This window comes from Natator depressus, chromosome 2 (assembly GCF_965152275.1).
Source record: "Natator depressus isolate rNatDep1 chromosome 2, rNatDep2.hap1, whole genome shotgun sequence".
Taxonomy (NCBI): Eukaryota; Metazoa; Chordata; order Testudines; family Cheloniidae; genus Natator; species Natator depressus.
Genome location: NC_134235.1, coordinates 238,703,525 through 238,775,613, shown reverse-complemented (window position 1 = coordinate 238,775,613; position 72,089 = coordinate 238,703,525).

Below are 72,089 nucleotides of genomic sequence, written 5' to 3'. Positions count from 1 at the left end.
TGTTTCCAAAGTCAGCTAGGTCATTACAAGAATCCCCCTGGTGTTACTAACTTCATTATGATGACAGAACCAGAACAATGAATAACAAAAGCCTTTTAAGGTATGTCGACACTCATGGTGATGGGTGGAGTACAGACACGGCATGCCCAGCTGACATGGGTATAAATAGAAGTACATGGTGAGGCACTGCTTAGGCAAATAGAGACATGCCAGAACTCTAGAGTATATACCCAGCACGGCTCTCCACGTGCCCAAGCAGGGCCTCCCACTTCTACAATGCTATTTTTAGCAGTGTAGTGTCCCGCTGCCTCCCTGCTCCTGGAGTCTTTCCCTGCCATTGTGAAACACTCCAGCAGTGGGGTAGGACTCTGGAATAAGGGAGCAACAGCGAAAGGCTCCAGCAGTACCACAGTGAACACACACAGCCTGCTTTTCACTGCGGCATGTATCGACACATGCCCTGCAGGTCACTGCCAGCGTTCGGTTTAGCTCCCAGTACAAAGAGCTTCAGTAAGTTAAACAGATCACCTAAAAGGTCAACCCAAAATTTTCCACACTTGCATGCCTATAGTTGGACAACTAAAGCCCTCTTTAGGCCCCTAAATAAACGTGGTCTAATGTGCCGCTATAACTGAAGTCAAAGGGAAGTTGTACATACGCGGTGACTAAAAATCAGGCGGTTTCTATTTAGGGGTCTAAATAGGAATTAAGGGTTGAGATCTCAAAGCCATCAACAGGTTTGGGACATATATTCCATTAACAGAGCTGGGTGAAAAATAGAGAATGTTTTGATGAAAATTTTTCAAAATTTGTCTCGAAAAGTTTGGGTCAAAAATTCCAAAAAATTCAACCATCAATATCAATTCAATAGCTATTCAGTTAAATGGAAGATAGTTGGGTAAAGATTTCAAAAGCGCCTAAGAGACTTAGGAGCCTACATCCCATGGACATTTTCATGAGACTCTGGCTGCGCTACACCGAAAACTTTTGCTGGCTTAGCCATGTCAGTCAGGAGTGTGATTTGGTAATGAAATAGCTGTGCTAGCAAAAAGCCCCTTGTGTAAATACAGTTATTCTTGCAAAACTGCACATTTGATGTTATAGCTTGATTTAAATGTGGGGAAGGAAGGGCGGGGTAGAGGCTAGAATACACCATGCCAGTAAAAGTACAGTTTTGCTGAAATTTGCTACCTCCACACTAGGAATGCTTTGCTGGAATAGTATAGCGCAGGGATCGGCAACCTTTGGCACGCGGCCCATCAGGGAAATCCACTGGTGGGCTGGGATGGTTTGTTTAGCTGCAGTTTGCTGTTCCAGGCCAATGGGGGCTGTGGGAAGCAGCGGCCAGCACATCCCTTGGCCCACGCTGCTTCCTGCAGCCCCCATTGGCCTGGAACGGTGAACCGTGGCCAGTGGGAGCTGAGATTGGCCGAACTCATGGATGCTGAAAGTAAACAAACCGTCCCGTCCTGCCAGCGGATTTCCCTGATGGGCTGCATGCCAAAGGTTGCAGATCCCTGGAATAGCAGCATAGTTGTATCAGCAAAGTACACCAGGCATAGGCCTGAACTTAGGCTGCTAGGAAGAACTAAGCAAATAATTGATTTTTCTGTTTGGTGGCTGAACTGAAAAAAAGTGTCATTGTGTTGACCTGAAAGGAACATTTTTATTTTTTCCCCTCACTGAAACAAAAAAACAAAAAAAAAAAAACACCATTTTGGGGACAAGCAAAACATTTTGGTTTGAACTAAAACAAATTTTGCTTTATCCTCACATTTTGGTATTTAGGCTTTTTTTTGTTTGTGCTTGTTTATTGAATTAAATCTCATTGAATTTCTTAACAAAAACGTCTTCTCAAAACAAAAGATCAAAACATTCATTTAAAAACTGTCAAAACAAAATGATTTGTCTTTTTTTAAAAAAGGCTTTTTTTTTTTTAAATCCAAAACTACTTGCCAAATTCAATGTGAATTTGCAAATCATTTTGGTCAACCAGACACAGCATTTTTTGGCTAATAAATCATAGAAATGTAGATCTGGAAGGGACCTTGAGAAGTCATCAAGTCCAGCCCCCTGAGCTGAATAAACCTAGAGCATCCTTGACAGGTGCTTGTCTAACTTGTTCTTAAAAACTTCCAGTGATGAGGATTCCAGAACCTTCCTTAGAAGCTTATTCTCGTGCTTGACTACCCCTATGGTTAGAATTTTTTTCCTAATATTTAATCCAAATCTCCCTTGCTGCAGATTAAACCCATGAATTCTTGTCCTATCTGAACAATTGATCAGCATCCTCTTTGTACCAGCCCTTAACATATTTGAAGCCTGCTATCAGGTCCCCCACTCAGTCTTTTTTCCTCAAGACTAAACATGCCCTGTTTTTTTAACTGTTCACCATAGGTCAGGTTTTTAAAATATTGTATCATTTTTGTTGCTTTCCTCTGGACTCTCTCCGATTTGCCCACATCTTTCCTAAAGTGTGGACACAGTTCTCCAGCTGAGGTCTCACCAGAGCTGAGTAGAGCGGGGCAATTATTTCCCATATCTTTCATACAATACTTGTGTTAATATACCCCAGCATGCTATTAGCCTTTATTGCAACTGCATTATTGACTGATATTCAATTTGTGATCCACTATAAACCCCAGATCCCTACCCTGTGATCCATTATAAACCCCCAAATACTACCACCTTCCCTGTTATTCCCCATTTTGTAGTTGGGCATTTGATTTTTCCTTCCTAACTGAAGTACCTTGGACTTATCTTTACTGAATTTCATCTTGCTGAATTCAGACCAATTCTCTAATTTCTCAAGATTGTTTTGAATTCTAATCCTGTCCTCCAAAATGTTTGAAACCCCTCCCAGTTTGGTGTCATCTGTAAATTTTAGAGGACTATTTCCCACTATCCAAGTCATTGAATAGCAGTAGACTTTGGACTGACCTGTGTGGGACCCCACTAGATACACCCTCCATTTGACAGCAACCAGTTGATAATTACTCACTGAATACAGTGTTTCAACCAGTATGCACCCACCTTATAGTAAATTCATCTAGACCACATTTCCCTTGTTCACTCATGAGAATGTCAAATGGAAGTGTACCAAAAGCCTTACTAAAAATAAAGATATATCACATCTACTGCTTCTTTCCTATCCCATGGGCCAGTAACTCTGTTAAAGAAGAAAAATAGGTTGATTTGGCATGATTTGTTCTTGACAAATCCATGCTGGACATTCCTTATAATCCTATTATCCCCTAGATGTTTACAAATTGATAGTTTAATAATTTGTTCCAGTATCTTTCTAGGTATTGAAATTAGGTTGATTGGCCTATAATTCCCAGTCTCCTCTTTGTCCCCCCTTTTTAAGAAAGGTACTATGTTTGCCCTTCTCCAGTCCTCTGGGACCAAACCTGTCTTCTGTGAATTCTTGAAGATAATTGCTAATGGTTCCGAGATTCCTTCAGCTAGTTCCTCATCAGGCCCTGCCCACTTGAATAAATTTAAATTATCTAAATATTCTTTAACCTGTTCTTTCCCTATTTTGGCTTGTGTTCCTTCCTCCTTGTTGTTAATATTATTTGTATCGAGAATCTTTAACTCATTAACTTTTTTAGTGAAGACTGAAGCAAAATAGACATTAAGCACCCCAGCCTTCTAGATGTCATTCGTTATTAGCTCGCCTTCTCTGTTAGAGCACCTGTGTAAAACTAAACTAGTCATCTGAAAAATGTTGTCCAGCTCCTAAGTTCCTAAATAAGATTTAGGCTCCTAAGTCAGGTAGGCACTTTGAGAATTCTGACCATGTTTCTAACCTCCCTAGACAACACTGAACATCTCAGCTGAAGTGCACCCATGTTTGAAAATTTTGGCCTTTACATGCACAGATTAATTTGCACATTGACAGGGTGAAAAATACAAGAAGTCTGTCCCTAGCTAAGAAAACTTCCTATTGAGGCAGTCAGAAAAGTTGTTTCTCTATGCTCCTTAGTGAGTAGCCAATATGCTTATTGAAAGTGAGAAGAGTGATAAAAGTGTTAAGTTAAAAATGGAAAACAAAAAAGAAAAAAGGAAGAGTTATACTGAGCTAGATTGTCCCTGTTTGTATGGGGCTCAAAGAACCTACAGCCCCATACCAGTTTATGTCACAGGAAACTCCAATGAAGTAGGTGCACTTACACCAGTGTAAAAGCAGTAAAAGTGAGAAGACAGAAGCACATTTACATATAGATCAGAGTAGCTCCTTTAAGAAATTATGTAATCAGGTTGTTTTAATGCAGGCACCAGGTACCCCAAGAAAATAAGTGGCTCATTTAGAGCCATCAGTTCTATTGGGTAATTACTTTAATTAGGTAGTTTTTGAAAATTGCACATTAGATACATGATGGATCAGAATTGTTGTGGTCTGTTGAGTAATTATTTAATTAGGCCATGTTTTAAAAACTGTTTATCACTCATATAATGGGCTGGAACTGGCTCCTTCTGGTTTATTGCATAGTTTTTTAATGAGGCCAAATGCACTATATGTTGCAAAAATCCTTCTGAAATGTAGTGAAAGAAATTGACTGTGTATAGACAAAGGGTGCCTTTTGTGGCTAATTGTCACTGTGCCTCAATGGGTCACAGCTGAGAATGCCAGATTTAGGACAAACGGATGAAAATAGGGCAGACTCACCCAGCACTGGTGATTTTTTAATCTTTATATTATACCAAGCCAGTAAAAAAAGTAAACTTCTGTCTCACCACACTGGTTAACAAAAAGGCAAAATTGCAGTCTCCTTAGACATTCCAGCCCCTATTTCACAACCCAGACACTAGAATCTATGATGAGTGGTTATTGAAAACCAATTTAATCAAACAAACGGTTCTTCTGATCTCAAGAGATCAGCCACATAGCCAGGTCAATAATATAACTCAGATCTTACCCCAATCATCATGTTGCTGCCAAGCCTTTAGTAACTAAAATCTAAAGGTTTATTAATACAGAAAAGAAGGAGAGTTAAAATGGTGACTAGATTATACATACAATAGTGGCAATGTTCTTATATCACGTTTATAGCAGTAATGTTATCAGACTGCTGGCTTGTAAAGTTGCTGGTAACTTCCAAAGATTGGAAGGTCATCAGTTCATAGTTCAAATATGCTCCTTTTAGTTGTAAGTCCAGAGAATTAGAGCAGGAAAGAGGCAAAATGGAGTTATTCCAGGGGTCTTTTATACCCTTTGCCATGTGCCTAGAAATGTACTGGTTCAAAAAAAAAAAAAAAAACCAGCTCACAGACTGTGGTGGAAAGTTACTGGCGGAAGATGGAGTCCAGGGTCACATGAGGATATCATATATCCTTACATGGCTTGATGAGTCACAGGGGATAGCCATTGTCCCATTGGTGGCTGAAGCGTCTGCAGGAAGAGATATCTGGGTGGAATGACAGGTTTCAAAGTAGCAGCCGTGTTAGTCTGTATTCGCAAAAAGAAAAAAGGAGTACTAGTGGCACCTTAGAGACTAACCAATTTATTTGAGCATAAGCTTTCGTGAGCTACAGCTCAGTTCATCAATGCATCCGATGAAGTGAGCTGTAGCTCACGAAAGCTTATGTTCAAATAAATTGGTTAGTCTCTAAGGTGCCACTAGTACTCCTTTTCTTTTTGGGTGGAATGAGTTTTTTCTATGGCCCACTGTGAGAGATAAGTGTCTTTGATGGGCCATCAACTGGAATAGTTCATTCACAATGTGCTGGCTAGACTGGATGTAAAGTACATTGTGGGCGTTACCCCAGGAAAAAACACAATGGTGTTACAGGTATCTGACCAACATTCATAACTTCAGATACATGCATATAAACAGGATAATCATACTTAGCAAATCATAATTTCTCCATTGACACGCTTTGTACAAGATCTGTTGCAATTGTCTAACAGTAGCGATGTCATAATGATATCATTGATATAAATGGTCATATTTCAATCAGAGCATCACCATAATGCACACATTTTTGGATTACCAAGAGTTCTATAAGCTGGACATAAGAGCTGTAGTCATCTTAGTCAAGTACTGAAGATAAAGACTGAAAAATGCAAAACAAATGTATAGCTGCTCCCTTTTGTTGGAGCATCTACGTAAAGCTAAAAATGTCAAGCAGCCAAGAATGGTCTTTTCTTCATTAGGCTGTGGGGAAGTGGAGCCGGGATACATGATATTCCAACATGGGAATGATCATTCAGACTTCATGATTAAACAGAGATAAAATGATCAAAGCAGAAAGCTGTACTAATGAAACCTAGGGACAGGTTTGGATTGGAATTTCTCTATAAAAGTTCTATCCGGATTAGAGTGGAACAGAGATATAAAGTTCCAAGCTCATCATAAGAGCAAAAGAGAATTTAGTTCTACCACTGCAAGCTAGACCTGATCCTGCCACCACTGAAGTCAGTGACCTAACTCCCATTGACTTCAGTGGGAACAGGATTGGCCCAATATATGCAATTTTCAGAATTAAGGGGAAATATCGACTGGAGTCTCCTGTGGTGGGAAAATGGGGCCTCTGGAGCTTGGCATTTCCAGGAGTCTTTAAAAAAAGAAGTATGTGCAGGAAAGAAGCAGGAAAGTGTTCTGCAAATGGCAAACACTGATGTCCAATAGAACAAAATGTTTGTTTGCTGGAGAGATTTCATGGATGAAATATACATTTAATTAAAAAAGATGAGTTGGCTAATGAATGTTGGAATAGATGCAGAATTTGAAAAGTCATGGGCACAAGAGGCAGCCTCTGACATAGGTTTCCACCAGCCAGCTGCAGCTAAATAAAAACTTTTGAACAATTTACAGCTGTGAGATTTTAGGAAAAAAATTTTAAATCATGGAAACAAAGGAGCAAAAGAGTGAGATGGTGGAAGAGATCTAAGGATCACTCAGGCCTGTCTACTGCAACTGACTATGTGGAATTATATTCTCCAGAACCAAATGGGTGATCTCTGATCAATGCTTCAGAAGATGATGAAATAAATCTAAGGTGTTTTAATATGTAAAATGGATAAAATGACCATTGCATGTCAAATTCAAAGCCTAGACTAATTCCTGAAACTGCATGAGAATAGCTACTGCAGATTAGTGCTTTACAGATTTTGTAGACATTAAGTCCAAAACTGATAACTGAATCATGTAGTCTGACCTCCTGTCATAGATTTTCCTCCAGTTCCTCCTGTAATGATCCCAATAACTTGTGTTTGACTAAAGCATATATCCCAGTGAGGCATCCAGACTTGATCTGAAGACTTCAAGAGATGGAGAATCCACCGCTTTGCTTGGTAGTTTTTTTTTTTTTCTTCTAGTGGGCAATCCTTCAGATATATAATGCTTTGTACAGGAATCTGAACACAAAATAAAAATTGTTCAGTCAATAGTGTACGCAACCCCACCAGTCACTGAGAAAGTTTTCAACTAGACCCAACTTCAGTATATGTTATTATTAATTTGAACCCATATAATGTGAAAAAAAGTTTAAACCACCTGGCACCCAAGAGTTGAACTCAAAGGGATCCAGCTTCACAGCTTTGAAAACTCTCAAAAAATGGACTCAACATGAATCCAGCAGAAATTGCCCTTCCAGCTTAATAGAGATTCATCTCTGTTTCATACTTTCCTTCTGTCCTAGCCTCATTCTCAGTTTCTGATAGATATTGCATTTTGCCAGAATCCACAGTTTTAAAGGAAAGTGTGACACAAATATCACACTGACGAAGAAGGAATTAATAAGAGCCTATGGTGGGCTCAGTCAGCCACACCCTGCTATGCCTGATGTAGATGTCAGGCCTAGAATGTGGCAAACCCAGTTCAGTGGGTGGCTGACTGGGAATTGGAGCATATCTCCAGCTCTTACTTGGTGAGACAAGCCTAGCTCGAACAGGAATAAGGACTGTTGCTAGTTGAGGCCTCCCTTAGAGAACATAAGCTTGAAGCAGGACCATTGGTTGAGTTCATTTCCAGTGCCTTGCCTGTTGGTGCTGAGATAGATGGCAGGCTGTCAGAGCCTCCCTGATGTAAGATAGGTCTGAAGTAGGGAGCGCAGTTGAGGGTTACTAGAAAATACAGACTGAGTCCAGCCATGGACCGGGATGGAAGACCCTCCTTTTGAGTTCATTATATTTGTTTTGGAACTTGGATACTCTTGGAATGGAACTTTCATGTGATTTAGCTGGAGGGCTAAGTCACTGGACCATGTTGGAAGCAAATGCCGATCCCCAAAGATCTGAACAGAAACTGAGGCAGCATGAGTAGTGCCATGGTAGGCCATAGACTATTAGGCCTGGTCTACACTGGGAGGAGGGGGGAGGGAGGGGAAATCGATCTAAGATACGCAACTTCAGCTACGAGAATAGAGTAGCTGAAGTCGACATATCTTAGATAGACTTAGAATCACTTACTTCGCGTCCTCGTGGCGTGGGATCGACAGCTGCTGCTCCCCCGTCGGCTCCGCTTCCACCTCTTGCCGTGGTGGAATCATAGAATCATAGAATATCAGGGTTGGAAGGGACCCCAGAAGGTCATCTAGTCCAACCCCCTGCTCGAAGCAGGACCAATTCCCAGTTAAATCATCCCAGCCAGGGCTTTGTCAAGCCTGACCTTAAAAACCTCTAAGGAAGGAGATTCTACCACCTCCCTAGGTAACGCATTCCAGTGTTTCACCACCCTCTTAGTGAAAAAGTTTTTCCTAATATCCAATCTAAACCTCCCCCATTGCAACTTGAGACCATTACTCCTCGTTCTGTCATCTGCTACCATTGAGAACAGTCTAGAGCCATCCTCTTTGGAACCCCCTTTCAGGTAGTTGAAAGCAGCTATCAAATCCCCCCTCATTCTTCTCTTCTGCAGACTAAACAATCCCAGCTCCCTCAGCTCCCAGCTCCCTGGAGTTCTGGAGTCGACGGCAGAGTGATCAGGAATCGATTTATCGTGTCTACACTAGATGCGATAAATCAATCCCCGAAAGATCGATCACTACCCGCCGATCCGGTGGGTAGTGTAGATGTACCCTTAGGGTTGGAAGAGACCTCAGGGAGTCATCTAGTCTAATCCCCTTCTCAGAGCAGGACCAACACCCACTAAATCATCCCAGCCAGGGCTTTGTCAAGCCAGGCCTTAAAAACCTCTAAGGATGGAGATTCCACCACCTCCCTAGGTAACCCATTCAGTGCTTCACCACCCTCCTACTGAAATAGTGTTTCCTGATATCCAACCTAGACAACCTCCCCCCCTCCCCCCCCCCCGCAACTTGAGACCATTGCTTCTTGTTCTGTCATCTGCCACCACTGAGAACAGCCGAGCTCCATCCTCTTTGGAACGCCCCTTCAGGTAGTTGAAGGCTGCTATCAAATCTCCAGTCACTCTTCTCTTCTGTAGACTAAATAACCTCAGTTCCCTCAGCTTCTCCTCATAAGTCATGTGCCCCTGCCCCCTAATCATTTTCATTGCCCTTCGCTGGACTCTCCAATTTGTCCACATCCCTTCTGTAGTGGGGGGACCAAAACTGGACGCTATACTCCAGGTATGGCCTCACCAGTGCCGAATAGAGGGGAATAATCACTTCCCTCGATCTGCTGGCAATGCTCCTACTAATACAGCCCAATATGCTGTTGTCCTTCTTGGCAACAAGGACACACTGCTGAATCAGATCCAGCTTTTTGTCCACTGTAATCCCCAGGTCCTTTTCTGCAGAACTGCTGCTTAGCCACTCGGTCCCCAGCCTGTAGCGGTGCATGGGATTCTTCCTTCCTAAGTGCAGGACTCTGCACTTGTCCTTCTTGAACCTCAGATTTCTTTTGGCCCAATCCTCCAATTTGCCATGAAGGAGTACTGCTAAGGTCACCTCTGCTACAGAAAACAAGTCTAGTCCACTGCTTTATTTGGCTTTTTTTACCTTTTTCCTCTTACAGGGATCTGAATATGGGGACAGATTGCTCCTTCTATGGAAAAATCTGTGTAAGTGACCGGGGAAGAGCAATTCAGGGAGATTTCCCTTATATCACTAGAGTTGTGTGTTTGGGGTTAAAAGGGAAAGTGGCTTTCAACTGCATTTGCACATCCTGAGGCTCTCTGAGATCTGCTGGGGGCCAAGTCATCTGCTCTGAAGCTCTGTGCCTCCTCAATGATTCTGGGACCAGTTGGTTCCCTGGCAACATGGCCTCATTAGCATCTTGGGCATGTGCTATTACTGGTGCTAAGAAGATGGAAAATCTTCCCTTTTGCATGGGCGGATGGAGAGTTGCACATGGATCTAGGTGACAGAATCTGGCTTTGACTGCCTGAGGCAACACCTTGCATATGTATATACAGTCTAGATCTTTTTGTGCTTGCCTATGGCCTAAAAGACAAGAGTTCTGATCTATCCCTCTGTTATGATCATGGCATACAAACAGAGGAGTTAAATAAAAACATACCGTACTCTTGTTGGAAGGTTGCAACATATGACTACTTTATTTCTTAGATTCCAATATTTTAAGATACAACTAGAAAGAGAGAAAGCAGGCTGCTTCCTATGGCAGAGAAGCACAACTCACCCCACCTTTGATCTAGGCTGGCTTTTTGGTTGCACGCTTCCCTACACAACTCCCCTAGACTGCAAGCAGGACCACTTAGTAAAGTGACAGCCTACAGTTCTGATACACTTTTTGATATACCATGCCCTCCTTACTTGAAGCCAATGACCTTTGTTCTCTTTTTGGCTGACTTATGCTCAGCACAGAAGTGAGTGGGGGTAAAGGGGAAAGTGGCTTTCAGTCATATTTGCACTACCCCTGTGCTCAGGCCAGCTGGGGCCTGTCTAGTCTGCACCATAAGTTGGACTAGCCTCAGGGCCATTCTTCCTTGCTCTCAGCTACCTCTGGTCTCACAGGAATACCTACAGTTTAGCAGTACCCTGGCTATTTGCCCCACACATCTACTGTAAGTGGGAGTGGCATAGAACCATTCCACTGGGGGAAAATCTTGTAATAGCCACTTCTGTAGGCTATTACACTCCTTTGGCATATATAGTCCATAAAAAGGCTCCCTGAGATTTTTTACCTTGTCAAGGGAAGGTGTGTGTGTATATATATATATATATATATATATATATATATTTAGCTAGTCCACTAAAAGGCATCAAAGTAAACTCTGTGGTGTTTTGTTTGGCTCTATCCCATTTTAGAGTTACACAAGTGCAAAAATCTGTTTGAAAATATTACGAGTTGTCTTCTTGTACACATAAGTGACTCAAATTACTCCATTTATTTGTCTTTCAAATTTAGGGAGAGGAAAAGATGTGTCTGGGCAGTGCTCTTGCCAATCCTTCATATGCCAAGTGATTTTTACATCCATGTTGCAAACTTTTGGTATATATTATTTATAATGAAAATGCTAACATAACCTGAATGACAGCAATGCAAAGGTTCTATAATGAACTCTGTTATGATAAAAGACCACCTGAATGGATATGTGTCTGGATTTAACGAGACCCTGTCATATTCTGGAAAATGTTCCATAAATTATACTTATAAAAAATCCTAGCAAGTGCTCATACAATTTTTCTGTATATTTGCTCCAACATTGCTGATTGCTCCAGCTCATTGTTCCATTATCTCTGCCTGATTTATATAGTGATGGTCAATTAGCAATGAGAGAATCTCAAAAGGGTCTATGGTTTATTTTGTTTCAGGGAGGATTCCAAGAACTTGGTGTAAGCATGGAGGTGGAAATATGATGAGAACAGGCTCTCATGACATTCTTTCCCCCAGTACGTCCTAAGACAAAACCTGGCTGACATTATATCCTGGCTTGTGGTCAAGACTGACAGTGGTTTCTCAGATGTGCTGGGTCTGTCACTGCCTAATGGGGGATTTTCCTTAGCTCATAAGGAAATTTTGAGTCTATGACAGCTTGTTTCAAGTGTATTTTAAGTATTATTGTTTCCTAGGAAGTGGGAAGTATTTTTATACTAGATAGAAGCAGGAGGAAGGGATGCCACATGCAGAGTGCTCTAATTCTTCATCAGCCTCCTTTTTGTCTGTGAAATACAGTGCTTCTTGGAAGGGACTGAGCAATAAGAGGGCAATAGAGTTGAGGGTGCTGATCACCTCATGGAATTGGCCCTGTGACAGGGGCTCTACTCACCAGTGGTCCGTGATGCCTCCTGGCAGTGATGGGGATTAGCTCTGCCAGGTCAATGCCCCTTCTGGTAGTCACATGCTGTCTCTTCCTTTCTCTGCAACCCTCCATTGTTCCAGGAACTGCAACTGCCTCTTCATGACTTGGCCCTCCAGCCAGGTCACTACATATTTTCCCCTTCTAGGGAAAGTCCTTCCACACAAACAGTCTCAGGCAGTCTTCTCCATCACAGACCTGATGGTGCCACTTCTCCTGGGGCTGGTAGGGCAACCCACTACTTCGGGTTCCAGTCCAGGGACCCTGTACCTGGAAACTGTGATCTGCTTTTCTTCCCCAGGCTCCTTCCTACAGCTTCTGGTCCCCTCATCAGATATACCAGCTCAAACTCCCTCTTCCCAGGAAGTATCTTCAGATGACCAAATCCTGTAGCCTCAAACACACCTCCCTATTCCCAGGAAGCAACTGCACCCTACTTCCCTGCAGCCCATGTCTGCTGCCAACTTCCTGTCTTTATAAATCCAGCCTCACTCCTCTCCCAGCTGCACTTCATCAGCAAATTAGGCTTTAGCACTCCCTGGCTTTCCTCCAGGTGTGGCCTATAGGTTAATTGGCCTGATTTACCACTGTAGGGCTTATGTGGGGTGGACTTCCCATCAAAGACCCCTTAGAATTTAGCGAGGGCGCCAGGGATGGGCTCAGAGTGGTAATGAAGCAGAAACTGACATGGTATTTTACAACTGGCAAATGCTGGTATTGTGAAAGCCAAGGACTCACGATTCTGAAGACAGACTATTCATGATGTCTGAGTCTCCTCCCACTTGCCCTGATGTAAATCAGGTATAATTATCAACGTCAGTGGAGTCACACTGATATAAACCTGATCTAAGTGAAAAGAAAATCAGGCCTGTGAAATGTAATTGCACACAAGACCTGCCCTTTTTGCATTTGTAACCCTCCTACATATGTGCACTCTGGCACCATTGCTAAATAATTTTATATGTTCCCTGGGCCAGTGCCACTCATTGTTTTGGCTTGTGCTGGCTTCTTGTGCCTCAGTAGAAAGGTGGCTGCAGGTGTTTCTCTCATGCAAGTTCCACGGGCAATCACAGTCCCTCTATACATCCCCAGAGATGCACTTTCCATCATCAGGGATCCAATGCTGCTGGTGCAAAGCAATTTAGGTGCATATACTGGAGACTGGAATCCCATCTCCATAGCCCAGCTCCAGTACAGTCAGCAATGGTGCAAGACATGTCTTAACATTGGGTTTTTTAATGAACAGAAGACTAGGTATATTGGTGTGCTCCTTCTGGTATATTGGTGGGGGGAGGGATCGCTCAGTGGTTTGAGCATTGGCCTGCTAAACCCTGGGTTGCAAGTTCAATCCTTGAGAGGGCCATTTAGGGATCTGGAGCAAAAATTGGGGATTGGTCCTGCTTTGAGCAGGAGGTTGGACTAGATGACCTCCAGAGGTCCCTTCCAACCCTGATATTCTGTCTTTAGCTGCTTAGCTATGAATGTCAATGAGCGTGCCGGTTAGCTGTACTATTTTTTCTAGGTTGCTAATAGGTTTTTATTTTTGTAGGCCAAATTTGGTCTAGTAACCAGAGCTGAAAGTTTCTAAATCCATTTTTTGATTAATTTATGTACCATCTAGTCCAGTGGTTCTCAACCAGGAGTTCATGTACCCCTTGGGGTACATAGAGATCTTCTAGGGGGTACATCAGCTCATCTAGATATTTGCCTCGTTTTACAACAGGCTACATAAAAAGCACTAGTGAAGTCAGTACAAATTAAAATTTCATACAGAAAAAATGAGAAAGTAAGCAATTTTTCAGTAACAGTGTGCTGTGACACTTCTAGTTTTATGTCTGATTTTGTAAGCAAGTAGTTTTTAAGTGAGGTGAAACTTGGGGTACAAATCAAACTCCTGAAAGGGTATAGTAGTCTGGAAAGGTTGAAAACCACTGATCTAGTCTACGTCCCTAGGGGGTTATTTGCTAGAGCAAATTAAGAACTTACTTGAATTGTTACATGTATACACTGTTTGTGCTCTAATCTATCCCATTACTAATGTAATAGTTGGGCTTTCTTTTCTTACCAATTCTGATAAAATTATCTAATTTCTTCCCCTCTTGCTATCCCTGCTCAGTTTGTATTCCATTCTCTGCCCATGAAGAAGACATGCAGGATCAAGCAAATTAATAACTGTATGTGGGCAAGATCATTCATAAGTTTAAAAGATGCTAGAAGGGTTCTTTTTTTGGGGCGGGGGTTGTTTTTAAGTGAGGTTTCCTACAGATAACTCACAGACTGTTCAAAAGAGTAATAAAAGCAGTTATTGTCAACCCACAAGATTAAGCCTGTGTAAAAACAGCTGTGCAAAACAAGAATAATTCCATTCAAAACAATGAGGGTAAACTAGTAAAAATCTAGAGCAAGCGAAATCAGAATGCTTGCATTCATTAGTGGTAATATAAAATCCACAAGAAACTTGAAATCAAGATCAGGGAAAAATATTCTTTCATCACCTCCAGAATTTAAATATCTTGGCATTAATTCCGCATATCATTTGAATATACCCACAGGCCTGTTTTTATTGCTCGGGCAACTCAGGGTATGTACAATATGCATTTTGTAAATATATTTGTAATATTTGAATGCAATCCAACAGAATCGTCTTCCTCATTCCCACAAGGTTTGCATAAGCGAGTGTAACATGTAGGCCCAGTGCATTTTACAGGGACAAGAGATTTGACTGAGAACCAGATGAAGGAGTATAAGAAAAAAGATGATTTAAGGAGAGAGTGTATTTTGCACTTCACACAGGCTTTTTTATGGTTAGCAATTCAGAGCAGGGATGAGGAGGTAATTTGAATACAATATACAGGACTATATATCAAAACTCAAGAGAGGGGGAAAAAGTTGATCTAGGACTCCATGTTGATGTAACAGGGTTCTTTTAGAGTTGATCCTGATTGGTTATGATGTGTCACCACTTGCTTCCTGCTGCAGGGGGTGCAGCATAGCTCTGTGACCACAGATCTATTGAAAGAAATTATATCCTTGGGGGATTCAGTAAATAAATATTTATTAACAAGTCAAATAGTAATTATGCCACTTTCTAATGCTCTACATTCATGTGCCATCTTTGCCTCTTATCTGCATGGGGATCTTCTGCATGTTTTTTTTTTGTTGAAAGGATAAAATGAATGGCTAAAATATATAAAAATATAAACAGAATGGGGCAAAAAGATCAAAGAAAAATTGTCTAAATTGTTGAAAGGATCCAGGGATATGCAATAGAATCTAATGATTTTAGGGCCTGATTCTGTACTCACTTCTGGCTTTACATCAGTGCAGCTTCACCATTGATATTAGTGGGATTACTCTCGATTACACCATTATAAAGAGAGAGAAGAATCTGGCCCTCAGTCTCAATCAGAATATCAAGAATATCAAGATTTCTTCTTGGTAAAAGGTGTTGTCCTACTCATAGCCTACATCAGTCCAAAACAGTTTGTAAATGTTAAAAACAATGGGCCAAATTCTCCATTGACAGGCATCATGTGCAACTTCATGGCAAGTAATGAATTGCATGGGATGTAAGTCAGTTCAGCATATTGTCCAATAACTGTAACAATTCCAACATTCTAAAGATCCTAGTTAGTGCTAGCAGCTGGAATGGCTATCATGTCAATTATCATTCAACATGATACTAATCTCATCTCAGAAATCCTCTCTAATATAAACCTGCCTTCCATGTACCACATTTTTTATGGTACAGATTATAATCTTTCATTTTTTTTACTACATCATGAGACCAGAGCACTCCATTGCATACCTACCTTTTGTTTAATATTTGCATTTTCAATTTTGCTTGCTGTACAGCCTCCTGTAGTTGTACAAGGCAGAGCCTTTAAAAAGATAAATTCCAGTCCTGACCTGTAGCAGACTTCAATTTGATTTTTCTTTTGATATTTGTCTCTATAATTCTACTTATTTATGGATTCTGAATCAACATCCTGCCAGGCCAATGTCTTCTCCTCCCTGCTTTGTTTTCCCAAGGATGAAGAGGTGGGAGTTCTACACAGCTTGCTTTAATCCACTAAATTCTCCATTCTGTGTTTTAGAAAACTGCACTGTAATCTCTTGTCAAGTGATGTTTCTATATCATGGTTTGTAGGTGTGCATGGGTGTGTGTGTTATTTTCTCATGCATGGATTAACCCTGAACATTTTGCTGCATGTGTTTGATACTGGATATTTAAAGTATGCTCTGTGGTTCTTAGCTGTGATTGGTCACAAGTGACATAGTTCCATCTCTGCTCCCTGAATGGATGAGCATATTTCTAAATCAGAGAAAGGTCTGAGGAAAGCACTGGATTTTGTCTGTCTCAGGGAGACATAGTGGATAAGTAAGCTGAGGAACTTTTATACAAAAATTAAATCTTTTCCTTTCTGGGCCACACAGGCTTAGCCCAGGGCTTCATTCCTCAACCAATTAGGCTTCTGTGAGATGTATTGGCTGGGTGCAGAGTTTACATTTAGTCTTCTTTCATCACACTCTCAAAAAGTAATTGCACTGCCCTGGTTTACAAGGAAAAAGTCAAATGCTTGTGGAGCTTGTTTAACTGCCTCTGAGCTTGGGCTCTGAGGTCCCCATATTACATCAAACCATGTCCTATCCCATATGAAATACAGCACTTCTGGTGCAAATACTCCATCCTGACACCTTAAATCTTGTTTTCTGTGAACATTCATGTGAGAAAACTCAGTCAGTCCCATATTTGCAGGAAGTGATATAACAGAGGTGCAAGCAAAGTTAAAGCAAATTAATTCTTAAATTTGAGTGAGTGCTTGCAGGAACATTGTTGTGGCATTCATCCCAAACATATACATGTTCTTTCATCTGTATACAGCATTACAACAATTTTCACCGGCCGCCACCAATGTGTTTGGAGGAAGCATGCCTGCAGCCAGTAAGCTAAAATTTCATATCGTTGGCCTCTATTCTAAACTGAGCCTGCTCTTGAATATTTCTCCTTTAAGAAACTTGTTTGTGGCCTAAATGGAATAAATTCAATTTACTGTAAAGTATTTTATATGACAATCTCCCTCTAAGTACAAACCTTTTATTCCAACCATAACACTACCACTAATCTATTCCCTATACAATCACTGATAGTACAGACAATGTCCTCTTTAAAAAATTATCCCCTACCAATAAACTGCACTTCTAACAGACTAGCCATCTTGTGATGAAGCTAGGGTAAAGAATGCTCCTTTCTTTTCTGTCCCTATCTGATGCACTACATGACAGTATAGAGTCTCCCTTATCAATATAAACACTCAACCTTCCACAAAATAAACCTGCCCCAAATTTGCCACAGGGGTGGATCTCTTGGACTGGGAGAGGCAAAAGTGAGGTTAATACAATATACAGTCATCAAGGGAGAGTTTTTATGAAATCTGTTTGGGTGGTTCTGAATAGGGCTGGATTTATTTAACCACACTTACTCATTAAAAGATATCTTTAAAACAGTGTGTAATTAATGGTATAACAGAGGAAGAGCCTTCTAGCACATAGGACAATTTATGCTTTTTGCCATAAAATAGCTTGTGAAATGCTCCTAAATGTTTGTATTTAGGTTGCCAAGACACTATTGATAGTTGACTTGGTGTCCGTTCTTTCTAATATGAATGAAAAAAAAAAAAGAAAGAGATAAGCCGTTCTGCTTCTTTATCTGGGACACGGTATCTCAAAGCCAGGACTGATATTACAGTGCCAGTCCTAAAGATAATCTGATGCTGGCATGATTGTATCAATTTCTTTTGTGTGTCTTGCTCTTGTTCATCTGCTTTTTCCCCCCAAGTAGCTTTCAAGCAATTATTGCAGCACAAGGTATTTTAAATCCTAGATTATTTAAGGTGTCATCTGAAACCATCATGGAAATTTCAGCCCTAGCTTGGTATGTTGTTATTGGGTTTACTCTTTTCTCTTTTTACACCTGGAAAGAGCACCCTGCTTTTTGCTATATGAAGGAAAATTGTTTTATTTTCAAATGCTGCCTGTAGCATTTTGATTTGCCCTCTTAACATTTATTAGAGTAATTTAAAATCACAAAGAATGATGTTGTCTGCTACAAACACTGACTGAAGTTCAGCCAAACATAACTTAGCAGTGTTGAAGTTTCTGATATTTGCTGAAGGGAGAGACGACATGTGTGCATATTTGCTTGCAACTCCCTTGTTGCTGTGTATTGCAGAGAAGTTCTTGAGGCTTACTTCTCTACTGAGATGCTGACCTTGTGTCAAAGCAACCCTGTGCATGGATTCATTTGTCACTGACATGATTCAATTGTTAGGGACCTGCTACATATCATGGTGGGACTTCACTCACGCCAGACCCTGCACGTATGAAATGGAGGCCATCTGGAACTCTGGACAATGTTTCATTGTAGAGTTGAAATTCTGAGTGCATCCTGTATGTGCTGTGAAGAATTTAGAGATGTTGCTTTGCTAAGCTAAACTTATTTCCTTAAAAATCAAATACCTGAGGCTATTGAGAGAGTGAAGCAAATAACGTCAGAAAATGAAGAGCATGAGCCCCTTTTATGCAACCCCTGCTATTTGGCCTTTGTTAGCATGGAAGTTGTTTTATTATTTAACACACAATATTTGATATTTACCATTTAAATTGATCTCTTGTTTTTTTCCTGGCTGTGGTTTCTCCTCATGTTTGAGTTCCCTCTATATATTTATTTTCAAGTTACTTCATAGTTTACCCAAGCTATCAGAAACAGCCTTCTGCCAGATTTCTACTTCATCCAACTGCTGCAGGAGGCTTCTCTTCTTTACTTCAAAGTTTGTTAACTAAAGGGCAAATCGACTGTAGAGGGGAATCTTGAGGGAGGATCATTATGTTTCTGTGGCATGAAAGGAGGAAGATTTGGGGTGGGTGTGCATTCTGGGAGTCCTGAGCAGCCCAGTTTTGTTGAGGCTCTCTGTGCAGTGTTGCATGAGGAGTGGAACTGGAGACAGAGGGTCAGTTTTCAGGAGGGACTTTGATGGGATGCTAGGGGCTATGGAGTGCAGGTAGCTCCTGGATGAAAACAGGCCGCTCAGCATGTAACACTGGCCTTTATGCATTCTGAACACAACTGCTGCATCAATCATTGCTCATGAAAAAGGCAGGAATGGAGAATTTGCCACTGCACAGATGCTCCAGGGCTTGCTCCTTCAAAGGTCATGCTGCAGTCATCGAGCACAACTTCAGCCAACAGGCTGCAGTGGCCACTGTGGAGTGGCACCACAGTTGTTCCAGAAGCTGAGTGAGAGAAGTTCTCTCCCTTTGTCCCCATGTGCTCAGCCCATTGACTCAGGCTGGGTGCTGGGATGAGTGTTTGGCCCTATATGTATTGCAGGGCACAGTTTTGATTATTAATGGACAATCATGGGCTTCTCACTATGCAGCCTACTTTAACTACTTTCTCTTGTGGGTGTGGGGTCATGAAGGAGCAAGAGCCAAATTCCTCCTTAACTGACCAGCACAAGTCTGGAGGGGGCTTTAAATGCCCTTGTACCTCCTCAGTCCTGGAGAACCCCCTTGGTCCATGATGCAAATTAAAACAGCCTTGAGGATGCTTTATTCTTGTACTGATTACCACATACCCCATGGGTTCAGCCAGACACAAGGGAACCACAGTCATGCTGCCTCTTCCCCAGTTGCATCCTGTATCCTGGGAGTAGAGAGACATCAGACATAAGCACCACCCCCTTTAGTAGAGGACTAGTGAATGACCCCTACCCAGAAGTCCCTCACATAACACTCTGGTCCTCTCTAGGTACTGGAGAACCAAGAACTCTATGATTTTGACTTAAGTTTACACCTGGGGACCAAGAAGGGGAATTGTGTAGTATCTGTTATGGTTTTTCTATGCCACTTGAGGATCTTCCCATGCAAAGGGAATGCTCCAGCAGCATTATATACTAGGCTTAAATCTGCTATACACCATTCCCTTAGTGTAAAGAAGACTTAGTTCCCCAGCACACTGGGCCCTTAACTGCTTTGCTAAAGTGGAACCTTTTAAATTTATACAGCCAGATCAGAAGGTGCTATAAATTGGCATAGCTCCATTGACTTCAGTGGAGCGACACTGATTTACACCAGCTGAGGATCTGTACTTCAGAGTTTTATAAACATCTTTGTGAATCATATTATGGTTTCAGTTCTAGGAAGCATATGCTAGCCTGTGGCAAATCAGTCTGCTGAAATAGTTCTGTCTTGTTATTTCAGTAGAAATGTGGCATCAGCACTAGCATTGATTCAGCAGTGCATCAGAGAGAGTGGAACTAGGGTGATCCGCTCTCAGGGACTGTCTCATTGAGGTGCTGTAGTGTAAATGGCTATGCTAACATTTTGTTCTGGACAAAATCTTGATAAATGGCTAAAATGAATGTTAAAGAGAAGGACCGATGCTTAAAATAATCCAGGAAGAGCTCTGATCTAAAAGCACAAAGCAGATAAGGTAATAGATGTTCAAACCAAACCAGAATGAGAATGTATATAAGCTGTATGTATATAAGCTCCCATTATATGGCTTATATGGCTACCATTACTGTAGCATCCAAGCACCTCACAATCCTTTGTGTATTTGTCCTCACACAGCGCCGGCATGTGTTATTAGCCCTGTTTTTCAGCTTGGGGATCGAAGTTCAGAAGGCTAAGTAACTTGCCTGCTGTCATACAGACATGCTGTAGCACAGCCGGAAAGTAAACCCATATCTCGAAAGTCCTAGGCTAGTGCTCTAACCACTGGGCCATCCTTCCTCACTAAGTGCTGGTTGTATTAGCAGGTGAAAATGGGTGCCCCAGGGAGGGGATAAAATTTCTAACAAAAAGCTAGTGCAAGTTCTCTGATGCCGGCAGACACACAACAGAATACAGACACTGGAGCATGTGGACTGCTGCTTGTTTCCAGCAGCACAGGAACAGAGCAGTTAGAAACAGGAAAAGCACTTTTTAAAAAAAATAGGTTAAAGATATTTGCTTAAAAATCAAAATTATCTGCTTATGAATAAATTTCAATATTATCGGCTGCAACTGGGGAAAAATAGGCTTCATGAGGAGTAGCAGACCCTTAGGAGGCATCGGGATTGAATCTGGAAGGGTCCTAGGAGCATTGCAACCCCTTCATTTCATCTCAGTTTAACTTGTGCAAATATATGAAGAGCAACGATTCAATCCCATGCATTAAGAAATAAAGATCTGATGCGCACCATGGAACAAATCTAGGTATTTACAGTTTGTTATTGCATATCAGTCCAAGTATGAGATAATAAGATTAACCACTAGCCAGATAACTTAAAACCATTTCAGGCATCTTCACCAGGTATATACCACTGAATCCTTATCTCTGGGAACCCGGGGACTAGCCAGGAACCTCACTCCAAGAGCTATCTTCTCTCCTCTATTTAGGATGATTCGAAGATAAAGGTAACTCTTCTTCAGTTACAGACTTGCCATGAGGCATCACAGTTAAAGATTAGCAAGACTGGCTGGATGAGATTGGGTTGGATTTATGTAATCTCATATGAATAATCTTATGCTACCCAGGTAGTACCCTGAGAGTCCTTTCCAGCCTAACAGACAACAGCCACGCCAAGTCTTCTTAACCACCATCCTTTATTCACAATCAGTAGCCACCTTGCCCTCTTGTTTCTGGGAAGAGTGGTAATGCAGCAGCTAGTCCCCTCTACTTCTGCCCTCTTTTAGGCTCCTGACTTCCCCTCTTACATTTCCTTCCTGAATGCTTATGTAGGCTTAGTTGCTGGGGGCTACGTCCACACAATTAGCCCCTCCGCTGTATCTCCACTCAGTTAATTGGTCTCTGCCAACTGCTTGTCTTTCAATCAGAACTCAAGGAGTGTAAACTGGTGGGAATTTGAGTGACAGGGTGCTGAGTTAGCGCCTGACTCATCACACCCTGTTACACACCCTAAGATGAATCCTGGTCACGTGCCACTTGAGGCACATTGTGCATATGCTAAGAAGAAGAAGAGCTAATGTAGTATATGTTACTTTGAGGGCCCATGGGATTACCTCTAGGTTTAACCATCTGATTTTGCCAGGTTGTTGAAAACAGCTCAGTCAGTCACCGGACAGGGTGATATACAGTAATGATTTCACTTGGTTTCTGCACGCAGTATGTTGGTTCTAGTTGAGCATTGCTGGCAGGCACCCTGGCTGGCATTCTTGATACTGTGTATTTTTAGATAACTTGCTGAGGCACAAACATGGTTTATGGATTCCTGGAATAATTTCAGCAAGTGTTTTAATTTTCCCATCTGTAACAGGTACTTGAAAATGCTACATCCATAGCTCCTGCTGTATACAACTTCACTGGATCTAGGCAAGTGAATGACTGATTTTTAAGCTTTGACAGGCTGTTAGCCTACTGATCCTTCAATTGCTAGGTTACCCACAGATAAGAAACTAGTTAGTGTAAATCAAGGTAGGTCCACTGAAGCCACTGGAGCTATTCTGATTGACACCAGCTGAGGTCCTGTCGCTTTGTCTTCACGCCTGCATCTCTTTCCCGTGAATGTAGCTTCCAGTGGACCATCATGACATACTTTCAGGTGATCTTATTGTAACACTAGTCCTTCTTCCCCTCTCTCTCATAATGTGTTACTCCACTTGCTGAATTGCATCTAATGTTCGATTATAAGCTCCTTGGGGCAAGGCCTTTCCCTTTCTGTTTGTCATGTAAAGTGCCCAGCCCTCTTTTGGGAGCTGTAAAAATAAATAATAACCTTTCAGAGCATCTCTTCGAGACATGTGACCCAGCAGACCCTGTGCCTGCCTATTATGGATGGAACTTTTCTGACCTTATTTGCTGAGCAGACAAGAGAGCATTTGAAATGCATAACATAAAGAAAACATTTGCTTATTCCAAGGGAAGCTGGAAAGATTGTGCTGCTGATGGCCATCCTTTGGCTGGCCCTCAGGCTGCATCATACAAATGAGCACATATCATATAGACAGTAACGAGGCTTCTCCTGGCAGACACATCTATGATATTTACATATTATGTTAGTCAGTCAGGAGGCTTTGAGCATAAGGTGCTTTGTAAATAAATATTTATGAATTAGGTCTAGCACTGCTATTTGACACATGCAGGTGACGCCATCTTATTATTACAAAAGAACTAGTGTGATTAAAATGTCTACTTCAGTTCATCTCAGATCTTCTAGAAGTGGAAGCAATCTGTCAGTGAAGAATTATTCCTTGCTGCGGTGAGATTTGTCAGTCATTCTTATACAGTAAATAAATACATAAATGAGAAGACTAGGGCTAAATATTCATCATTCCTATGGCTTTTGAGTTTCAGATATTGTACCCAAGGGCCACACTTTCCTCAGCAGATTTTCTGTGCAAACACAGGATAACAGGTGTGTTTTTAAGTAGTCTCGCTGATAAACACATACAAGACACTGTAACTAGTCAGATAAGTCTGTCTGTCTGTGCATTATATTCAACATCATGATATCAGAACAAATTGAAACAGGTTGATACTGTTTCCAAGGCATCTTAATTTACAGACGAGGTGTAATTACTGTGTTGAACAGGAAAACCAGGGAGAGGAATACCATAAATTACAGTATCTGTAATAAAAAGCCACATCACACAAGGTTTATCAGTTGTAGAACTAGAGGATAATCGTATCTCAGATAAAGCTATTAAGCTTCTTCATCAGACTCCTGTATAGGAGAAATCTTTATGAGTTAATATTTGTACTGCATGTTGGAAATGTTTAAATAAATAAATAAATAGAAAAGCACACCAAGCTCTGTAAGTATTAAGTGTTTTTAATATTAACATTAACACTGTATTGACCTGAGCTAAATGGGAAAGCAATGCAGAGTGTAGTAACAGTACACACTTTGCATGTGGGGAGCTGTCTAGTATGCCATAAAACTATTTGTTGTAACCTACTGTAGTCCATATAACTGTACATAACATGCTATATAGCTGGCCCAATAATTAATATTCCATTTGCACCTATTTAAATCTGGGGTTAAAGTGAGGTCAACCTCAAGCAAAAGGAACAGCACTGTCATGCATAGCAAATTCAGCCAAGCAGTCTGAGGAGTTTCCTTAAATTGGTGGGGGCTAAGGATCAGAGGCCCTTATCAGACCCAGGGTGAATAATGTCACCTGGCAGCTTATTTATACACTTGTATGAAATACAGTGGTTTTGTTCACGGGGTGAATCTTTCCTCTGGTTTCATTTCTTCTGGGTTTACTGCCAGTAAGTTATGGGTTTGAAGAAACTTGGAAAAATTAAAGGGAAAACTGAGGGAACCATCAAGTTTCCCTTGGAGTCCTGTCAAAAATGGAGCTGGATGAACTATTCACAGGAAAATAACGTATTCAGGAAACATCGCTCCCTTTTCTCTTTGTGAATCATATGCAAATAGACTTTCTCCTCCCCCCATATGTTTATTATTTGATATTATTTGACAGATAGTTCATGTGTTCAGGTTTCAGTCTATGGATTGAATGTGAACTGCTCACAATATGGGTATGTCTACACAGCAGCTGGAAGCATGCTTCCTAGTGCAGGTAGACAGACGTGCTAGCTCTGCTCAAGCCAGAGAACTAAAAATAGCAGTTTGGCTGTGGCGGCATGGGTGGTGGCTCAGGATAACCATCTGAGTACATACCTACAGGGCATATACCTTGGTGGCCACACTGCGATAACTTGAGCAGAGCTAGTGTGTCTGTCTACCATACTGGACTGAGCTGCTTTGTTGACATGCCTGAAGCCTTCTGGGACTGAAGCCATCTGTATCTGTGTATAGTGCCCAGCACAATAAGATCCCAGTCCTGAGTGGTGCTTACGGTGATCAGATGTCCTGATTTTATAGGGATAGTCCCAATATTTGGGGCTTTGTTTTATATAGGCGCCTATTACCCCCCACCCCCATCCCGATTTTTCACACTTGCTGTCTGGTCACCCTAGTGGTGCTATTATAGTATAAATGATCATATAAATATAATATAACTATAAATGATCGACTATTGTTCTGAGGATTTACTATGTTTACAATTTTCTATTTGTCCTGTGTGATTGGTCACCTATGCCACATATTATTGTTTCATTCCCTTATTGGATAAGATCCCATGAAAAGAACTTTAAAGCTAGGCTCACAAACTGTTCCAGCACAAATACTCGTGCATAAATATTTGCAAAAGTCAATCTTTCTTTATGTGATCATTTTGCAAACAAAATTTTCTGATACAAACAGCTACTGAACAGAAGGGATCACAAGTACTACCCATCTGAATTCACTATTTTTTGTTTAAACAAACATTTACAAACACTTTTTTGTGTGTTTTTCCAAGCTCTTGTCTAGCCCATGCAAAACTAATTTTCAATCTTGTTTGACATAACCGATAAATCAGCATAGGTTCATTCACTAAGAACTGAACCCGGAACCCAGATTTACTCCAAAAGGTCACACAAACTTTTTGATGACCTAGGGTTGACTTTCAAGCTAGTAACAACTCCCCAAACTGGGCAAGCTTTAGTTCGTTTCAGGTTTTGTAACAGAATGTCACACAGCTCTACACAGTCAGTTGCTGGTTGGAGTCCTAAGCAGTGCCATTTCTGAAGAGAAATGATGATGATTCCATGTTATAATTTATTTTTTTAGCTGTAAAAAAAAAGGGGCCCATAATAGTCTTAGTGAGATACCACTACTTTCTCATAATTCTCATGTATTCTCATGTTGAATACAAAGAGATACTTTTTTATAAATAGAAATCCATCCCACTTTGCTTTCAAGACAAAGAGCTTCTTTACCGATATGCTATGGCATGACATTATTTTGAATTTTTGCAAGATTTTCAAAGAAGAACAAATTCTCATTCAACACTGCAGAGAGAATTAATAAACCAAAACAATCCCATGGACTTGCCCTCTCCCTCTAAATAGAATTTCTCTGTCATAGATAAGGCATCAACTAAAAATTGCTTAGATTTGCAGTGAGCAGTGCAATTATCACAGGCTGTTAGTTCATATACATTATTGCATACAACTATTCATGGGAATTTGCTTCGTACGTTATTCTGACCTGAATCCTCTGCAGAGATTGATTGAAAACATACTTTACCTTTGATGTGTTCTTTTTCCATCTGCCTTCATGTTTATTTCATTATGGTATTCCTGGAATGTTGAGTCTCTTTGACATTCATACACTCACTAAAACTGGAGAGGGTTTAGCTAGAACATGTTATTTAATGCAAATGGCATTTAAAAATCTGGTATTTAAAAAAATGTTAAGGATCTGCCTTAACTGATGAATGCCAAGAAAGATACATTTAAGTCACCTTTATATCTTACTGACATAAAAAATGCTATAACATAGATATAGGCCTAGTGTGTTGACCTTAACTTTGAATGCTCTGGCTATTATTGAATGAAGTCAATTATTATTATTATGGAATGAATGCCAACTCCCTCATCACCCTCAGATGCATTAGATCCAGATCCATGGACTTGTGCATGTCCAGCTTTTCTAAATAGTCCTTAACCTGTTCTTTCACCACTGAGGACTGCTCATCTCCTCCCCATACTGTGCTGCCCAGTGCCGCAATCTGGAAGATGACCTTGTCTGTGAAGATCAAGGCAAAAAAAGCATTGAGTACTTCAGATTTTTCCACATCATCTGTCACTAGGTTGCCTCCCCCATTCACTAAGGGTCCCACACTTTCCCTGACCTTCTTCTTGTTGCTAACATACCTGTAGAAACCCTTCTTGTTATCCTTCATATCCCTTGCTAGCTGCAACTCCAATTGTGCTTTGGCCTTCCTGATTACACCCCTGCATGCTCAAGCAATATTTTTATACTCCTCCTTAGTCATCTGTCCAACTTTCCACTTCTTGTAAGCTTCCTTTTTGTGTTTAACTCACCAAAGATTTCTCTGTTAAGCCAAGCTGGTCACCTGCCATATTTGCTATTCTTTCAGCACATTGGGATGGTTTGTTCCTGCACCCTCAATAAGGCTTCTTTAAAATACAGCCAGATCTCCTGGACTCCTTTCCCCCTCATATTAGCCTCCCAGGGAATCCTGCCCATCAGTTCCCTGAGGGAGTCAAAATCTGCTTTTCTGAAGTCCAGGGTCTGTATTCTGCTGCTCTCCTTTCTTCCTTGTGTCAGGATCCTGAACTCAACCATCTCATGGTCACTGCTGCTAAGGTTGCCACCCACTTCTACTTCCCCTACCACTTCTTCCGTGTTTGAGTAAGCAACAGGTCAAGAGGAGCACAGCCCCTAGTTGGTTCCTCCAGCACTTGCATCACGAAGCTGTCCCCAACACACATCAAAAACTTCCTGGATTGTCTGTGCACTGCTGCATTGCTCTCCCAGCAGATGTCAGGGTGATTGAAGTCCCCCATGAGAACCAGGGCCTGTGATCTGGAAACTTCTGTTAGGTGTCTGAAAAAAGGCTCATCTACCTCATCCCCCTGGTTTGGTGGTCTATAGCAGACGCCCACAATGACATCACCCTTGTTGCTCTCACCTCTGAACCTAACCCAAAGACTCTCAACATGCTTTTCTCCTGTTTCATACCGGAGCTCTGAGCAATCATACTGCTCTCTTCCATACAGTGCAACTCCTGAACCTTTCCTCCCCGTCTGTCCTTCCTGAACATTTTATACCCATTCATGACAGTACTCCAGTCTTGTGAGTTACCCCACCAAGTCTCCGTTATTCCAGTCACATCATATTGCTTGACTGTGCCAGGACTTCCAATTCTTCCTGCTTGTTTCCCAGGCTTTTTGCATTTATGCACAGGCACCTAAGATAACTAGCCGATTGCCCTACTTTCTCAGTATGAATCAGGAGGCCTCCCCTCTGTTGCACCCTCCTCCTTGTGTTTCATCCCAGTATCCCACTTCCCCATTTACCTCTAGGCTTAATCATAGAATCACAGAATATCAGGGTTGGAAGGGACCTCAGGAGGTCATCTAGTCCAACCCCCTGCTCAAAGGACCAATCCCCAATTTTTGCCCCAGATCCCTAAATGCCCCTCCTCCCCGGATTGAACTCAAAACCCTTGGTTTAGCAGGCCAATGCTCAAACCACTGAGCTATCCCTCTCCCCAAGTCACCATCCCCTGGCGAACCTAGTTTAAAGCCCTCATCACTAGGTTAGCAAGCCTGCCTGTGAAGATGCTCTTCCCTCTCTTAGTTAGGTGGATCCCATCTCTTCCTAGCAAACCTTCTTCCTGGAACAACACCCATGGTAGAAGAATCCAAAGCCCTCTCTCTGACACCACCTGCGTAACCACACATTTCCCTCCACAATTTGATGGTCCCTACCTGGGCCTTTTCCTTCAACAGGGAGGATGGACAAGAACATGACTTGCACCTTAAACTCCTTTATTCTTCTTCCCAGAGTCACGTAGACTGTAGTGACTTGCTCAAAGTCATTCTTGGCAGTATGATTGGTGCCCACATGGAGAAGTAGAAAGGGGTAGCGGTCTGAGGGCTTGATCAGTCTTGGCAGACACTCTGTCACATCCTGAATTCTAGCTCCAGGCAAGCAGCACACTTCTCGAGTCTCCCGATCTGGTCAGCAGATGGATGACTCTGTCCCCTTAGGAGGGAGTCCCCGACCACCATCTCCCATCTCCTCCTCTTGGGAGTGGTGGTCATAGAACCCCCATCCCTAGGCAATGTATCCCAAGCCTTCTGGTTGATGGGGTCTCCTTCTGATCCCTTCCCTCAGATGACTCTTCCAAATCCTCCATAATACCTCTGCAGAGAGCCTGAAAACAGTTTCTTACCTCTATCTGGACCCGGGGTACATGGGTTCTCCTCTTCCTTCTTCTGGAGGTCACATGCTGCCCAATTTCTTCCCAGTTCTGCACTGCCCTCTCTGATTCTTCAGCATGCTGTGCCTGCAGTACCAAATGCTGACTTCTATCCAGAAAGTCTTCATTTTATCCGATGCAGCGCAGGGTTGATACTTGGGTCTCTAGTCCTTTAACCTTCTCCTCCAATATGGAGACCAGCTTGCACTTCATACAGATGAAGTTGCTTCTATCCTCTGGGAGAAAGACAAACATGGCACATCCTGTGCAGATCACAACAGCTGATCGCTCACTATCCATAATATCTTCCTTCTAAGTGCCTCTGCTGATGTTGTATTTACTGCTCACAGAAGGCTGAAAGGCAAAAAAAACCCCACAAAAACAAACAAACAAACAAAAAAACCTCTGTGGGAACTCACCCCAGGGAAACTCCCAGGCAAACTCCCTTCTTTCACCACTCAATCGGTTCACAACTGACTGCTTTTTTATATGGCCGCTGGCTCGAAGCAGTTGGTCCAGCTCAAAGTCTTCCCTGCAATCAACTACTCAAGGCCCACCTGGAACAAAGCACTCCCAGTTCACACTTTTCAAACAAACAATCACACGGTCAAACAGTCACACTTATCTTTGAAAACTCATGGTGATCGGGGAGGCCCCAGATGATTGGTAAAAGGCAAATATAGTGCCTATCTGTACAAAAGGGAAGAAGGAGAATCCAAGAAACTACAGCCTGGTCAGCCTCATCTCAGTCCCTGGAAAAATCATGGAGCAGGTCCTCAAGGAATCCATTTTGAAGGACTCGGAGAAGCGGAAGGTGATCAGGAACAGTCAATATAGATTCACCCAGGGCAAGTCATGCCTGACCAACCTGATTGCCTTCTATGATGAGATAACTGTCTCTGCAGATATGGGGAAAGCGGTCGACATGATATATCTTGACTTTAGCAAAGCTTTTGATATGGTCTCCCACAGTATTCTTGCCAACAAGTAAAAAGGTATGGATTGGATGAATGGACTATAAGGTGGATAGAAACCTGGCTAGATCGTCAGGCTCAAAAGGTAGTGATCAATGGCTCGATGTCTTGTTGGCAGCCAGTATCAAGTGGAGTACCCCAGGAGTCGGTCCTGGGGCTGATTTTGTTCAACATCTTCATTAATAATCTGGATGATGGGATGGATTGCACCCTCAGCAAGTTTGCGGATTACACTAAGCTGCAGGGAGAGGTAGATATGCTGGAGGGTGGGAATAGGGTCCAGCGTAACCTAGACAAATTGGAGAATTGGGCCAAAAGAAATCTGATGAGGTTCAACAAGGAGAAGTGCAGAGTCCTGCACTTAGGATGAAAGAATCCCATGCACCGCTACAGGCTGGGGACTGACTGGTTAAGCAGCAGTTCTGCAGGAAAGGACCTCGGGATTACAGTTTGGACAAGAAGTTGGATATGAGTCAAGAATGTGCCTTTGTTGGCAAAAAGGTTAATGACATATTGGGCTGTATTAGTAGGAGCATTGCAAGCAGATCGAGGGAAGTGATTATTCCCCTCTATTCGGCACTGGTGAGAGCACATCTGGAGTATTGTGTTCAGTTTTGACCCCACACTACAACAAGGATGTGGAAAAATTGGAAAGAATCCAGCGGAGGACAACAGAAATGATCAGGGGGCTGGGGCACATGACTTGTGAGGAGAAGCTGAGGGAACTGGGCTTATTTAGTCTGCAGAAGAGACGAATGAGGGGGGATTTGATAGCAGCCTTCAAGTACCTGAAGGGGGGTTCCAAAGAGGATGGATTTTGGCTGTTCTCAGTGGTGGCAGATGACAGAACAAGAAGCAATGGTCTCAAGTTGCAGTGTGTGTGGGGGTCTAGGTTGGATATAAGGAAACACTATTTCACTAGGAGGATGGTGAAGCACTTGAATGGGTTACCTAGGGATGTGGTGGACTCTCCATCCTTAGAGGTTTTTAAGGTCAGGCTTGACAAAGCCCTGGCTGGGATGACTTAGTTGGTGTTTGTCCTGCTTTGAGCAGGGGGTTGGACTAGATGACCTCCTGAGGTCTCTTCCAACCCTAATCTTCTATGATTCTAAGTTAGAAGCTTAGTATTATTTAGGGTTTTTTTGCATTCATTAGCAATCTTTTATAAAATATTGTTTCAGGATGTGATTTAAACACCTTAAAACATGGATTACTTCACAAAGAGACAATGTAAATCTTTGCTTTGTGGCTATTTAGCTCTTTGTAGACTGATGGCCAGCTAATCCCTTCCATTTTTCTTTTATGGAGGGATTGAGAGGCCAAGTTTTGTCACGGGGAGAGGATGAGCTAGGGTGACCAAATGTCCTGATTTTATAGGGACAGTCCCAATTTGGGGGGCTTTTTTCTTATATAGGCACCTATTACCCCCACCCCCGTCCCAATTTTTCACACTTGCCCTCTGGTCACCCTCGGATGAACCTAGGTGATATCATCCCTCTCCCTAGAATTGATAGAAGCATTACGATTTCTGGTTTTTGGGGTTCCATGATGTTTTGGGGCATGGCTGGGTAAGAAAAGCAGAACTGGAAGATGGCCAATCTCCACAGTATCACCTCCTCAACCTGTGACCATTTCCCCATGTATGTTAATGCTGAACCAATTATTATCTTATACAAGTTCCTGCCTGCATAATGGAACTCTCCCTGAGGAGATTTTTTGGGGTAGTACCAGTAGTCACCCATGGGAGCATAGATATGAAGGAGACCTTGTCACCCTAGGAGGTAAAGAGGCCCAGGTAGTAATATGAAGGCACTGGAGATCCCCATATGTGCCCCAGGTCTTCTTGGATGTCCTGAGATATGCACACAATTCTCCCACGGATCTGGACTTGGAGATAAAACCAAGCCCCTGGACAGAATGATTCCACAGAAACCATGTTGTCCTTTGGCCCTTCCATAAGTTTTCCTAGGTGCAATACAGAATTACAAAAAAGTTTTCCTAAAGGTCTTTTTTATTTGTGGAATGACTATATTACTTAGTCTCTTTTGTTTTGTTCATTTATTTACTTAATTCTCTCCTTTTCCCTCTCTTTATTTCCTTTTTTTTCTTCCTCTCCCTGGCCCCTGCTTTATTGTCTCAGCTTTTCTTCATGTTTTACCTCTAAGATCCTCATTACACTACTCCATCATTGTGGGAAGGCCGCCAGGAAGAAGTTCATATTCCATTTTGCCCTGATATATTAGGATCTGTTCTGCTGTCTTCTGACAGGCTACTCCAGAGAGAGAGAGCTTTCATTTGATAATATTCTGTTTCCGAATCTTAATCTCTTTCAAAAGAGTGCCTTAAAGATCAGGATTAGGGTCTTGAACTGTAGAAGAAATCAAATGAAGTGCCAACAGAGGGCGCAGAACACGGGTGTTTTCACAGGTCTTGCCTGCCGTTGTAGCTTCTGAATAGCTTTCTCTCTAATTCCCTTTCTGGGGAAATCTTGCCCTTAAGTAATACGTGTATGATCTTGCACTTGATGAGTTGATTTTAAGTGTGAAATTCTTCCCTTTGTATGCCCATTTGCCTGCCAAACTCTCACAATGTATGTTTAGCTCTCAGGGTGCCAGTTTCCTGCTGTTGAACCATGGAAAGAATATGAAGTTTGAACAAGTGTGAAAAAGTCTGAGATTTTTCCCCTACTAGTTGTCCTAATTGAAACCTTGTGTTGCATAACTACGATGCTGTAGCCAGGATCAGCACTTTATCAGAATTTCCAGCTAGGAAAGGATTATAACACACTAGTTAAAGCAGGGGATTCTGAGTCAGGCCGGAATCCCAGCAGTTAGTGAAATCCTTGCCCAGTTGAAGCCAATAGGAGTTTTGTGGTTGACTTCAAAAGAACCTGGATTTCAACCTGTATGACCTTGAGCAATCACTTAATCTCTCTCTGCATCTCAGTTTACCCAACTGTAATACAGCTAAATACTATTTTTCTATCCCAGGGAGATGATGTGTAATTTAATTGCAAGAAGCACTGAGAGTCTCAGATTAAAGACACTTTACAAATAGCCAAAGTATCTTCTTCGCCTTACCAAATGTGTTATATTTTCACACAGATTCATGTATCTGGTACCCCCCTCATCTCATCTCATCTCATCTCATCTCATCTCTGAAGAGCTAGTTTTCTCTAAAATCAGGAGATAATTACTGATAACAAAGAAGAGTATGTCTGTGAAGATGGCACCTACAAAAATATTTCCTCTGAAGATGTAACATATATTATGGGACAGCAGTTTTTCAGGAAACTGATGGGTAGTAACAGAATCAGGCATCATCAGTAGTAGAATATAAGACAGCTTTATCAGCTATTTTTTTCTGAATTCAAGATGTTCTCAAGCTTTGTCCTCTGGAAGAAGCTACCTTCTTGTGGCTGAATAGCATACCGGTATTTTAAATGTGAAGAGCCAGATCATCAGCTGATGTAAAGTGGTGTGTCTGCATTGTCTCAAGTGAGGAGTTAAATACGGTCAGTACCAGGGCAACCTGACAGTAATGCATGCATAGTGAAATCCACAACGTAACTGGGAACGTGTGCAAGGACCTCACAGTTGTACATATCCCACAGTACCCCTCTGAATTGGAGTCAAGGGCAGAACAGCTGTACAAGGAGATCTTTGTGTGTCAGAAAAAACATTATCTGTGCGGTACCAAAAAGTCTTGCACAAAATGGAAAGTCAGGGACTATCTGTGTAAGAGGTCATTGGAATTGCACTCATGCAGATCCATTACCCACCAACCTGCATATAGAGATGTGGAGGGATAGCACTGTAGACACTACTCCAGCACATAGATAGAGTAGCAGTCTGCCCCATGAGTTATTTATTTTTGTCCCATCTAAACTCTATTCATGACACCAGCATAAAGCACTGTTACCCCTTACTGAATGAGGGAGGCAACCTAGTGACAGAGGATGTGGAAAAAGCTAATGTACTCAATGCTTTTTTTGCCTCTGTCTTCACGAACAAGGTCAGCTCCCAGACTATTGCACTGGGCAGCACAGCATGGGGAGGAGGTGACCAGCCCTCTGTGGAGAAAGAAGTGGTTCGGGACTATTTAGAAAAGCTGGACGTGCACAAGTCCATGAGGCCAGATGCGCTGCATCCGAGAGTGCTAAAGGAGTTGGCGGCTGTGATTGCAGAGCCATTGGCCATTAGCTTTGAAAATCATGGCGATCGGGGGAAGTCCCGGATGACTGGAAAAAGGCTAATGTAGTGCCCATCTTTAAAAAAGGGAAGAAGGAGGATCCTGGGAACTACAGGTCAGTCAGCCTCACCTCAGTCCCTGGAAAAATCATGGAGCAGGTCCTCAAGGAATCAAGTCTGAAGCACTTAGAGGAGAGGAAAGTGATCAGGAACAGTCAGCATGGATTCACCAAGGGCAAGTCATGCCTGACTAATCTAATTGCCTTCTATGATGAGATAACTGGCTCTGTGGATGAGGGGAAAGCGAAGGACGTGTTGTTCCTTGACTTTAGCAAAGCTTTTGACACGGTGTCCCACTGTACTCTTGCCAGAAAGTTAAAGAAGTATGGGCTGGATGAATGGACTATAAAGTGGATAGAAAGCTGGCTAGATTGTCGGGCTCAACGGGTAGTGATCAATGGCTGCATGTCTAGTTGGCAGCCAGTATCAAGCGGAGTGCCCAAGGGTCAGTCCTGGGGCCGGTTTTGTTCAATATCTTCATAAATGATCTGGAGGATGGTGTGGATTGCACCCTCAGCAAGTTTGCAGATGACACTAAACTGGGAGGAGAGGTAGATACGCTGGAGGGTAGGGATAGCATACAGAGGGACCTAGACAAATTGGAGGATTGGGCCAAAAGAAATCTGATGAGGTTCAACAAGGACAAGTGCAGAGTCCTGCACTTAGGATGGAAGAATCCAATGCACCGCTACAGACTAGGGACCGAATTGCTCGGCAGCAGTTCTGCAGAAAAGGACCTAGGGGTTACAGTGGATGAGAAGCTGGATATGAGTCAACAGTGTGCCCTTGTTGCCAAGAAGACCAATGGCATTTTGGGAAGTATAAGTAGGGGCATTGCCAGCAGATCGAGGGACGTGATCATTCCCCTCTATTCGATACTGGTGAGGCCTCATCTGGAGTATTGTGTCCAGTTTTGGGCCCCACACTACAAGAAGGATGTGGAAAAATTGGAAAGAGTCCAGCGGAGGGCAACAAAAATGATTAGGGGACTGGAACACATGAGTTATGAGGAGAGGCTGAGGGAACTGGGGATGTTTAGTCTACGGAAGAGAAGAATGAGGGGGGATTTGATAGCTGCTTTCAACTCCCTGAAAGGGGGTTCCAAAGAGGATGGATCTAGACTGTTCTCAGTGGTAGCAGATGACAGAACAAGGAGTAATGGTCTCAAGTTGCAATGGGGGAGGTTTAGGTTGGATATTAGGAAAATCTTTTTCACTAGGAGGGTGGTGAAACACTGGAATGCGTTACCTAGGGAGGTGGTGGAATCTCCTTCCTTAGAAGTTTTTAAGGTCAGGCTTGACAAAGCCCTGGCTGGGATGATTTAATCAGGGATCGGTCCTGCTTTGCGCAGGGGTTTGGACTAGATGACCTCCTGAGGTCCCTTCCAACCCTGATATTCTATGATTCTATGATTCAACCCAGACTATATGTAGGTTTCCAGAACGTCAACCATAACATAAATTTCTTCAGCTCAAAACTAAATAAAAATCCCTAAATAATGCTGGATGCTGCTATTAATGGGATATTAAATGCCCACTGCATTTAGAGTAGAGTTATCACTTCATTCAGATCAGTAGTCTAAGTTTTCTCCAGACAGAAGCAATGCAATGGAGACTCACTGAAGCTCCAGCATCACTTTTCAGTGAGTATTAGAGCTCAACATATAAAAATCAGAATGGATTGTTAGCAATTTTCTACAGCTGTACTTTACAATGAGCAGTGACCTGTAGTTTATGATACATCTCCAAAGGAAGTGGGTTTTTAGAGCTATTTTAACAAAATACTTTGCTTTGCATCCAGTAATTGCCAGTACTTCTGACATTTGAACACTGAAATGGTCAAAATTTTATTCTTACCTAGATCGTTTTGGTAGGTTTATATGTATGTGAGATGAAGGGTATTGAGTTTCCTACAAAAAATATACCCGATTCACATATTCCCCCATTTTAAGAGAGATTCATTGTTCTAGGAGAATACCTGTTAATGACACTAGCAAATGCCTACTTCAGACAGGGATGACCTGTCAGGACTCTATGGAGTGTAAAACTAAAACTATTTTGTGATTATGCTATAATGATTTATGGAAGCAAATTGAAACAATGCTAAAATAAAATTAAGGACCTATATTTGTTAAACTAGATATGAAACTAGGTGGTAAATTTAACATATTGGCAGTGATTTCCAAAATGCTTGCATCAAACCTCAGACCTACTTGTACATATGTGACATTACCCAAGGTACAATCTGGACTGATGGACAGCTGTGTCCCCTCAATTCTCCAATCTGGGGTGCCTTTTATACTGCTTTGCTATGATAACAAACCACTGTTGGTCTGCTCACACTTAGCCTCCAGCATGTAAATCATTCCCAGCTATATTGTAAGAGTGCTGTAGCCAGCCACTCTTGAATTACACTGTAGGGCAACACCAGCAAACTTTCAGTCTCATATTTCCTCTCAGAAATGTGTCTTGTACTGCCCAGCTTTCTCCCAGACAATACAAGCTCAGATAAAGTTTGTCATTTTATTAATAGAAAACGATATGCACAAATTCTGTTATCCTAAAGGATGTTCCCCAAACACTTCAATCCAAGCACACACTGGTTTAGATTAAATAGTAAAACAAATTTATTGACTACAGAAGATAGGTTTTAAGTGATCACAAGTAATAAGGCATAAAGGTCAGGATTTGTTGCAAAGAAATAAAAGATAAAAGGCAAAAATACCTTACTTAATAAGCTAAGTGAATTCAAAAGAAAGGTCTCTCTCACCACAAATTCCAACATTCTTACTGGCTGAATCCTTCGGTCAAAATCTCTCCTCAGTCCAATGCTGCTTCCTTTCTTTTTCAAGTATTGTTGATGCCATTGGTAGAGAGAAAGGGAGAGATCTTTGTGACATTTGTTCTCTCCTCTTATAGCCCTTTCTTTTGCACAAGAATCACCTCCAGCTGATGTTCAGGAGACAGAAAGTCTTTATGGACAGGAACCTTAAGCTGCTTCTTTGTCAAAATGTAGATTTTTTGCCCACACCCTCTCTCCTGCTAAAGAGTGGCCACTTAATCAGGTGATGGTCCATTTGATCTTGTTGACACCTGGCTGAGGAGTTGGCTAACCTTTTGTCTCTGGGGTACTGGTTTGTGACTGCTGTCCAGAACATGTTGGGACATTTCTTGGTAACATTGTGCTATGGGATCTTATATTACATATTTTACCAAGACAATAATGATCAGCAAATCATGAGTTTTCAAATGATACCTCACAAGGCATACTTTGTACAAGATTTTCTATAATACTATAAAAGGGGTGAACATAGGGATACAATTGTTCAGTGTAGGTTGCAGACCTTTGTTCACATAAATGAACATTGGCTGAAGTTGTCCATATCTCTGCACTTTATGATTCCCATCTGGTCTTCCTCCCTTCCTCAAGCTCCCATAAGCCCAGGGACTCTCACATTAGAGGTTTGAAGAAAAGGAGTACTTGTGGCACCTTAGAGACTAACCAATTTATTTGAGCATAAGCTTTCGTGAGCTAGAGCTCACTTCATCGGATGCATAAAAGTGGAAAATGCAGTGAGGATGTTTTTATACACACGGACCATAAAAAAATGGGTGTTTATCACTTCAAAAGGTTTTCTCTCCCCCCACCCCACTCTCCTGTTGGTAATAGCTTATCTAAAGTGATCACTCTCCTTACAATGTGTATGATCATCAAGGTGGGCCATTTTGAGTTTGCCATACTCTGTCCTCCACACAAACTTCCAGAGATTGGTTCATTTCTAGTCCTTGTCAATCAAATGTGCAGGGATCAATTTACAAACTCATCAAGCGTCAAATCCTGTAGGGCTCATGCAGCCCTACATAATGGTTAGAAAACAATATTAATAATAGTCTTCAGCTTAAAAAGAAGAGATGGATGCAGTTAAGTAATAATGATTGTCAACTAGGATTAGTTCTGACAGTCATCTCCTTTCTCCTCCACAAGCTTTCAAAGTGTCATACTGATTTTGGACCAAGACATACACACAGGTATGAAATAGATTTTTATCATCCCTCCCATAGTCCAAGTGATATAGTTATTCTATTGAGTGAACATATGCAATAAGAGCAATGGAAAAAGAAAATATGGGTTTCCTTCACTTGTAAAGGTCTTGACTTTGTTTTGGCAATTCTTAGGAGTTGTGTTGTACATTTTCCAAGATGAAAATAATGAGTCAAATTAATCCCTAGTATTTCCTTCAGTGGAATTACACCAGGTGAACATTTTGTTCCCATCTGCCTAAAACCTGTGTACAAAAAAGGAATTTTGCCATTGTCTTCAATGGGAGCAAAATGTAGGGTCCTAACTTTTTTAACCAATGAGATCAAAAGTGTCTTTCATTAAATAACTAGGTGTTTAGTGTCTGTCAGTTTTCAAAGCTGTCATTAATGAAATCACAATAGGCATATTTGAATTATTTTTTAGGCTTGACAATAAAAAAAAGAGATTTTTCATTCTGGGCCACAGTGTTTTTTGGGGGTCATAAAGCCATCAAGATTTTAAAAGCAGGTCACTATAAATTTCTAACTCTGAAACACTTAGCTAAGGAAATATAATATAGGAAAGGCTCTAGATTAGTGGATGTAGACTCTGCAGAAAAATTATAGTACCATTTGATTCCCTTCATTTCCATAGGCTTAATGCTGCTAAAAATTGCATCCCAGTCAGAGATGGACAGTCCAGAGAAGAGCTATTTAACTAGAAAGTAGCCCTTAAGGAACAGAAACATTCTGACCTCCTAGTGTTAGACTAAATGCACTGCCCAGTGCCTGCAGCTGATTACTTTAATAAGATTTTTAAAGGAAACATTAGGAACTTTAAGTTCTACTTTTCAAGGCTGTCTAAGGTTAATTACGTGAACGTAGATAAATCATTTTTAGCAATTTTATTATATGACATTAATATATTACCCTCATCCCCACAAAAAAATTAGCTGTTGCTGTCTTTGCTTTTTAACGTGTAAAGAAGTGGTCCACAAAAATGTAGGTTGTAAAGTTACAGAATATGCAGCACCAGATTCTGCTCTGGGGTGCTGTGAGAGATGGCTTGCTATGCATTCATCATTGTGTTTTACATTTCTGAAAGCCTGTGTCATGGGATTTCTGTGCAGAAAAGATGACTAAATTTTTTTTCATTTCAAAATTTCTATGGGCATTTTTGTTTAAATTTCTTTGCAGGGAAAAAAAGGGGGAGGGAATAGCACAACTTATGTCATCAAATGTCTTCCCCATTATTAGCCCCATTTGGATAGATAACTGCAAAAAGTGTGTCTCTGTGCTGGGGCGGGGGAGGGGGGTTAAGAGACGAGGAACAGGGGAGTCTGGAACAGTCTGTGTACAGTAGTAATTTCGCCACGCAATCATGTGCGGCCAGTAGCCTTTGAATGGAACAATGTGACAGGCTTCACTATATAAAACAGTCCCTTCCAGGACACAGGGAGACAGACTTATTGGATAATGAGAAGTTACTATTTTTCTTGGGGAGCTTGCTGTGAACTGGAGAGAAAGAGATTCAAATCTCACACCAGTTTTACTCCAGTAATTTACTTTGATGGAGTTACTACTGACCTATGCACATGTAAAGGAGATCCAAATCAGTCTCTCTCTAGTACATCCCTGGAGACCTGAGCAGGTTGCCTTTATGCTTATTCTTCATATGCACCTTTCTAAAGGTATATTAAGAGCTACTCTTCATCTTCTTCCTCAGCTCGCTTACAAAGGCAGTAGGTAGTCAACTAGTACATCTCTGCCTCATCACAGTGTGCCGTTGGCTCTGAAAAGGGATAACTGTGCCCTCATTCCTCAATTCTTTTGTCCATATCAAATGGAAAATGACACACAAATGGTGCAAACCAGGGCAAATCAAGTAATTTTCAGTGGATTCATTGGAACCTGGATTGATCAGACTATTAGCCTATTTGAGCTTTTATTTTATAAGCCAGTTAAGTGACCAACACCAGAGAATTCAGCTGACTTATGTACCTCATAGTAATTTACACGTCAATAGATGTTGAGCTGGATTGATAGTGAATTGACATTACTTGCTGACATTTATTCAAGTTAAATTTTAAATGTGCTTTTGGTATTTTCATATAACTGTATAATGGAAAATACTTCTTAGCACAAATCTTCACTAAGTAATTAAGCAGAGCAAAGAACAACTTGCAGGTTTTTCTTAAAGGATGCCTAGGACTGAGTGGATGAGGGGGAGTTAATTGCAATTTAATTATTAATTAGACAAAGGGAAGTAATCCTCATGCATACAAATATTCATGGAAAGACATCTCCAAACAGAATATTTTCTATATTTTAGGTAAAACTCTTTCATGTTTCATTACAGATAAAAGTGAAAATCCTCCTTTTTATTGCTGACAAGAGGCCTATTGACTTCAGTTGATTTTGGATGAGAACAGTTTGTGAAGAATGAGCAAAGATTACAGTCAAAGATTCAGAGTGCTGTGTAATTGTTAGATATGAATTTTTTTAAAAAATTGGTCTGCTTTGAATCTATAATTTTAAAAAATGGAATCAAAATTGTGTTCAAAAAGGTGATAAATACATTTCTGACAAAGATGGCGCCCAAGTGAAAGCCTCCATGTGGTACCTTTTAAGGAAAAAGGGACTCCTTTTGCTCAGTATAAATGTTCTGACTGAAAGGTCAGAAGGCAAGAAGCATTTCTCACCATGTCAGATGTGTTCAATAAAAATCTCACTCTACATACATCTCTGAGTTTCCTTACATCCTTCCAAACTTCCAGAGTATTGGTGAGTAGTGGGTGATGTTTCTTAATTCTGCATTTTTGGTAGGATCACTCTTAGTGTTAAAGACTCTAGAGTCAAAGAAAAGCTAGTAGATTTGAGTGATCTTCTGCACAAATGTTGTCTTTGGAGAATGGACCTGTATTTTCCTCATATTACCCTGTGGAAATTCTGAGAGTGCCCCTATCTTTCCCTAAGAATGGGTAGTGATGCCAGTTACTGATTTGGTGAAGACAGCTGTTTGGCCATTAGAATCAGCACCTTGGGTCCTAAAGAGAAATATTTAGAATCTGATCCTGCACTCTGATCTATGTGTGCAGACTCTTGTGCCCATGAAGTCAAGAGGGCACAGGTTCGAGAGTCTGCCTATATCAAGTTGGCTACAGGATCAAGGTCATTATTGGACGTTTTTCCAATCTCAATACCAACCCACAATTTAACATAACTAGGCACTGCTATTTAAGAGTTAACAAAAGGGGGGGATGAGGTATATTAATGGAACAATTCTTCTGTCCATATTTGAATCTGACACACATACACAGCTGGTCAAATCCTTCCCAATCTTCTGTGTAATTGCTCCATAGGGGAGAAAAATATGGAAGTCAAACATTTGAAACAGACACTTCAGCTGAGATTCTAAACAGGTGTATGAACTATTTCTGAGGTTTAATATAACCTTTTTGTGGAACCACCTGATGCATATGCTGAGCTAAATTTGTCATGCTGGCTCTCACACTGTTTAACAGAGGATGTCTGCTAAGAGGGTATCTGCTGAAGCTTAAAATATAAACTGTGAAAAGAAACCACTGCTTAAAGGAGAAGGAAAGTAATTTTTTTTAACTGGGTCTTAGTAAACTTCTGTAAAATTATTTATTATTTGTATTATGGTAGTATCCAGGAGCCCCAGTCAAGGACCCGGACACTATTGTACTCAATGTTATACACAAGAACAATAAGACGGTCCCAAAGATCTTACAAGTCAAGATTCTAACTATCTTGCCAAAACAATTCCATTAATAACACAGAGTGTAAAATAATTCAGACAGTCACCCAGCATTACAACTGTGACCACAAGATTCTAAACTATAATCTACATTGCAAAAGCCTGTATACAATTTAACACAGTGAAGAGATGAATGAGCAGCATCTCTTCCTTAGTACATTGAAAAGTAAGTCGATGCCCATACAATTTCATAAAACATTTACCTCTAGGTCTTCAAACAGTGCACAGCTTTTCTGTTTGTGTAACTCCCATGAAAATTAGCTGGAGAAAATCAAATAAATTCCATCTGGCATTTGAAAAAGTAAGTGATTGCATCTCTTTTTTCTTAACAAAAAATAACTTTTACTACAGTCTATTTAAAAATACACTGACTTTTAACTTCATAAAAGTTATTTGTTATTTTGTACAGTTCACAAAATACAAAGTATCTTAAAACATTATTGCCAGGGGACTTGAAATATTATTAGATAATGACAGTCCTTTGAGATTCAGCTATTTTTAAACCTTGTGGCAAAAATTTAAATTCAGAAGTGATATTGCATAGAAAACAATAATGAGAATTGAGTTCCTAAATGATTAAGCATTTTATTTTCCCATGGTGTATTATATCAGTGTATATTTTAACATAATGGTAACATAATAGAAGAAAATGGGCCAGATTCATTATTGTGAATCCATGGAGTTTCCTCAGGGATGGATTTAGCTCTATATGTGTTCACAAACCAATGAACTAAGACCAGAAACTCCGGTAACAAAGCTGCCATTGCTCATTTAAACCTTCAGTCTTCACAGCAGTTGGAAGAGTACCACATGAAAAGCAGTCACATTATCCAGAGAGCAGAATTCCAAAAGCAGGAAGGAAACATAGTTAGAATTTGTAAAGAAAGATGGAACTGATAGCAAGGTATCTTAAAATATGGGCTAGATAAGCCTGAAGGTGACATGATAGTCTTCTGTGGACTATGAAAAGAGGCTTAAAAGGTTATTAGTAGAGGGGAGGAGCCAGAGAGCTACTATTCATATTGTCTCTTCAGCTAATCTTTTTCTTCTACATTCTGAAAAAGGCCTCACAGGCAAAACATCACCTCTAACCTTGTTTTCTATTCTGTGTATTTTATTAACCTTTCTTTTCTAAGTCTACAGCTTTCACTCTAATGCAGCTCTGGTAGCAATTCTAGGTTGGCTGGGTTTTTTTCATTAGTAAGGTACTAAAGTGTTATTTTTTCAGCAGAAGGACCATATTTAGTTGCCATGGTGATTACACAGTAATACGATAATTTGCCTCTAATTTAGACTTGTCTGTCACATTGTCAGTCCAGCTTCTTCTCAGTACTAACTTTGGCTCCTCATAAGCTCTGTGTTATTGTGACCTTTCAGCAGCATAGCCAGCATTTCCCCTCAAACCGGTGTTCCAACATCCTCGGGTTTCTAACCTCCTGACCCTTTGTGACATTTGTGGGCCAGATAGTTCAAATCACCTGATGCATTTTTTTGAATCTGAGGTTGGGGAAAAAACAAACAAAAAAAATAACAAACTTCCAGGCAGCTGATTTATTTTGCCTCATTCTTTGAAACACCAATGGTTAGTGAGGGAAATGTTACTGCATTGAACAAAGTGAGATTTTGTACTCGTCTGTGATTTCCCAAAGTGACATTGGTGGGTAGCCTAATCCCAGTAGTTTTGTTTCTTACAGACTGGCAACTGAAGTGAATAAGACTATGTACATTTCCGCCGCCCCCCAACTTTGTTTTCTTGTTGTCACACACAAGGGTACTGGAACAATTTGTATAGTAGGGGTGCTGAGAGCCATTGAACCAAACTATAAACCCTGTATATGATGGAAACCACTTCAAGGCAGCGGGTGCAGCAGCACCCCTAGTTCTAGCACCTGTGATCACACCTGGTTAAAGAAACACTCTTCTGGCCAATGTAATATACGCAGGCAACAATCCCAGATCCATCACCTTATTATATCATTTAGTGTGGGATGTACCCTGCTGGTCTTATATGCCTTAACTGGTCCTCTTACCTGCACATGTAGCTGGCTGGCAGCCATGTTTTCTTGAACTGTAAAGCATTTTTCTTTACTGAAAACACGAACTACACTCCCAGAGAACTGGAAAAGGGCAAATGTAGTACCTATATATACAAAGGGAAATAAGAACAACGCAGGGAATTATAGACCAGTCAGCTTAATTTCAGTACTTGGAAAGACAATGGTGCAAAAAATCAAACAATCAATATGTAAGCACCTAGAAGAAAATCAGATGATAATCATAGAATCATAGAATATCAGGGTTGGAAGGGACCTCAGGAGGTCATCTAGTCCAACCCCCTGCTCAAAGCAGGACCAATCCCCAATCAAATCATCCCAGCCAGGGCTTTGTCAAGTAATAAGTAATAGTCAACATGGATTGGTCATGGATTGGTCAAGAACAAATCATGTCAAACCAACCTAATAGCTTTCTTTGACAGGGTAACAAGCTTTGTGGAGAGGGTGAAGCAGTAGATGTGGTATATCTTTATTTTGGTAAGGCTTTTGACTCTGTCTCACATGACCTTCTCATAAAGAAATTAGAGAAATATAGCCTAGATGAACCTACTAAAAGTTCTGGTTGGAAAAGTATACTCAAAGAATAGTGCACAGTCATGCTGGAAAGGCATATCAAGTGAGGCCCCACAGGGATCTCTCTTGTGTCTGGTTCTATTCAATTGACTTTATTCCTTGACTTTAGCAAAGCTTTTGACACTGTCTCCCACAGTATTCTTGCCAGAAAGTTAAAGAAGTATGGACTGGATGAATGGACTATAAGGTGGATAGAAAGCTGGCTAGATTGTCGGGCTCAACGGGTTGTGATCAATGGCTCCATGTCTAGTTGGCAGCCGGTACCAAGTGGAGTGCCCCAAGTGTCAGTCCTGGGGCCGGTTTTGTTCAATATCTTCATTAATGATCTGGAGGATGGCATGGATTGCACCCTCAGCAAGTTTGCAAACGACACTAAACTGGGAGGAGAGGTAGATATGCTGGAGGGTAGCGATAGGATACAGAGGGACCTAGACAAATTAGAGTATTTGAGCAAAAGAAATCTGATGAGGTTCAACAAGGACAAGTGCAGAGTCCTGCAACTAGGATGGAAGAATCCCATGGACCGCTACAGACTAGGGACTGAGTGGCTAGGCATCAGTTCTGAAGAAAAGGACCTAGGGGTTACAGTGGACAAGAAACTGGATATGAGTCAACAGTGTGCCCTTGTTGCCAAGAAGGCTAACGACATTTTGGGCTGTATAAGTAGGGGCATTGCCAGCAGATCGAGGGACTTGATCATTCCCCTCTATTCGGCATTGATGAGGCCTCATGTGGAGTACTGTGTCCAGTTTTGGGCCCCACACTACAAGAAGGATGTGAAAAAATTGGAAAGAATCCAATGAAGGGCAACAAAAAATTATTAGAGGGCTGGAGTACATGATTTATGAGAAGAGGCTGAAGGAACTGGGATTATTTAGTCTGCAGAAGAGAAGAATGAGGGGGGATTTGATAGCTGCTTTCAACTACCTGAAAGGGGGTTCCAAAAGGATGGATCTAGACTGTTCTCAGTGGTAGCAGATGACAGAACGAGGAGTAATGGTCTCAAGTTGCAGTAGGGGAGGTTTAGGTTGGATATTAGGAAAAAAAATTCACTAGGAAGGTGGTGAAGCACTGGAATGAGTTACCTAGAGAGGTGGTGGAATCTCCTTTCTTTGAGGTTTTTAAGGTCAGGCTTGAGAAAGCCCTGGCTTGGATGATTTAGTTGGGGATTGGTCCTTCTTTGAGCAGGGGGTTGGACTAGATGACCTCATGAGGTCCCTTCCAACCCTAATATTCTATGATTCTATGATTCAATTTCTTCATGAATTATTTGGCTAATGGCATACAGAGTACACTTATAAAGTTTGTGGATGATACCAAGCTGAGAGGGGTTACAAGAACTTTGGAGAACATGATTAGAATTCAAAATGATCTTGACAAACTGGAGAAATGGTCTGCGATAAATAGGATGACATTCAGTAATGACAAATGCAAAGTACTACGCTTAGGCAGGAATAATCCACTGCGTAAATACAACATGGGAAATGACTGCCTAGGAAGGAGTACTGCAGAAAGTCAGTACTGAGGGTTATAGTGGACATACTAAACTAAACATGTGTCAACTGTGTAACACTGTTGCAAAAAAGGCAAACATCATTCTGGGATGTTTCAGTAGGGGTGTTGTAAGGAAGACATGAGGCATAATTCCACTCTATTCAACACTTATAATGCCTCAGCTAGAGTATTGTGTCCTGTTCTGGGCACCAAACTTCAGGAAAGATGTGGAAAATTGGAGAAAGCGCAGAGGAGAGCAACAAAAATGATTCAAGGCCAGAAAACATGACCTACGAGGACAGATTGATAAAAAAAAGTTTGTTTGTTATTCTGGAGAAGAAAAGACTGAGGGCAGACATGATAACAGTCTGCAAGTACATAAAAGACCCATGTGCAGAGGAGGGTGAAAATTGTTCTCCTTAACTACTGAGGAGAAGAAGTAATGGTCTTGAATTGCAGCTAGATTTGTTACACATTAAAAAAAAACTTCCTAACTATAAGGGTAGTTCAGCACTGGAATAAATTGCCTTGGGAGGTTATGGAATCTCCATCATTGGAGGCTTTTAAGAAGAGGTTGGACAAACACCTGTCAGGGATGGTCTATATCAGTGGTCACCAACCGATCTTCTACCTTGTCCTGAATTCTAGGAGAAAGGTGGGGAAACAATGTCCCTATTATTATAAACAGCTAAATATCCTGAAAAGAGGGTCAACTAGCTGTGCCTTCTTCAAAAGGTGAGAACCTGCAGAGTGAGGGAATATTTTTCTGAATTTTGGTGAGCTGCTAAATCTGATTCTGTTTAACTATGGTAAGAGATTCACATTCAAGATAAAACAAAAGGTATTTTACTTAAACACAGACAAGTTATAACAGTCCAATGTACAACAGGGGAGTGTGCCACAGTTGCCATCTGTTCAGTCTAAAAAAAAAAAACAAATTCACTTCTCAACCCTTTCCCTAGCAGGGACAAATAGCTTTCACGTGGCATTCTTAGGACTACTTACTCTTCACCTCTTAAAGGTACAGACCCACTACTTAATAAGTAGAAATTTAGTCAATAATAATGCCAGATAGCAGGTACATTTTCATGTATTCTGACCAATCTCAATTTTTTCAAATTATCCATTTGTCAAAAAGTGTCTCTCCAGAACAAAACCAGTGACATTTATATTAGCTACCCGTTTCACCTAAAACTAAGCAGATTAAAAAATGAAAAGCTCTATACGGCGAGGGATTGGGTTTTCAGATGTGCTCAGCATTAGTGTAACTTGGTTCCCATTGGAGTAAATGGTAACTTCCATTGAGCCTAGTTAAGACAACACTGAGCCTTTTTGAGAATCCCATCCCAGAGCTGGTTGAAAAGCGAGATGCAATGTGATATGCTATACAGACTTTCATAGAGATCATATTTTTATCAAAGAATTTTTGTGGGTCTGAACTTTGTTAGGCCATCAATTTCTCATTTTTATGATGGGTTATTGTTCAGCCCAAACTTCTGCTCACATACACACATTATAGACTGCTGTCCTTCAGCTCTGAAACACAATGAATACAATGGGAAAAAAGTTGCACATGTACTGTACTGTTCTTACTATTCTGATTATCAATAGTTATACTGTAAAGAAACAGTCTTGATAATACATCATTAAGAGGATCTAATTGTTTTCAAAAAGAAAAGGAGTACTTGTGGCACCTTAGAGACTCCTTTTCTTTTTGCGAATACAGACTAACACGGCTGCTACTCTGAAACCTGTAATTGTTTTCAGTATCCCTTCTGTAAAATAAGACCCACTTTCTCCTTCTCCCAGAGGAAGAAGGAAAGAGATGACAGAATGATCATCTGGGTTTGATGAACTTATTTATTTATTTAGCCAATATCACAGAGAGAGAATCAGCTTGTCATTACATTGCACAACCACAGTGCCACCTCCTTTATGTGGGTAATGCCATCATCAAAGCTGACAATCCTAAGTAATCCTCTAGTGCATATCTCTGTTTGCCAGAAGCTGGGGATGTGCGACAGGGGATGGGTCACTTGATGATTACTTGTTCTGTTCATTCCCTCTGAAGCACCTGGCATTGGCCACTGTCAGAAGACAGGATACTGGGCTAGATGGACCTTTGGTCTGACACAATATGGCCGTTCTTATGTCACATTTTTTGAACACTGCAGGTGTATTGTCCATTTTCTCACCTGTCCCAGTCATATAATATAAAGCAACAAAGTCTATAATAGGAGCAGGAACTGTGCAACAGGACCCCAGACCCATGGGGGAGGCTAAAGATTGAAAAAAAAGTATGTATCATGTGGTGAATTAAGTTACTGTTTTTAATCATATCTGTGTTCCATTGGACATGCCATCTTGTGTTATAGATGTTAATGTGCAAGCAGTGACTAACTGAAGTAGATCTCAATATAAGATCAAGATCATATGACTTATTGGCAGACTGAAAATACGTTCATAGGCTGACATGGGTGAAGAGAATTAACAGACAGAAGAGGACTATGAAGAGCCCTTGATTCTCAAGTCAAACATCAACTCTAGCAGTCATTTACATTGTGAAGCCTGTCTCAACAGCTGAAGGCCAGAATAATACTTTAATAAACAACAACATGATTGTTCAAATTATCTTAGTCGCTGAAGCAACCCAACATTTTTAATGGGACAAGAGCAAGGGGAATCCTCATGGGATTTGATATTTTCTTGGTTGAGGAGAGGGAATCAGGGAATTTTTGTATTGTGCATCAATTGAAGGTTCTCTGCATCATTTCTGGGTTGGTATCATTGGAAACAAGAAACAGCAGCTTGTCAATGGTTCTCTGTAAACTTTACTTGCTTATTCAGCTTAACAAAACAGAACCAAAAAAAACCCCAAATACAATTTGTCAGTGCTTGCTCCTTTTCCCAGCCAGTTGTCGGTTGAATGTATCTGTATCTTTGAGGGACTTTTTGTAGCTGTTATATGGAGGAAAACATGAGGTTTTACACAGAAGTAGGCCATGTGGTCTAGTGGATAAAGCAATGGACTAGGAATCTGTGAATCCTGTCTTTGCTAGTCGCTTCATCTCTAGTTCCCTTTTAACCCAGGGTCTTTATTGTCTATTTAAGTTGTAAGTTCTTCTATTTCACTATGTTTGTACAATGCCTGGCAGAATGGGGAGCCTATAGGATCCTAAATAATTAATGTATTACACATAAATACATTGCAAATAAATAAATAAAAACATTGCAAAATTAAGTGGTGAATAAAATATATATGAATCATGGCCTTACCATCCCACAGTCACTGCATTAGGGGAGGTGAGAGCCCTAGTCAAGTTTGAACGGTGTGACGGAAAGCCTTTTTCTGGAGGTGCGTATCAACCAAAAAGAGCCATACTTTGAAACCTTTACAGATATTAATTGCAGAGTTATGTTTGTTGTCACTGAGCATCCTGTAACACTGGTATTTTCATGCTTTCTGCTTAGATAGGTGTTATTTGCTCTTGTAAAATTCAAGATGCTCATTTAGGTTACTATTCCCAGAATACCTGTGGTCTGCACCACAGAAGGAGGTGATCAATTACATGTTCTCTCTATGAAGAGGAATTTAATGAGTGACAAGAAAAGAATCTTCATTCATTTGAGGCTAATTCCTCAGTTTGTATAGATATAGTCAGCAAAACTCTGCATTTTGATCAAATTGAAAATCTGCACGTGCTTTCATTTGTGGGTCTTAATTAAGATTAGTGTTATGTCTTGTAGATAACTAGGCTATTAGAGAGTTGGTAGCTTGCCACCATATTTGGCAGCCCAACTGAATCACAAAAATGGAACTGTAGCCTATTTAAAAAAAAATCACTGAACCCAACATCATTATTAACAAAATGAATCCAGTTTCTCATATGTTATACCAGAGGTCAAGAACCTTTCAGAAGTGGTGTGCCGAGTCTTCATTTATTCACTTTAATTTAAGGTTTCACGTGCCAGTAATACATTTTAATGTTTTTAGAAGGTCTCATTCTATAAGTCTTTAATATATAACTAAACTATTGTTGTATGTAAAGTAAATACGGTTTTTAAAATGTTTAAGAAGCTTCATTTAAAATTAAATTAAAATGCAGAGCCCCCCCAGACTGGTGGCCAGGACCCGGGCAGTGTGCGTGCCACTGAAAATCAGCTCCCATGCTGCCTTTGATACGTGTGCCATAGGTTGCCTACCCCTGTGTTATACCTTTGCTGTGGATGAGAAATTATTCCCATTGCAATCCTTTTTCCCCCAGCTTTCAGGACATTCCAAAAATTTACCCTTTGGGATGACATTTGTTCATTCTACTCTTGACCTGGATATGATAAAACTTTCAGATAATAATCCATATGTCATGTGGTTACCCTGGAGACAATAAGTGTGAAAAAATGGAGGCGGAGGGGGGGAGAGGTTACCCTATTTTTGAATTCTATTTGGAGTCACTTCAATTGAAGATTGGCTTTAGCAGAAAACAAACACAAACACAAATTTGGTCTGGAGTTAGTACCACCATAGTGTGCTGAAACTAAAGCACCCTTAATAAGGCCAGCTAGAGTTGACAGTCTTTGAGCTCCCTGATTTTAAGAGGCAACTCACTGTAGTAGTGAGTTGGGTAATCTAGTGTATAGGGCACTGAACTGGCAGTCAGGTAACAGGGGTTGTGTTCTTGGCTCTGCCACAGACTTACAGTATCACCTTGGGCAAGTCACTTCACCTTTGTTCCTCTATTTCCCTGCTCACCTTTTTGTCCATCTTGTCCATTTAGATTGTAAACTTACCAAGGTGTGGACTGTCTGTTACTGAATGCTTGTGCAGTGTCTAGTATAATGGTCCTTCAGTTTCAGTTGGGGTTCTAGGTGCCTGGCTCTCACAGTTATGAAAGAAATCAGTTAGTGATGAAGCTGATTGAACTGCCTGAATACAGTGAGCTTCCAGTTTAGAAAACCGGATAGAAATCATCCAGGGAACCCAATGGTTGTAAAGGGAAACAATTTAGTTACACATCCAATGATATTCCACTTCTAAAGAAGACCAGCTGCTGTCATAAACCCAATAGGATACTACTCACCGAGCCTCATGTTCTAAAGGAATTTCCTGTGTGTTTTCCAAGTAGAAGCAAGGCATCTGCATGGGGATTTTCAAAGCAGCCAGGGGAACAGGGCACCCAACTACCATGGGAATTCATGGGACTTGGGCACCTAACTCCCTTAGTTGCTATTGAAAATCCCAGCCTGAATAGACCTACTAGTCACACACTGTGGTTTGATTAGCTGATTGTGAGTCTGATATGTAATTGTCACTAGCACTCCAAATGGGACCACTATTGTCCAGAAACAAGTGACATCTTGCATATTTTATAGATGAAGTCTAGAGAAAGAGGTACAGTACCTGCTATATTTAATTCCTCTTATGTTTGCTCCTGAACTAGTGTTCTGCAGTTGTTTTATTCCTAAAAGCCAAATGGACTTGTCCTTACTAAAAGAATGCAGTACTGTGGATTTCTGATTTCTGATACATTGTTGTCTACAGAAGTGAAATATATATTGTTCATTTTATGTTCAAATTCCTTAATAGTTTGCCAGTTAATGCCCATAGTTCCTATTTATCATTTGTTGGTAGTTCCTCTTTCTTTTACTCTCCTGCACCAACTGCTGAATTTAGCCATATTAAAGAATAGAAGAACCTGTCTCTAATTAGACATGCTATTCTATAAAAACTGGAGAATGAATCATTTTTATATTCCTTATTGGGGAATGGTTTGTGCAGTCTACAATGGGGAAAGCACAGGAAAAAAAACATGCAGTGTCTCTGCTTGGCTGTCACACACACAATAGGAGTGAACACTAAGTTACTTCAAATTCCAGTTCAGTACAGACAATAAAATGGAAGAGAAAATGGTCAGTTAAGAGCCCTCAGACACCATATGCTCTCTTTTTAATCTGGTTGTAGAACAGGAAGTTTTGGATTATAATCACAATAAAATGGCTTTTGAGGTTATTAAAACACCTCAGTATTGCTTTGGCATTTAATTACCTGAAAATTCCATTTATTGCTTTGTGCAGTCCAATGCCATGATGATTATACTTTAATTGCACTACTAAATATAAAGGTTCACAGATGCAGAACTTTATTTAATTTAGGATTGCTTAATCTATTGTATGAAATGGTAATGATAAAGAAAATATGTAAATCAATGTTAGGCTTACAATGACTTATTCCTACCTCAGTAGAAGACATCCCAAGTTCTATCCCCACTGCCAGTTACCCACTTAGCGGTGTCAGTAAATTACAACATGGCAGTACTATCATGTCAGCTCAACGAGTCGGCTAGTGCATTATGAGGTGGAGCCCAGGCTCTGTCTCCTCCACTCCTACCTGGTCTGGATTCACTATTTGCTGCCCATATACTTTCTCCCTACTTCATACCCTGCTGCACTATGCATACTTATTACTTTGTGCCTAGACCTAGACTTAAGTAGCTCACACAGGGGCATAAGGAGGGTTCTTACTCCTTCTCAAACTCCTGCAGAGTCCAACTCGCAGTCCAGCCTTATACTGGTGAAAACATGCAACAATCCACCATGCAACGAAAAATAATATCTTTCAAAGAGCTTCAGGATCTAAGATGAAACCACAAAAATAAGCATCAATCCTCTAAAATTTGGACTTTGCAGGTCCCAAAATTATGGAATTAGTATAATTATAACCCAATGTATACTTAGAGAAAATACCTTTAACCTGCAATTACAACTTGAACTGATCCAATTATGTGATGTAATGGTGTACAACAAATATGCATAATGACACAATTATAATTTGTGATTATATCATAAAAATCCTTCTGAAACTTTGTGAATGAATATTGGGCATAAACCATCACTGTGCATTTAAAATGCGCATCTGTTTCAGCTGGCATCCCCAAAATGTGGGCAACTGGTACTTTTAGATGTCTACAGAGATTTGTAAATTGAACTTGTTAACATAGGTATATAAAGACACTTCTACCCTATTTTAGAGTTCTAGGTGTCCCTGGTCATAATATTTGAGCACCTCTATTAGCAGTTACCGTGGACACCTGCATAAGGCAAATATTGATGTGAACACCGGAATGCAGCAAAAATAGATGAAGCCCATGTCAACAAAAGCTTAGGTACCTAGGAGGTTATAAAGAAATTGTTTTCACAATGTGAAAATAAATTCCTAGGATTTTATTTTGCCATTTTTCTTCATAACTGAGAGAAACTTCTTCAACTGGCTTAACTATAATAATGTCTACAAAGAACTCCGTATAGAACTGCCCTTTCAAAAATGGCCACCATCACCATTGTTTTCAATAGCAGTGAGGCTAAAAGTGCCCTTAGCAAATATGGCCTTTGTTTAATATGGCCATTACCTCCCATTAGCAATAATCAGAGGGAAGCCAAATTGTCTTCAGGGAAGATGGTGGACCTCCTGTACCTTTGAGAACTTTGGGTGGAAGGTGCAAAGTATTATTATTAAAGTATTCTGTAGTGACCAAAAATAATGACAAATACCACACCTGGAAGCATCCCTTTGGCTTAATTTTCTGACCTTTTCTGATTGTGGGAGCTTAAAGAGCAGACTTTCCACATGTAGCCCATTTATTACAAAATATGGAGAGAAGCTCTAATCCAGAAATACACTTAAGCACATGCTTAATTTATCTTCAGTAGAACTACTAAATTGCTTAAAGTGCCTTGCTGGATCAGGGCCTAAATTTGTATTCAACATAATGTGAGTAAGAGTGGGAGGCTCTGATCCAAAATATTTTTTCCAAGGTGATATCTGCTGCTTTGTCTGTGTCAGATGAGAGTGGGACTGAGTTATTACTCAATCCCTGGGAAATTAAACATGTAGAATTGTATTCAGTATTACAGGGAAAATATTATTCATATAAATAAAGTTTTGCACTTTAAGACAAGGAGACATTTCTCCTGACTAAGCAACTCCCATTATATCTAAGATTATCTGAACTGTAGTGTTAAATAACAAATTCCAATTTGAGAGATGATTGCAGGTGCACATGTAACCATTGTGATCAAGGCATGGAAATTGTTGTCATTATTACACATTATCCTTTGAAATGGTTTTTCCATGCATAACCTTTAACCCGTGGTTCCTTTAACACTTCACGGATGGCATTTTGCTTTTGCCTTTCACAGATGTTATACATTTTCCATTCTGTTAATATTTAAGGTAAGTATTAGCTTTATTATTTAAAAGTGCTGTAGTATTTTAAAGCCTACATTAGGACTGATTACAATACTCATGGCTGCATTCTCCCCCTTATAACATGTGCTGAGTCTATGTGTGAGAGGTACTCCCAACAATTTGAAACATTTCTTAGACTTTCCTTATACTCCCAAAGCACCTGGATGAGGCTCAACAGAACTGTGGGTAAGTCCACACTAACAATACTAATAAAGAAGAAGAAGAATACATGGAAAAAGTCAGCTTTAAGGAAAGTTTTGAATAAGATGACCGGAATTTGGAGACTGTTCCAAGCACAGTGGTCATGAAAGGAGATCAAAATGAAGGGAGCAGTAGGGTTTGGTTGGACCATATATGGTGAGGAAGAAGGAAAATGAGATATGAAATGAAGATACAATGTGAGCAGATATCATAGAATCATATAAATGTATCTCTGAAAGGTACCTGATAAGTCATCTAGGCCAGGATCCTGGGTCAAGACTAAGTATTATCTAGACCTTCCGTGTATTGTTCTAACCTGTTCTTAAAAGCCTTCTCTGACAGATTCCACAACATCCCTAGGTAATTTTTTTCCAGTACTTAACTCTACCTTTAGAATTAGGAAGTTTTTTCTAATGTCTAACCCCATTACTTGTGCTGACCTCAGTGGCTGAGGAGAACAATTTATCACCCTCTTCTTTTTGTGGATCTTCTACATAATTGAAGACCCTGCCCTCAGTCTTTTCTTCTCCAGACTGAACAAACTTAATTGTTTCAATCTGTCCTCATAGGCCATGTTTTCTGGACCTTGAATAATTTTTGGTGCTCTCCTCTGGATTTTTTCCAGTTTGTCCACATATTTCCCAAAGTTTGATACCCAGAACTAGACACAATATTCCAGCTGAGGCCTTACAGTGCTGATTATACTTTAATTGCACTACTAAATATAAAGGTTCACAGATGCAGAACTTTATTTAATTTAGGATTGCTTAATCTATTGTATGAAATGGTAATGATAAAGAAAATATGTAAATCAATGTTAGGCTTACAATGACTTCTCATATTTTGTTTACAATACTCCTGCTAATATATCCCAGAATGATGTTTTCCTTTTTTTGCAACAGTATTACATTGCTGACTCATAGTTAATTTGTGATCTGCTATAACCCCCAGATGATTTTCCACTGTGCTCCTTACAAGGAAGTCATTTCCCATTTTGTATATAGCAAATGATTATTCCTTTCTAAGTGTAATACTCTGTATTTGTCCTTATTGAATGTCATCCTATTTATTTCAGATACTTTCTTCAGTTTACCAAGATCATTTTGAATTCTAATCATGTTCTCCAAAGTGCTTGCAACACTTCTCAGCTTGATATCATCTGCAAACTTTATAAGTGTACTCTCTATGCCATTACCCAAATCATTTATGAAGATATTGAATAGAACCAGACCCAGGACAGATCCTGGTGGAATCCTACTTGATAGTGCCCTTGCAGCCTGATTGTGAACCAATGATAACTACTCTTTGAGTATGCTTTTCCAACCAGTTGCATACCCACCTTTTAGTAGGCTTGTCTAGACTATATTTCTCTACTTTCTTTATGAGAAGGTCATATGAGACAGTACCAAAAGCCTTACTAAAGTTGAGATATATCACATCTACTTCTTCCCCCCATCCACAAGGCTTGTTACCCTGTCAAATAAGGCTATTAGGTTGGTTTGATATGATTTGTTTTTGACAAATCCATATTGACTGTTACTTATAATCTTATTTTCTTTTAGGTGGTCATGAATTGATTGTTTGATTGCTTGTTCCATTGTCTCTTTGAGTACTGAAGTTAAGATATCTATTATTCCCTAGGTTATCCTTATTCCCCTTTCTATAGATAGGTATTATATTTGTCCTGTTCCATTCCACAGGGTGTCTCCTGTTCTTCACAAGTTCTCAATTGCTAATGGTTCAGAGATGTCTTCAGCCAGCTCCTTCAGTATTGTAGGACGTATTTCATCAGGCCCTGCTGACTTGAAGATATCTAAGTAATTCTTAATTTATTCTTTTCCTATTTTAGCCTCAGATCCTACCCCTTCAACACTGATGTTCACTATGTTAGTAATCCAATCACTGCTAACTTTTTTGTGAAAACCGAAACAAAAAAAAGGCATTTGACTTTTCAGATATTGCTACATTTTCTGTTATTATCTTTCTCTCCTTATTGAATAATGGGTCTACCCTGTCCTTGCTTCTCATCTATTTGTAAAATGTTTTCATATTACTCTTTATGTCCCTAGATAGTTTAATCTTGTTTCTTGCCTTTCCTTTTTAATGTTGTCCTTACATGGTTATGTTGTTTTGTTTTATGTTCTTCCTTCATAATTTGACCTAGTTTCCACTTTTTATATGACTCTTTTTTAAGTATCAGGTCATTGAAGATCTTCTGATTAAGCCAGGATGCTCCACTACCATGCATCCTATCTTACCTATGCATTAGTATAGTTTGCTTTTGTGCCCTTAATAATGTTTCTTTAAAAAACTGTTAACTGTCCTGAACATTTTTTCCCCTTAGACTTGCTTTCTTATGGGATCTTACCTACCAGTTCGGAGAGACTGCTGATGTCTGCCTTCTTGGAGTCCTTTGTCTTTATTTTGCTGTTTTCCCTCCTACCATTCCTTATAATCATAAACTCTACCATTTGATGATCAATGTCTTCCACTTTCAAATTTTCAACCAGTTCTTCCCCGTTTGTCAGAATCAAATCTAGAATAGCCTCTTCTCTAGTCATTTTCTCCATCTTCTGAAATAAAAAGTTGTCCCCAGTGCATTGCAACATCTTGATGGCTAATCTGTGCTCTGCTGTATTATTTTCCCAACAGATATCTGGATATTTGAATTCCCCCATCACCACTAAGTCCTGTATTTTGGATGACTTTGTTAGTTGTTTAAAAAAAGCCTCATCTACCTCTTCTCCTAGATAGGTGGTCTATAGTGGACACCTACCATGACATCACCCTTGTTTGTTCTCTTTTTATCCTTACCCAGAGACTTTCAACTGATTTGCCTCCCACTTCCATCTCAAACTCAGTGCAAGTGTATACATCTTTGATATACAAGGCAACACCTCCTTCCTTTTTTCTCTGTGTCGCCTTCCTGAACAAGCTGTGTCCTTCTATATCAATATTCCAGTCATATGAATTATTCTACCAACCTTCTGTGATGTAGGTTGGGGCAAGATTATGTAGAACCTTGAAGAAGTGGATGAGGCATTTGACTTAAATGTTGTAATACTCAGGAATGCAGTGTAGGAATTCCAGGGTGGAAATGAAATACTTGGAGTGCCTAGAAACACAAGATGATTCTACACAGACCTGAGAGGGAAGACATATGAAATGGGAATGTCAAAGGGGAAAAAGTTATGGTAATCCAGGCCAGAAATGACTGAAATACATGGGGTTAGAATGTAAAAGAGGGATTTTAGACAATATTATGCAAAAATGATCTATAGAGCCAAAAGAGAGCTGGGGTACAGCAGGGTAGAAAAAGGGAGAGGAGTTGCAACTGACAAAGTGGCTGCAGGAAAAGTGGAGAATAATGGAGTTGTCAGTGGGGATACAGTAGGAAAAAAGAGGAGGGGGAATTGGTGGCAAGATGAGAGGTACTTGTCTGGATGGACTTGGTTTGTGAAGTGGAGAGGACATCCTAAAAATGCAAGTCTGGGCTGAAGGCAGGAGGTTGTGTGTGGAGAGAGAGATTTGGGAGTCATTCACAGACAGGAAATAGCTAAAACCACAAGAGCAGGAGAGAGGCTAAATAAGGATGGGGACTGAGAACAGAACAGCAAGGGAGGCCAATAGATGACTGACAGACAATGAGGAGTTACAAAAAGAGATGCTGAGCAGAGCAGTAAGCTAGAATAACAAGGATATCCTCAAATCTTGGAAGCCATAAACTTGCTCTGTAGCATGTTTTTAACTCTACTTGTATATGAAATAAAGGACTGGATCCATGGCTGCTATAAATCTGCAAAGCACTTGTCCTACAGTTTTCATTTAATTTCTTAATGAATTAACTGGACAGATTGGTTAAATGCACTTGGTACTTGCACAGAATGTTGTCACCTGTAATGGAGTTAGTTAAGATTTTGCTTAGATTGTTGTTTATGAGATTTTCTGCAATATCTGTTGCTAAGATCCCTAGATAAAGATGTAGGCACATCCTACTGGACAGTTTATAGGGAAATCACAAAAGTCGATCAAATATTAAATGCCACATCAAAGGCAAACATTTAGGAATCTTCCCTTTTTAACTGTTTGTTACTAGTGTTAATAAAGGTGTATAGATTGATATTCCCCAGGAAGCTAGTAGAAAATTTGCCAAACTTGCCAGGCAAATTAGCTCCAAGTTCTCATTAGGCTGCTCTAGGTACGGTAAGATAGGCTGGAGGAGACTCTTAGTATCTTCTTGATGTTCAGTGGGCAATGTAGGACCAAGAATTGATCCCTTGCTAGCAGTATATGCATTCTTGACACAAGCCTGTTCAGGGCATGGAATAGTGGTGGGTTTTGTGTCCACAGAGGAGAGAAGTCAGAGTTTGGTCTCTTGAAGCATCATCTGATAAACCATTGCAAAGGAAGCTGAGATGAAGCCAAGAACACTGATTAGGTGGTCATGTGCCCTAGAAATCCTCAATTAAAGATCACACTGAAAATTTGAGTGAAACATTTCCATAGATCATAGCCAAAAAAAAAAATCTGTTTCAGATACTCACACCCAAAAATGTGATAGGATTATCTGGCAGACGGTGGAGACATCTGTGGCATTCATGTCACAGCTGTTACCAAAGAGGCAGGAGAAAGACTACCTTGTGTCAAGAATGCATATACTACTGGCAAGATTCTGATGCCCTTACTCATAATGAGCGGGTGTGTTTCTAGTGGGGTCTTGCAGGGATCAGTTCCTGGTCTTACACAATTTAACGTTTTTATCAATTACTTGGAAGACAACACAAAATCGCCATTGGCAAAATTTGCAGATGACACAAAAACTGGGGGTGTGAGAAATAACAAAGAGGACATGTCACTGATACAGACTGATCTGGATCTCTCGGTAAACTGGGCACACACAAACAATATGTCTTTTAATATGGCTAAATGTAAATTTACACATCTAGGAACAAAGAATGGATGTCATACTGACAGGATGGGAGACTATCCTGGGAAGCAGTGACTGAAAAAGATTTGAGGTCATGGTAAATAATCTGCTGAACATGAGCTCCCAGTGCAACATTGTTGTGAAAAGGGCTAATGCAATCCTTGGACACATAAACAGGGGAATCTCTAGTAGGAATAGAGAGGTTGTTTTATCTCTGTATTTGGCATTGATGCAACCGCTCCTGGAATACTGTGTCCAGGTCTGGTGTCCAAAATTCAAGAAGGACATTGAAAACGTGGAGATCCACAAGAGAGTTTAAATGATTAGAAAACCTGCTTTATAGGATAGACTCAAGGGGCTCAGTCTATTTAACTTAACTAAGAGGTTAAGGGGTGACGTGATTACAGTCTGTAAGCACCTTCATGGGGAACAAATATTGAATAATGGGCTCTGCAATGTAGTAAAGAATGGTATAACATGATCCAATGTTCGGAAGTTGAAGCTAGACAAATTCAGACTGGAAATAAGGCACATTTTTTTGAAAATAAGGGTCATTAACCATTGGAATAATTTACCAAGGGTCATGGTGGATTCTTAATCACTGAAAATATTAAAATCAAGGGTAGATTTTTTTTCCTAAAAGGTATATTCTAGTTCAAACAGGAATTATTTTGGGGAAGTTCTATGGGCTGTGTTATGTAAGCAGGAAGTCTAGATGATCACAACAGTGTCTTCTGGCTTTAGAATCTATGACAACAGCTTACACCACAAATAGTCCCACTGACTCATGGAGTATGGTGCTGACATGAGCAATGTTATCTAAGTCTGCCCCTAAACTAACAAGCTAGGTTGGTGGCACTCACAAGGGAGCATGTGTGGGTCTGTGTCAGGTAGCATTCAATCAACACAGCTGAACAACATATAATTAGAGCTTCTTAGTCCCTAATTTGGAGCAGGGACTTGAATCTGGTTCTCCCAAGCCCAGCTGAGTGCCCTAACCACCAAGCTATAGAACAGGGGTTGGCAGCCTTTGGCACGTGGCCCATCAGGGTTATCAGCTGGCAGTCAGTGAGACATTTTGTTTACATTGACCATCTGCAGGCACAGCCCCCCACAGCTCCCAGTGGACACGATTCGCCGTTCCCAACCAATGGGAACTGCAGGAAGTGGTGTGGATCACAAGGATGTGCTGGCCACTGTTTCCCGCAGCTCCGATTGTCTGGGAACAGCGAATCACGGCCACTGGGAGGTGCGGGGGGACATGCCTGCAGATGGTCAACATAAACAAAATGTCTCGTGGCCCGCCAGCAGATTATCCTGATGTGCCATGTGCCAAAGGTTGCCAACACATGCTATAGAGTCATTCTCTGACTTTCTGGCCAAATGGATATTTAATTACTTATACACAGTGGAAAAACTCCAATAAAAAAGACTGAGAGAAAGAAAGAGAGACAGGCTTTATACTTTGGTGATTAGGACACTTGCCTAGGAAAAGTCAGCTAAAGGAGGAACTTGAACCTGAGTCTTTTGTATCCCAGCTGTGTGCTCTAACTGCTGGACTGTTGGCTATTTTGTGGTGGGGTTTGCTCTAATTTGTTCATTAAAAATTTCAAAAGGCCTCATTTCAAAAGGTCTCATTGTTGAGACCTTGAAATTTTTCAAGAAATTGAATTTTTGTTTTCTGACCAGTCCAACATTTAATGACTCGAGCTTAATGTAGGCTCTAAAGATGTGGAGTGCAGTGTTATTTAGCAATTTATTTAATTGCTTGTAGTGAGAACAAAATGTGACTTCAGGGCTGCATTGTTTTCTATTAAGCCATGAATTGTAACTATGACATAGTCTTAAAATTGTCCAGTTCAACCTTTTTGCAGAATGTCTTAAGTTGTAATTCCCCACTCTCTATCTCAGCCCTGGAATTTGTGAAGTTACCAGTTATTATCCATCTCAAAGAGACCAAAGATTCCTAATGCAGGGAAGTTCACAGTACTATAGATTTAACAAGCAGAAGACGAATGATTTCTGATTGAGAGGCACCTGAACAAAATACATGAGCCAAATAGAATGGTCAGAACTGAACTGTGGCATCTTTATTTATTTAATATAAGCAATGTCCGTATACCAATAAACAAACCCGCATGTTGAGGTATCCAGTCATCTACTGTCTGAAAGTACCATGAATTTTTCGGGATGTTTTGCTCATGGGAAATGATAGATTTCGACAAAGGGAATCTGACTCTTTAAAAAAGAAAATAAATAACTGGCTGTTTTCTGTTTACCTTTTATCAGGAAATTGGAATTTTTAGATGGTGAGTAGCTCTTTGAAATGCATTTCATCTTAGGGCCTGATCTTGCAAAGTACTGAACAGCTTCTGGCTCGTGCTGAGCACCTTCAACTCCAGTTGCAATCACTGGTTGTTGAGGGTACTTAGAACTTCACAGGATGAGACCCTTCCCTAACTGGGCCTTTATTTCACTGGACAGACAGGCACTGAGGGGAGAAAATATAATCTTTCTGATAGACATGGCTGCGAGAGAAACAACCCTATCGTGTGGGATTTCATGGTTGGTTATAGGTTACAGGAAGGACAACTCTAATCTCTCCAGTTGGTAGTAAGCGTTGTTGAGGGAAACTGCTTTTGACTTAAAAGGGCAAGCTGAAATTTCAAAGAAATCAAGAGCTTTGTTAGCATCTCACACTAAAAATAGATCATCTCTGCTTGAAAAATCAGAAGTGATTTGGTCCTTTCAAGATCTGTTGTGCTGCTATGGATTTTTTTTCATGGTGAGATTTGGACTGCTCCATTTTCTAAAAAGTGAGCAATTTTGTTTTCCATCACTTAGCAAAGTAGACGAATAATCAAATTAACCCCAATGCTTTGGAGCATATTCAAAGTCAAATTTCTTGGCTGAAATGAGGTTTGACTCCTTCTGTAACTATGTTGTTAGAACATAAGCTAGAGGATATAAATATGCTCTGGCTATGTTTAATAGTTTTTCTACCATGCTTTGCGCAAAGGCCAGTTGCATTTGAAGAAAAAAATAGATCCCAAATTCCTACTAATAATAACTCTCACTTCAATAGTAATTTTAATCCATGGATCTCAAAGTACTTTAAAGAACAGTGATTAAGGCTCATTATCACCCTATGGTGTTGCTAAATATCATTATCCTCATATTACAGATGGGGAAAAGAAAAACATTAAGCAATAATAAATTGACTTGAATGATGTCATTCTTAAAACAAACCATTTGTACAGAAAAACTTCATTAATCAAAAACACTAAAAAGAGGAATTTACAACTACGACATTCAGTAAACCATTGTTAGCCAAAACCACTAAAGAGAGGAACTTACAACTATTACATTCCATAAACCATTGTTCTCCAAAAACACAATAAGAGGAATTTACAACTACTTTCCTATTTTCGAAAAGAATTTACAAGTTATTTTTTTCTATTATGAATGTTCCTGTTCTGTTCCATTTAGGTTCTTATAATGCACGTGTCACGATGGTATCTGAGAACATTCACGGTGATATCTGGATATTTTATGTTATAACTTTAATTTCAGATATAAATTGTTTCTCATGATGAAGTGTTTGGCAACTGGTGCTAATTTGTATAAATAATCCCAAAGATTAATTAAATGATTACATCAGAACTTGGTAGGCAGCTGGTTATGGAAATAGAACACAGTAATTGTTCTAATCCAAACTACCACTTGCAGTAAGCCATTTTTGTGTGTATGTTTTAAGGATAGTATTACATTATATTACAGAGAAATAAGATATCAGCATTATTAAAATTGCCGCTATTATCATATTGATAACATATCTCTTTCTAATTAAACTCTAATTACCCTAAAAGCTTTTGACTTTTATTAATAATTTCTAAGAGTGCTCCTTTTTTCTCCTAGAATTCTTTTATCTTTTCACAAAAAAATATTTTATATGTCTCACACTATTGACTAACTTTATATAAGTACATTTCATTTTCAGTGACTGACTGGATTTGTGAAATTATTTTACTTAGCACATAAAATTGAAATTATTTAAAATTAAGCTGTACTATCAGTTCTAATTCATTCTATTGAGGAGATGGTATGAGCATATTTGTCCCTGAAAGGAAAAAAGTTAATGGAAGGAAGAGCATAATTAAATTCCCTGTAATAATCTGCTACATTATTGTTTGAAAGATAAAGGACAAAATAGATTTGAATGAAAAGTTAGAGTTGATTTTATTATGTTGTTTTTAACATATCATTAGCATATATGTATTTTCTGGATGATGCTATAATATAGGCTCTCATTTTAAGGTGAATTCACTGATCGTGACCTATATATGCACATATGTTCTTTGCAGGTTCAAACACCTGTATAATAATACACCATACATCTTGTGGTGATAGCCATGTGAAGGTTTTGTTTCAGACCTATGTGAAAAATTATCTAGAAATTTTAAAAATTGTATTTAGCATTCATCTTTGACATCCTCACCTGCTCTCTGCCCACTAATATGTCTCTCTTGGGGCTACTTCAAATTTCCAGACACTTTTTCAGGTGTTAAATTTTAGTCCCAATATTTTTTTAAACTCTCAAAAATAGTTTTATAATTGAAAAATGTGCACAGTACATGATTGTGTGGGGAAGTATAATGGTTTTATGACATACATGTGGAATGACCTGCATGAGTAATGAGTAGTATAGCCGTTCCAAATTCATAGCAATATATTCTTATGTCACATCATACTATCACATATTCCACAGATGGTGGTGATATCCCTATGCTAAATTGAAGAGCCTTCTGGTAAACCACAGAGGAGGCATATAGATTGCAATTGTCATGCACCTTTAATATTCTTGTATTCTAAATCCCTGAGTGGCTTTAAAGAATCAAAATTAAAAAAAAAAAATCCAAGAACCTGCCACCAACTTTTCCCCTTGTTTCATGCTAAGTGTACAGTTTTCCCTGCTGTATCAAGATTGCACTGGCCTGAGTCCAGTATGGGCACTAATCAGCCTCGCACCACCATTAGGCATAAGATCTGAAATCACATGACCCTGCAAATCTTGAGGGTTGTACCAATGGAAAAGGGATATTCCTAGCCTCCCAATGGGCCACTATCTTCAAAGCCCTGGAGAAAATCAAGATATTGGACTTCAATGATGTAACATTTCAATGGTGATCAGAGCTATTTTTGGTCATTTGTAGAGATGTTTTATATTTATTGGTTTTTTTTTCTAATTATCATGTTAACTATTGCATCTGGTTTTGGGGGGATTGAAACAAAATAGTCAGCCAGAACAGTTCCTTTGGCTAGGAATTAGATGTAGCAAAGTAAAGGACTCTCTAACATCATTCTTAGCCATGGTACAGGAACCGCAGAACTCCTTATGATGTATTCAGTTTGATGAGAGAACATTTATAGCAAATGAGGAATCACTACTCTTGAAAAGGAATGTAGGACTAGGTCCTTCTCCTATTAGAGTCAATGGCAAAATACACTTTGACTCTAGAAGTAGCATGGACAGGCCTATAATCTAATTGTATTACCTATGTGGTCTCCATGGAACAGGACCATGAATGTTTTTATTATATATGTATTTCTCATTATAGTACCAAGGAGCTCCAGTCATGGACCAGGAGACCCCATTGTGCTGTACCAACACAGAACAAAAGGATGGTCCCTGCACCAAATAGCTTACAATCTAAGTATAAGACAAAAGATGGATACATACAGAATGATGGGAGAATTTAAGAAAACAATGAGACAATATTTGTAAGCTTGATAGGCGGTGGTCTCAGCACAACAGACAGCCTAATGTTTTTCATCTTCTGCTTCTGCTATTGGAAACTAAATCCATCGTGCCCAAACAATTGTGAAAGGTGTAAGTATGGCCATAGTTTTTCAACTACTTTTTATACTAAATTTGAAAAGTAACACTTGGAGCCTAAGCTTCTTGACACTTAGGATCTTATCCAGCAAAACACTTTAGCACATGCCTAACTTTAGGCTGCCAGTGTGTTGGGACCACTACATAGCATACTGACTCTTGGTACATCCCTGTCTGCCTGTATCCATCTGTTGTCTCTGGTCTTAAAAATTAGACTGTAACATTCTTGGGGCAGGGACTGTCTTTTTGTTTTGCATTTGCACAGTGCCTAACAAAATGGAGCCCTGGTCCATGATTGGGACTCCTAGGCACTATGGCAATATAAATAATAATAAGTAGGTGAGTAGGGGCATAAAAGGAACTACTCATATGATTAAAGTTAAGCGTAAGCTCATGTGCTTTGCTGGCCTGGAGTTTTATTATTCTTCAAAAATGTGCACATCAGAAATCCCCTGCTAAGCTGGTGAAAATGAAAATGAGTGAGCAGTGGGTATATATCTAGTAGAACAAAGTGAGGAATATCTAGTAGAACCAAACCAGAACACTGAAGATTGGTTTTGTCAGTCCTTACTGATTCAATGTACTACCTGAAAACATTGTATTATTCCAGTCAGGAAGCACGAGGAAAGACAGGAAATTGAGTCTTTCATTTGAAAATACTTTGTTTATTAGGAGTAGCCAACCTTTTAAGGATTTGAGGCTGATATTTGATTTAACATGGTTCCAAGGACAGCATTCACTTTGCTCCCTCTGTTAGGGCTTCCCACAGGATGCCCCATTCAACAGTCTGCAAACATGCTGCTTAGACATTAAATCAGAATTTATACTGGAGATGTGCAGCCAAAGTTGAATCAAAATAAGTAGTGAGAGAAAACAAAAGTACAAACCTTCAGAAACATTTATGAGCCCATATTAAGAAACTAATTAACTGGCTACTTATGATGCAAGACTCTGTAGAGGACATAGGCCTAATCCTGTAGAGTGCTGAGCTCCCACTGACATCAATAGAAATTAAGAGCACTCATCACATTAGACACCCTCTGGTGCTTATGCTGCATCCTTGCCAAGCGCATTATCTTAGCCCTTTCCTAGCTAACCTAGTTAAATACATTATTTCACTGAAAACAATGCAAAGGTTGAAAAACTCAAAGCCGCCCTAAGCATTTTATTCTGCTTTGAAAGAGCTCTTTACCAGTGCTTGCTGAGTACACACTATGGCTGGTTTATACAAGGCTCCCCAATTTGTAGCATTTCATCACCTAACTTCTGCAACACACTTTACATTGGCACTCAGACACGGCAGCTAGCTCAGAATGAGGCAACCGACATATTTGAAGCAGGCAGGCTGAGAAAGACACTTGCACTGGCAGTTCACTTCTGAGTGCAATTCATTATCTTGAAATTCCTGAATTGGACATTTTATTTATGTATTTGGATTTTTAGGAAACACTTTAAAAAAGCTTCTATCCATATGCTCTAGGGGGGCTTGACATTACTTAAAAGCCTCTGTCTATGGCCCCCCATCACCATAGTATCTGAGTGTCTCTCAGTCTTCCAATGTATGTAACCTCGCAACACCCTGTTGGTATGTCTACACTACAATGTAAGCCCAAGGTTACTAGAACTTGAGTTAGCAGATCCTAGGTTTATTAACTTAGGGCTTGAGCATCTATGCTCATTTGTAGCCCCTGGTCCCAACCTTGGTCTCCAGCATCTGCACTGCATTATAAGATCTCGAGTCCAACCACCCATATCCCAGACTTTCTAGCACGCTCCCAAAATGTGGCTACTGTAGCCCTTTGTTCGTGGTGCAGTGTGAGAAGACTTGACTGTTCACCAAACTTGATTGTCCAAAGGACTAAGAAAGTTGGTGCATGGGATAATGGAATACTTTTTGTCAGATTTCCAGAGCATGGGGCTGCATCTACATTGTAGCACAATGAGTCATGGCTTGACTCAGGCTTAGACCCTCAACCCTTGTGGTGTCCTGGGATCCTGGGTCTGAGTCCTGGGTTAGCATGATCTGTGTGTAGATGAGAGGGGGGTTAGGCTTGAGCCAGAGTTCAAACCCTGGGCTAACATTGCAATGTAGATATGTGAAGTAGGAAAGTACTATCATCTCCATTTTACATCTGGGGAACTGGGGCTCATAGAAGCTAAGTGACTTGCCCAAGTTATAGGAGGAGGTCTGTGATAGATGGAGGATATGAACCTGAGTCTCCTCAGTGCTAGGTAGTACCCTAACTACTGGCTAGTCCTTCCTTTCTTTGATATGGCCTGGATACCCCACACATGACAAAAATACAGCACCACACTATAGTATATCCCACCACTAATAACTGGAAAGTCAGCATATAAAATCCCACACACCTCCAGTCGTTCTTTCTTCAAAATGCTCCCCTATCTGCCCATTCTTCGAAACCTGGGAAAAGATGAGAACTGGAGCTGGCCCTGAAGTTAGAGGAGCCTGCTATCTCAGAGACTGACTGCTAAAATGCCCTTTGGGACTTTCAAATCTGTGTGTCCAAAGACGGAATTAGCATTTAGGATTACCACCTACTATAATCACATCAGTGACAGGAATTTCCCTTGTGTCACATCTATACAGTACTATTACACACTACTGAAAATGGGAGTTCTGGCTGACTCATACTTCTTCTGGAATGAGTCTCAGTATTTCATAGAATCATAGATTCATAGGACTGGAAGGGACCTCAAGAGGTCATCTAGTCCAGGCCCCTGTCTCATGGCAGGACTAAGTATTTTCTAGACCAGCGGTGGGCAACCCACAGGCGGCCCATCACAGTAATCTGATTGCAGGCTGCGAGACATTTACTGACATTGATCGTCCACAGGCATGGATGATCAATGTCAGCAAAATGTCTCGTGGAACTTAATCAGATTATCCTGATGGGCCACATGCGGCCGATGGGCCGCATGTGGCCAACGGGCCGCAAGTTGCCCACCACTGATCTAGACCATTCCTGACAGGTGTTTGTCTAACCTGCTCTTAAAAATCTCAATTTTTTGATGGAGATTCCACAATCTCCCTAGGCAATTTATTCCAGTGCTTAACCACCCTAACAGTTAGGAAGTTTTTCCTAATGTCCAACCGAAACCTCCCTTGCTGCAATTTAAGCCCATTGCTTCTTGTCCTATCCTCAGAGGTTAAGAAGAAAAATTTTTCTCCCTCCTTCTTATAACAACCTTTTATGTACTTGAAAACTGTGATCATATCCCCTCTCAGTCTTCTCTTTTCCACACTAAACAAACCCAATTTTTTCAATCTTCCTTCATAGGTCATGTTTTCTAATTATCTTACTATGTAACATGTCAAGAGCTATTGAAAATACTAAATCAGGGAGCAACATGGATCTAAGAGATGGGGACACACAGATAACTGCAAGGGATGAGCTAGAAAAATGTAAAACACGATGAATTCACTAAATGAACCATAAGACTGAAGCAGTGTTTGGTAGATGGATTTCAGCAGTTTACACCAAAAAGAAAATATCGATGGATTTGCAGATGAGTCAACAATCTCTCTCCTCTTTCCTTCTTCCCATCCCCTCTGGGCAGCAACTTAGTTCAAAGTTACTGTACTTTAAATCCATAGCATTTGTATGTATAGAAAAGCTGTCCCTTCTGCAGGATATTGTATGTTCTTGGGATTGTGCATATGCAATTTTTTTTAAGGGGCTAGTTTGCTGCTGCTGTGGGAAAAAGGAGGAAACATTTCTGTGCTAGTGTGATTTTACACACAACTGGCTTGAAGCTGCTCAGAGATCTGGAGTATTAGAATGAATCCCAGGGCTGTAGATTAATGGGAGAGAGCAGATGATTAGATGCGGTACATGATAAATAAATGCATCACATGATTCTGACATTTATCACATGGACATTACACACACAAACTAAACGGACAGCTAGCAGAACCTACAGAATTTGGGTAACATATGCTATTACCTGATGTTATTTCAAGAACCTTGACTGTATTCAACAGAATGTGTCTATTCGGAGGGGATGGGTTGGAGGGGTTGGCTTTAAGAGGTTTTTGCTTTCTAAATTGGTAACATGTAGTGTGAAATGAATGGGACAAGAGTAAAGAAAACTGACTGAATAACGTTATTGTTAATTTGGAAAAGGATATAATTTTTGCTGATTTGCAGTTTTGCAAGAATGGAAAAGGCACATTTTTATAAGTAATTTGAAAGTCTCCAGAAGAAAGATGTAGAAGAGACCCAGATATCTCTCCAGAGGCTAAATCATGTCCCTGACATTTCATTTTATCTTTCATTTTCCATTTCCTGTTACATTAAAATGTGGATATTTTATGTATGCTTATATTTGTAATACATTTTTGCCTTCTTTTTTGGGGTATATATATTTATATAAAAGTGGATCCTTTTTAGTGACATTACCTTGAATATTTAGAGAAAAGAAATTGGCTCAAATTAATTTAGAGAGTCTTTTTCTCTGCTTGAAATTTATGGATATAGTTTCTAGTATACATAGGACTAAATCTTGTTTTGGCTGCATGCACTTGGGATAAAGAGGTTATAGGAAACCTCCTTCCTTTTTGGTATGCCCAGGACCCAATCCTGTTCCTGTTGAAGTTGTTGTGAGTTTTGCCATTGATCTCAACAAGAGCGGAGTCGGGTTCCCAACTAGCAGATTTGCTCAGGAACAGATAAAGGACATACTTCTAGTTCTTTGTGCACTGGGCAGAGACCCTAAGTACTGTACCCTTCTGTGCATGGCAGACTTAAGGAGATTTGTCTGCCAGAGCCCCCAAGCATATTTGGCTATGTCAGCTGATGCAGAAGGTGGGTATATATTGCTTCGTCTTGAGAGTCACAGTAAGGTGTGTTACAGAGAGCAAATCCCTGCACTCTGGAGTCATCAAGCCCTGAGCCGGGAAGACATCTCACAGGCCTACCACATGGCCATTCCTTCTTTCCACCATCCACCATCCCACCTTTTGCAAAGACACAGCACAGAGCAGTCAAACTTGAATTGGCATATTTTTAATATACTGAAGCTATTGAAAATGGTTCAAAACCTTTAAGTGATAAATTCTTCTTATTCTTATTAATAATGCGTTTCTAAGACGTTGATCCTTGCCCTGTTTTGTCACTAGAAAACATGACAGACAGTGGGGAAACAGGTGGTTAACGCACATTGTCCCAGAGAGTGCAGTTTTCTTAGTGGATAAAATGCAGTAGCTAACGAGCTTCAGTAACCCAGTGGTGGACTTGAAGATCAGAACTTGCACCTTGAACTATCAATGGATGTGAACTGGGAGCCTGTGGAGAGATTGGAGCACATGGAGGGATAAAGGGCTCTTGGCAGCTAATCCACTGAGCACATGGCTGTTGCATTTTGTGTGATTTGGAGCCTCACATTTTTGCCGTCTTCAGTCCAATATAAACTGTGGTACCATCATACAGTGTGGAGATGATGAATGCATAGGTCACTATGGCCAGATGTCTGTCTGGGAGGAAGGGATGAAGATTCCTAGAACACTGGATAGAAAACCCTGTAGGAATCTACAGATAAAGGTTTCTATTGAAGAAAAGCAGTTGCTCAATACAGTTCTTTGGGCCCTGATGGACCCATTGTTGTGTTGTGCAGTCTTATCCAGTTACATCACGTAAGGATGTCAGCGATTGTACTTGACTATGTTGAATGCTGCAGGGGGTGAAGCAGTGAGAACATTGAGTTATGGCCTCCATTCACTTCCATAAGGAGATGATCTTTCACTTGGCTGTCTCCCGAATGTCACAGCCTGAAATCTGCTTGCAAAACATGCAGGATGTTGGTAGAGGAAATAGGTTGTTGGGCCCTGGTTGCCACTACTTAGAACTTTCTCATCTATTTTGCTGAGGAATAGCAGGTCAGAGATGGGATAGTAACTGGAAAGTTCTTCTGAATCAAGACTGCTGCATTATTCCAGGAAATTGTTGTGCTTGCTGCTCTGAAGGTGTTGATGATTTCTCTTAGGAAATTGCTATTGTTCACCAGCCAGATAGGGCATGGATCTGTTTTCTAGGTAGTGGCTCAGCTTCTAAGCTCCATCATGTATGAAATGGCATTTTCATAGGTGGTGGGGACATTAAGGCCATCTGTTCCAAATTGGAGTTTAGCGCTTCAGTGAGTTCCTTCCATATATACTGATTTTGTTTGTCAGGCCTTGAATCAAACTGGTGTAAAGGTAGGATAACAGCTCCTGAGTTAAACTGGCATAATACCAGTGAGAGAGGAGAGTCAGACCAATGTTTTGTGCTCTCCTGTCACTTCTGCAGTAGAGTAACACTATTCCCAGTTCTTCGATATAATACAATCTATTTTTTATACATCGTCCTCCTTACAGGGGACTACATAATGCCTTATAGAGCGAGACATAAGCTGGAAAAAAGTGGAAGAAGAGGTGTGATTTCAGTGGAGCAAATGACTCTGTGGCTGTAAGAAGGGAGGAGTTCTAGACAGATAGGTCAGCCATGACCATGAGTCAGTAGTGAGTTCTGTAAACAAGAATGTCATTTTCATTTGAGTTTGGAGATAAATGGAGTGCCAGTGGAGGGGATGGAGAAAAGGAACAGCATGATCTCACTTGCAGCATTTTGGAACTCTGGATTCAGATTTTTAAAATTG